We start from the raw sequence: 72,089 nt of genomic DNA, 5'->3' as shown, positions 1-72,089 counted from the left end.
ATATATATATATATATATATATATATATATATTGTTGAGTTGATATTGCGTTTAACCTCCCTTTTAGCAGCGAGGCGTGGACCTACTGACTAACGTGGTATCCAAACTAAATGTGGACGTCTTTTAGGCCGCGCCTCTATTACTTCCTAATGCGATTACGAATGCGTATTTCCCAGCACGTGTAAATAAATTGGAGAGGCCTCGACTAGTTCCGACCAGCGAAAACCGACGAAAAGATGCGAATGATTCCAACCTGTTGGGATTGTTCGTCCGAATACGTGCGAAGGAGACTTGTATGCAGAGGAATTGAGCGATACGAGAGAAATAAAGTTTGTTTTGCGTGAAAGCAGACGACGTTGCAAGCTGCGGAGATAAAATAAAAAATAAAGATGGAAGTAGATGTTCATGGTTTAATAAATTGTGCTTTAGATAAAGTTGCATTGTGGAACCAAGCTTACCCAGATATTCACAAACGACAAGTCGTGAACAAATTATGGGCTGATGTAAGCAAGGAACTTGGCGTGGAAGGTATGTATATTTTCCTTTGTTTTGTCTTTAAAATATGAATATTTAATTAATACATGAACCCCAACTTTTTATTAAATTTATATTTCCTTTTTGTTCCTCAAATAATGATTTTAGGAATATACGTAAATATTGACAAATATGTTTGAAATAGCAAAAACGGGTTTCTTTTACTCATTGAGAAGTTTCTTAGAAAGTAGATTGATTCTGTAATCTCTAATTTTATTTAGTTAATTTATTTTAAAGTGAAAATAGTAGCGGTTACCACGAAAGCATAATAATAAAGGGAGCGACATTCAGTCTATTTTGCACACAAAGGAAATGCCATTTATCCTTTGAATGCACAAAACATGTCATTTATCCGCATTCGTCTTCTTCGTGCTCTCAAGACTTTAAGACACGAATTTTGAAGCAAAACTATTTCACATTGAAGCGTTGAAAGAGACATTGCAACTTGATTCGCATTCGCAATCGCATTCGGAAGCAATGAAGGCGCAGCATTACACGTCATGATACTAGATAATGATGCTAGATCTAGCATAATTTGCATTTTTTAGGATCAAGCATCCTGCCCAAATCTAGCATAATTTCAGCAAGTTTATCAAAAAGCCGTAAAACCTGAAGACGAGAAAGAAGTTGGTCGTGGGAAGAAAAAGAACGGCAGAAATGTATCCTCTTCCATCGATTCATATAGTCGGTAAACCATACACAGTCTTATTTTCCGAAATAATTTAAAAACGGCTTTGGACTTTTTTTTTTGTGGCTCCCCCAGGGTTTTCTAATCCTTTAACTGCGAGGCATGGTCGGAGCTATGGGGGCCATTCCCGCCCCAACTTTTTGACAACTTCACCATCTTTATTTCTGACTTAATTACCATCTTTATTCCTGAAATTAAAGGTCGGAATTTTCCCCCGACCCCCAGCAGACAATTCCCAACTACGCTTATGCTGCTAGGTAATTTTCTCTCAAAATATGTATTAAACACTTTGCATTCATTTATACGATATATACGCCATTGAGTCTGGCAATGACTGCACTAGTTTAGTTAAGTTAAATCTTTGGTGCGTGAAGTATTGAGTTCTATCAACGCATTCTTGCGGTCAGCGTATTTTAAGTTACGTTATCATATCTCAACTTAGTTTTTTTTTTCCTTTTAAAACCCCTGAATTAGTAATTATGAGGAACTAGCATAATTTGACTGATTCTAGCATAATTTCGATCTGGTTTTGGAATAATTCCGAGCTGTCAGTTTGGCAACGCTGATTTGAACTAGCATTGGATTGGTGGACCATTCGTTTGTGAAGCGGATGTGAAGTACTAATAAAGAAGATTTCAAAGCTAACATTTCAAAAAGTAAGTATATATATATATATATATATATATATATATATATATATATATATATATATATATATATATATATATATAACATTTGACAAATTTCTTTCATTTTCAGGTTAGGGTGGAGCTTTGTATTTCTGTTAACGGAGCATGCAATAATTAAGGAGATCCATTACTACTTGCAGATTGACATAAGGAGAGGTCAGTATAAGGACGGTGTGGACGTACAGCATAAAAACTACAGTGCATAAGGGTAAACTTTACTACAAGACACGCTCCAGCTGCGCATCGATAAGTAGGGCCCTTTGAAAAAATATAGTAGTAGTGTAAAGTAAAGTAGAGTAAGATTTAAATAAGTAGGGTAGGGGTTAGCTTGAGGTTAAGTAAGTTTTGATCCACTTTCATAAAATTATTAATGTGTAATTTCTCCTTTCGCCTTGTATATAGCCCGCTCCCCCCAGTTCTTTGTCACGGGAATTGGAAGATTCACTAACACTACTACTACTACTTATATCGAGAACAGAACCCAACCAACCCCTACGGGGCTTCTAACCCGTTCCTACTGCCACAACAACTACTATTATTGTTACTAACTACCACTGCCACTACTACTATTGCTATTAACTATTACTACTACTACTACAACACTACTACTACTTCTACTAAAACTTCCTTACCACAAGATTTACATCTTAAATCTTTATAACATGCGATTCCGATTCATTATGAACTAGTGTGAATCGTTAGAATCACTATGATTCGTTAAAAATCACTGGGGGGAGCGGGCTATACTCAATCCCTCCTTTCTGAGTGAGTATACCTGCTGGAGCGGGCGTTGTAAATTAACCCGTGCATAAGACACAAACCAGTTTATGCTAGGTGGCCACTGAACAGCGTGAGTGCTATCTAACTGAGTCAGGGCAGGAGTGTAGCACAGAAGCCTGAGTGATAAGGGTGCGCCCGTAGAGAGCGGGCGCGTCAGCGACGGGGGCCATGCTTATAAACAATGATAGTGGAATAGCACACTAAAAGGGAATTATTCCGAAGTTGGTCGTCGCCTATTTTTTGGCTAAAAGCGTAATAATTGGTTCCTTTCTTTACCAAAGTTTTACATTTAATTCACATAATAATGCCAAGTGAGCTTTAGCGAGTGGAGACGGGTTAGTGCCCCGCAGGGCACGTTGTTTGCATTACAGCTAAATGGGAAGACGTTCCTGTGTTCTACAAGATTGCTGCCTTGTTGGTTATGTCACTTACCGTTACAGCAAACAATATAACTTTCTCCACGTTTTTTTTATAGTTATTTGCTTACCGCATCGTCTACAATTTATTTTTAGGTTTATTAAGCCATGACTTTTACTTACTTTTAATAGCTTTTCCTGATTATCACCATCAATGTTTTCAATCAGAAATGCTTATTACATTCCCATAATCCTACCATGAAGTAACCTTGCGCCAAGTAGTTCCTTCCGCTTGCCAAATAGTTCCATGTTTAGAACCGTTTATATAAGAAAATAAACACAACTTTCACTTTCCTTAGACATTATGAAGCACACGAACAAGCAAATTTATTTCTTGCCGGTAAATTTTCAAAATTTTACTACATACGGACGACGAACTTTGGAGCTTAACCCCACTAACACACACAATGCTTTCACTGTTACTCAAGATTCATTTCAATATGCTGTGCTGTGTGCACTGACAGTGATTATTACTTATATTCACATTGTCATTCCTTCACAAAAAAAAAAAAAAAAAAAAATCACATCGTATATTATCTGTAAACTTTCTATTTGTACAAATTTAATTACTTCGAAGTAGCAAAGTAGACCTGGCTTAAACAGTAGTGGAACTCTGGACTTCTAAATTTCCTTTTCCCACGTTTTCGGCAGCCTGTAACTCTAGACGTTTGACCACGGGTCCATATGAACTTTTCTTTTCTCGTATGGAGAGTAAGAATTAAATGATAACTTTGTTGCTGGTAGTCGAATTTCGGTTAAAACCATGCTAAAAGTCATGTAGCCGAATAGTAACCGAGCAGTACTCAGTGAAACTACACTTTGCCTTTTCGTGGAGTACTATAGTACGGAAGGTATAACGTCGTTGCTTTCCCGCGAAAAGTTGTTGTGACGTTTATGGGGAGTTGCCAGCTTGGTTACTCGTTGCTCGCTGAGCGCAGTGAATGGTGGCTGGTGATTTAATATCCTCTTGCCACATCCCCAGTGACGAGCAGGTCCAAGTGCGGGAAGCCAACGACGCTATACCTTCTAACCTTTAGTTTCCAAGAAAATTGTCAAAAGGTGTTAACCAACTTACTTGGTTACATTAAGCAAAAGGAATAACAACTGTATAGTTTTGCGGTAAAAATAGCCGTCCCGTCTTTGTAATTGCTCATTGCACTTAATTATTGCCTGTACTTGGGTTGTTATAGACAATTAGTTATTTTAACCCTTCTTCCTTGGTTGCAGGACTCAGTTGTTCAGGATAAATTAGCACGTCTCAATTGATCTTTCTTTTCGAGTGTCGAAATTCTTATATAATATTAAATTAGCTGCAGTATGGGATATTTCGAAGTAAAGTTTTCTGGTCACAGTATGAAACATCCTCAGATATGTAAGTTGCCATTGTCGTGTATGCGATGCACTATCCAATTAAAGTAGTGTCTACTAATTACGGCTCTCGATTAATTTAGTCGTTTTGGTTGGCGTAATCATAAATATATTCATCTTTATTAAAAATTAGTTGCTATATAGATATGTATGTAGTATATAGGCGAATTTTAAAGGGAAATGTAGACATAGTAACTCCCACAGGATTTTTTTACAGCGGGGGGTGGGCAAAAGGACAGACATACAAGCAAAGTCGTGGATACAAATACCTAGAATCACATAATATTTAATGTAAAAAACAATTATTACAACTCACTGCTAACTTCACTAACTGTTGTGTGTGAATAAGAAAATTTAGCATATTTTAATACTAATTAGGAAAATCCATTGTTAAAGCAAGTGCTCCCTGCAGTGGGCGGCTATGGTTACAGAATACAGTTTTAGTGTTATTGATACTTCGTAAGTTGAAATCCTCATTCAGTTAGGCGAGGAATCTTGAATAAGATAGTGCTATGATAAAGAAAAGAGTAACTTTTTATATTTTAGGTATGTTTTTTATTTGTAATCTGTTCTTCTTTCCGAAAGTATATTCTCCTTTAGAACAACTTAACTCTGTGCTTCAGAAGTGCAGAAGTACAACTCTTATGTAAATCAAGCGCAAATATATATGTATTGAAAATTGAAAGTAAAGATTACCATGAAAAAAGCAATGATAGAACGACAGTACGAAAAATACGAAACAACCAGTGCTAGATAGCCACTGAAAAGCACGAATATTATTAACAGAGTGAGCACGAGGGCGTAGCAGGATGAGCTTGATGTGCTTCCATATGGAGCGGGCATGTCAGCGACGGTGGATATGCACGTAACCGAGGGTAGTGCAAAAATTTTATATCCCATACAACTATGTCTTACATCTAATATAGCTTTACTTCACTCCTGTGGTTCTGCATCATCACTTTGCATAATGCCTTGAGTTCATAATAGCTTCCTTACGGAATACTATGCATTACGTATTACGTATTTCTACCTATGTTAAATATTATAATAGATGTAAGGTTCCGATAGATAGTTACATGTAGATTGTTATTGCAAAATGAATCAACATATGAATATCATAAGTGTTTAATGCCTTCCATTTCAACTCAGCCCAAAAAAAGTACCATCACCATCTCAGATATTGTTGAAACTTTTTTATAGCAACTAGACCTGTTTTATAAATGACCCGTAGTTTTTGTTGTCGGAAAAGATTTTCCCGCCAAGTAATGGGCCATCAAAACGGGAAGTACAATTTATGAATTTTAGAGGACGTGGAAAATGGTAAACTTCGTAGCCTTACCATTCAGCTATGGAGACATAGTTATAATTCTTGTTGTGGTATGTACACTCATGACCTAGATTATTGTCGCATGTCTATAAATATGTTGTTGTAGGAATATAATGTGATAACGAATTCGTCCGGTATTTCTTATAATGTTAGTATGTCTATAATCGGGAAAGACGATGTATGTGGCTAATTTCATAACAAAAGTGCAGTAAATAACAACAATAAAACGAAAATGAAACTTTCTTGTCCATTTAGCAACATTTTGTTTTACTCATTCTAATTTTCGTGTTTGTAATTCCTTTCCTCTGAAATTTACTACGAATATACATTTCCCGATTGTATATGTAGTATCAGTGTCAATAATATCCTGCAAAATCTTTATCAAATTATATTCTTAGAAGAAGACAGTTATAGATATGCGACAATCATTTTGGACATGAGTGTACATAGGGATATAAATAAAATATATTTTATTATAGTTTGGTTTGCGCATGCGTATCTTTTGGTACATAAATTAACAAATGAACGTCAGTTTATCTGAAAAGTCAGTTTGCGATTTTTTTCGAGCACTTGCGGTTCGAATTTTAAAATTCTATTTTACAGTTAATAAGACCTAGTTACCCGCTTCTCGAAAAAAAAAATTGTATTGCTTCTGTGTGCAACCGTTTTGTCGCGAAACATTTGAGAAACTGTCAAATTTTCTAAAATCACCTTTCTCGAAATCACTAGAATTTAAAATCCTGAAATGTCAAATTGTTCAACTTTACATGAATAATAAACACACCAAATAGCATTGTCGACCAATGCTTCATGAATTAACTACACCCTCTTGAAGTTTGCGAAGTTTCATTAACTTCAAGATCGCCGTCGGCAACACTGAAAACAATGAAAGTGCAACAATTTGATGATGTTTGTGGTTCACATTCATTAAATAAAGAACAAAAGTTTTTCCTGGCTCCTTTTTATTATTTTGATCAAAAAGGCTTTCTGAAATATTAAGATGAGCCTCCCCCTACTCCTCCGTTTTCTTAAACCGATGTAACCTGAGGTGAAAATTACGATTACGAAACAAATTTTAAACTTACTTAAAATGGTTTTCGGAAACAAAGTTTCACTGATTTTTTCCACTCTGATGTAATTATTTGCTTGCTTAGTGTCTTCGCTAATAGCATGTAACCATGGCAGATGCTCCAATAGGTGTTGGTGCACCCACAACTCGCAGCACGTTGTCGATAGTCACAAAATATTTATATTCTCTTCTGGAAACCTGTACCCTGTTGAAGGTCCATGTCGAAACAAAGAAAAAAGGAGATTTGCTCACTCCCGTAAAGGAGATTTGCTCGTTTCTCCAGTGATCACTCTGAACTTCCCTTTGAAGAATAACAGTCCAATTTAAGCGAAGTCCACATGCAGTAAAATAGAATTTGTATCTTGAAATTTCACACGATGATTTGCGGTAGCTTTTTTTATACTTTTATTGTTTTCATTGTTGCCAACTGTGACTTCAAAGTTAACGAAAGTTCGCTAATTTAAAAAGGCTGTAGTTCATTCATGAAGCATTGGTCGAGAATGCTATTTGGTGTGTGTATTATTCACGTACAGTTGAACCATTTGTCAAAATGTAAGGATTTTAAATTATGATGTTTTCGAGAAAATGGCGATTTTTGAAAATTTGACGATTTCTCGAATTTTTTGCGATAAAACGGTTGCACACAGAAGCGATACATTTTTTTGGGGGGGGGGAAGCGGGTAACTAGGTCTTACGAACCGTGAAAACGGAATTTAAAATTCGAACCGGAAGTGCTCGAAAAAAAAGCATAAACTTCGACTTTTCACATAAACACGTTCATTTGCTAATTTATGTAGAAAAAGATACGCATACGCAAACCAAACTATAATAAAATATAGTTTATTCATATCCCTATGTAGATACCACAACAAGAATGTAACTCTACATGTCTCCATTGCTGAATTGTGAGACTCCGAATTTGACCATTTTCCATGTTTTCTACAATTCATGAATTGTACTCCCCATCCTTGATGGCCCATTACTTCGCGGGAATTTTTTTTCCGGCAAAAAAAATACGGGTCCCTTAAAAACATGTCTAATTCCTATTAAAAAAAGTTTGAAGAATATCTGAGATGGTGATGGTACAATTTTATTTTTTATTTATTTTTTTATTTTGCCTGAATCGAAATGGAAGGCACCAGATATCTAATTTAAGTTAAAAACAATGTACGTTTCTCATTAATTTTTAGTTACTATAAAGATGTGACTTAAAATTTGTAAAATACTGTACATATTTTAATTTTTTGCATTTTCTTTTTCTATAATAGATTATTAAAACACATGGTAAAAACATCAGAAATGTTTATTAAGTACTGACCTGTTGCGAGAAAACAGAAAAAATGAATACGAGCTGGTTTTGGAATGAAAATGGTGTTCTTTATGCTATGTATTGGGTAGTTCAGGAAGTGAGTATTTATTGAATGTTTTATTATTATTATTCGATATGCTCATTAAACCATATAGTTCAGACTCTATTGTATTGATAGGAAGTTGAGATACTATAATATTAATAAATTTTCATAGAAATAGGCACTAACTATACATTTAAATAAGAAGAATGGGTCAAATAAAATTTACTGTAGGCAGCCAATGACTCCCCAAAATAAACAAAACTCTGTTCTTTATAATATATCGAACGTAAAGTAATGACATTAGTTGATTAGGCGCTTTATTGATGCATTTCGAAGGAAAAAAGAGAAGCACGACACGAGACAATGCTTCAAGAAGACGATCCGCCCAAGAAAAGAAGAAAATTCCCGACGAGAGTTCACGTCGGGGTTCGGATTCCACGTTAATCAGTAGGTTCACGTTTTGTATAGCCTCGCTGTTCACGGGACGTTCAACTCAAAATCAACTGAACTGAAAGAAGAAAATATATTCAAGCTGATGAAAGAATTCGCCGTACTGAATTTTGAAACTGTTGACATTGCAGAATAATGCTGGATTTGGCCGATAATTCCGTCATGGATTGTTAATATTATGGTAATTGTAACATAAGAGAAAGTAAATTATTCAATAGGTATATTAGATTTCACTGTTGTTTCCTTTCCAATCATCTGTGTTGGAAATACGTAGTAATAAGCAGTAATGCAGTGTTACGAATTGCTATGAAGTTGTGAATATCCTTTACGTTAGAGATCTTGTAAAGAAAACTTCACAGAAGTTTACTTTGGGGTGTTGTAGGATGCCTACAGCAAATTTTATTTTAGCCCAATATAGATTCATGCTGAAAAAAAATTTCTGCAGGTCATTCTCTCCGATTTTCCTGAAATTAGGATATACCATTCTAAAAACAAAATAATTAGACCCATTTTTTCTGCATTATACAAAAATATATTAGAACTAAATTAAGCATTTGTTGCAACTCAGACATTCAGTGACTGTTTGCCATAGGACTATAACGTAACGAAAATTTAGTTTTGAAGATGGCATTTTAAAGACAATTCGCATCAAATTTAACCTTTCCGAACTTCTTAATTTTAGGTTGTGCAATTATTTTTTGAGTTTAAGTGATATTAGTGGCTATTTTTAAGGCTTTTAGTACGTAATGATCCGGTCTCTATTTTTGAAGTACATTATAACCCATTTAAGTAGATTAACCTATTTAGATATACGACTTTGCGTCCAAACTTCCTGCTCCGGTATCACAGGGTGGTATAGGGGCAGAGGGCTGGTGTTATTTATCACTAGCCTTTAAGATATATATAATGAGCATAGTGAGAAGGACCACATATACTTCTACCTTATTAATTTATACAGTATGACGATAAATTTGGTGTACAAAAGCAGAGGGGTGATTCCTGAGAGTTAAAAAAAAGTTCCAAAAAACAAAGGGCGAAAACCCCATCGTTTACGTGTTATAGGCTGCTGAAATCATGAAAAAATGAACTTGAAAGGTTCATAGCTCCAAAACTATGGGACCTACCTTGGGCCGGTCAAGACTTCAGTTAGAAACTAGTATGTTCCCCATCCAAAAATGCGTGTTTAAGAATCCTGAGGTGCTTCCACAACAATGTTTATATAGGGAGTTTGACTACGGGCCTATGATATAAAGTACTCTCCAACTACCTCCATAAAAATTATTGCGTGAGTACTTTAGGATTCTATGTATTTTTGGATAGAGCACATATTAGTTCCTAAGTGAAGTCTTGACCCGACTTTGGTAGGTCCCATAGTTTTGGAGCTATGGACCTTGAGAATTGATTTTTTCATGTTTTCGACAGCCTATAACACATGAACGATGGGCTTTTCACCCTAAGTTTATTGGAATTTTTTTGTTTGTTTTACTCTCAGGAAACACTCCTCTGCTTTTGTACGACGAATTTAGCGCCATACTGTAGGTATCGTTAAAAAAATGTAAATATTAAGCTAGCCTTAATCTGCATTTTTTTTAAAAAGTTTATATCTCTATTATTTTATGGCAGGCATGCATATAGCGGAGTTGGGATTAGGGCGCTAGAGTCCAACGGGCAAGCTCTGTGTCGGTTTTCTACATTATTTATTTACAAACACTGAAAAAAATTCAAAATAAATTAAATCTTTTAAGTTTTTTTCTTAACTCTTTTTTAAGCGAGCTTCTTTATCTTTTAAGTCGAAGCAGGAAATATAAACCACCGAACGATTTCTGTGTATGAACTCTGTCAAACTCGTAACCCAGCTGAGTTACTTTCCTTTCTTCGCTCAGTAATACTCATGCATCTACGGTATCGATTTTCATCCTAAGTTAAGTTTATTGTGTTCTGTAATATCACTATTTTAAGTTTGGATCATAGTTTCAATTCTATATCTACACTATTACTTTATTCAGCGTACCAAATTTGAGTGATACTTATTAAGATATTTAGTATATAATACCAAAAGTATAGGAAACAATGTTTTAGTATTTTGGATAGCCTGAGGTAAGATAAAAAAAAACCTCACAAAACGCTTCGTTTAACTTAACCTTGATTCTGAGATATCTTTCGTTTTTAAATTTTGCCACATATGCTACAAATAGTAATTTTACAACAATTGCTTTATTTTAGGAGTCCACTCTGTTTGGAGGCTATCAACCGAGTTGATTTCGAGGTACGCCGCACACAGGTACTACATAGACGGTACCAAATTTGACCGTAAGCAAGGATGAATCCCAGAAAAAGGAAGAGTGTTGTGACTCACCTAGCATTTCAAAGTGCCTTCCTATTTGATGAACTATCATCAGCCTCATTTGCAGATTGCTCAATTTGCAGATTGGACGAAAAACGTTTTATGTATAGAGATACATTTAGCATGGAGACATTTAGTATAGGAAGCCCAAAATTCATAGCGTCAACATAACACCAATTTAAAAATACAGACTGAAGATCTAGATAATTCTTATTGACTGTGATTTTTTTTTGTAGCTCGCTTCGTGTGATGTGTATGGAACTCATTTAAGCTAATTTGCGTGCATATTATGCTCAGTTTTAATTTATGCCAGTTAAATCACACTTCAGATTCTAAAGTAATGTATAATATACCTACTTCGTATCGTTAAATATATTCTTAGATGAAGGTGACAGAACTTTTCAAGAAATAGTTTAACTTATTTTGTGTGTGTTGAGGGGAGGGGGGACGTAAATAAACGCATGATTCTGTTGCTTGGTTTTCGGTGATTGGTATAGTCATCTTCTGAACTACAATACTAGGGTGTGGGGAAGAGTTTGTAAGGTGCAGCTCTGTTCGAACTTTTCTTACAAAGTGTTTTTTTAATGTTATATAAAACTTGTTGAAATTGATACACTGATGAGGTGTATATACATTTCAAACTATTATAATGTACGGTATGCAATTAGTAGACTTAAATTAATATAGACTTTTTGTTTACTACAAATGTATACTTAATGTAAAATTAAGTAATTATTCTCAATAAATGTACAGGATTTTATTTTATGTATTGTCTTTTAAAGTTTCATTCCTTTATTTGGGTTTCGGTTTGTTATGTAATCATAAGTAATGTAGGATAGTGGAATTTATATCATTTTAAGGATAATATCTCTATTATATACGATAACTCAAAGAAATAATCGATTGTATATCGCATTAAATATTTACATGATATACAATAAGTTATTTTCCCCATTTATCATGTATAAATCTTACCACGAGTGGGGTTCTGTAGTATAGACACTGGTTGCCCAACAAGTACTTCACAAGTTGCGGTATAGTCAATGCGGTCTGGTTGCTTGAGCACTGACTTCACGAGTGGTAGAATGAATGACTATTCGGAAAGTGAGTAGCCTAGTGACTAATGCATCGTCAAGGTAAGTTGAAGTTACAGGTTCAAATCTTAGTCCAGTCTCGCACTTTCTTTCCTTTTGTAATTATGTACTTTAGCTTATTAGAGCTGATTTCTTTATACTCGAGTTATTTCATCATGACTTTCAACACAAGGACAACATGTACCACTCACATGTTGATAACTGGGATGTCTTTCTTGTGCTCTGTCATTTATTCTACGCACTACAATAGCTGTTTTAGTGTTGTGTAAAACATACAACGAAGAGCACAATTAAGACTCCTCGACTGTGGACATCTGAGGGGTCCACGTCGTCCTTGTGTTAAGTCATGGTGCAATAAAATGGTTTCATGGTGATATGATCACGTTTTATAGTGATTCTTTATAAGAAAAACTCATTATATACACGTTTTTGTAAGTTTCGTATATTTTTAATACTTTTGTAAGAAACTGTACTATAGCAATTTATTTTAGGAGTTCCATTAAGAATACTTTTCACAAAATGCGTGTGATTTGTTGCGATTGTTGTTGTTCCTCCGTATTATTTTTCAATGAATATTAGCATAGATATAGAATGTAGTGTGTCCGAGATAATTTAGTTTTCTCCACTTGTACTGCACAGTGCCCCCTGTGGTGTCGCCTTCTGATATTAAGGGATCCCGGATGCATGTCAAAATATTTAGAAAATATTTTCTGTATATGATAGAAAATATTCAGAGAATATAAAGTAGACAAACCAAAAACATTTTCAAATTACTTTTCTTGGTGTTTTGTAGCAGTAGCAATTGTTAAGAAAATATTAAACTAGTTTCAGACGAATTTGTGCTAACAAAGAAAATATTTACAATTTATTTTTCAAATAGCATATTTTTTGATGTTTTTGATTTGTTGTTGTATGTAGTTTCAGAACGTACTTAAAGTATTTTCTAACATTTTCTGTTTTTCGCAGAGAAATATTTTAAATTCTTTCAGAATATTTTTCCGTCATTACCGCCATAACACCTACAGTTTGAAATACATTTCTTTCTTCAACCTACAAGTTAGAATACTAGAATTTATTTCCACAAATTTATGTGATAATAGAAGTTTCTGTGTGTTCTAAACCGGTTCCAACATACACAGACTTCTACCATCCCATCAATTTGTAAAAATAAAATCCAGATATTTTAACTTACAAGAGTTGGAAAACTGTTCAGTACGCATTTCCTTCAGTATTGAAGAAAGAAATGTATTTCAAATTGTTGGTATTATCGTGGTAATGAAAAAATATTCAGAAGGAATTAAAAATATTCTATGTGAAAACCAGAATTCGTTAGAAAGTATTTTAAGTACGTTCTGAAACTACAGACAATAACAAATCAAAAACATATCAATTGCTATTTGAAAAATGAATCGTAAATATTTTCTTTCTTAGCACAAATTCATATCTGAAACTAGTTAAATATTTTCTAGACATTTTCTACTGTTACAAAACACCAAGGAAAATAATTTGAAAATGTTTTTGATATGTCTACCTTATATTCTCTGAATATTTTCTGTCTTGTACAGAAAATATTCTCTAAATATTTTGTCACGTACAGAAAATGTTCTCTAAATATTGTCATGTACAGAAAATATTCTCTTAATATTTTGTCATGCACAGAAAATGTTCAGTAAATATTTTCTGTGATGTACGGAAAACATTCACTAAATATTTTTTGTCATGTATAGAAAATATTTTTTGGTATGAGTGGAAAATATTTTAAAATTATTATTTTACAGAACATTAATTTTTGTTAAAAATGGATTAGAAATCTTCAGAAAACATTTCAACTAAGTAACCAATACATTGTAAAAATATTTACAAAAAAAAATCTTTATTTTAGACAAATGATTTTCAGTGTTATTGGCAAATGACTTTAAAATATTCCATGCGAAACATTTTAAAAACCATTCCGTTAACATTGTATAAAAGGTTTCAAATACATTTTTAGTAATGTGTGGAAATGGTACAGAAAACATTGTTTGGAAAACTTTTCTAACGGCGTATAAAATGTTTCTACAACGTTTTTGAGTATATTGCGAAAATATTTTCAGTATTATTTGGAAATTTTTTTTAACAACATATGGAATATATTTCCTTAAGGGAAATAGGATACATTTTCTGAAGGAAAATGATCCTACGTTTTAGAAACGTTTTGAAAATATTTCATTCCTGTGTGGGAACTGTATTCAGATGTCTCTTCATATGTGTTACAAGGTAGGCTTTCTTCGCGATACGTGCGCCACAAATATCACACCAACAGTTATATGAAGAATAATGACTTTTTAAATGAATTGACAAATATGATTTCTTTGCAAATGCTTTGTTGCAAACTTCACATTCGTAACACTTCTGTGCTTTATGTGTACTCAAATGAAATAAAAAGCCCGACCTTACAGTGAAGCATTTGCCACATTCATTACAGACATATTTCTGTTTCTCATGGCTTTGTTTATGCCTGACTAAAGCGGCATAATCCGCAAATGCCTGTGAGCAATCGGAACATTTATATGGTTTCATTTTACTATGAATAATTTTATGCCTTCTAAATGCACTACTATCTGAAAATGATTTGTCACATTCACTACAAATAAAGGGCTTCACTCCAGAGTGAGTACGAAGATGAACTTTGAAATTTGCTTTCACTGCAAAACATTTTCCACATTCGTTACAAACGAAGTCTTTTCTACCGGTGTGAACACTCAAATGATTTCTAAGGGCACTTTCCTGTGTAAAACTTCGTCCACAAGCTTCACAAGAAAATGGCCTATAACCAGTATGCACTCTAGAATGAATGTTTAAACTGCCCCTATCTTGAAATCCTTTACCACACGTCGAACACGTGAAGGAGTTATATTTGCAATGAAATGAAATATGATTTTTTAGGTTTTCTTCATCAACATACACGTTACCACACTCAGCACACAAACGAATGTTGTGCAATTTCATATGTTTATGAATTATAGTCATGTTTCTGAAACTTTTTCCACATAAAATACATCTAATAACATCACCTAGAATGTCCAACACAGCTTTAGTATGAATCATTTTCTGACTATCTTTCCGATAAGCAATCTTGGTACTATTTCTTCGCTGTTTGAGTTTACGGACTGACGATAGTCCTAAGTAGTTTCCCATAAGTGAAGTTTGATCCATATCTAGCTCTTTATTATTGTTCTTATTGCCTGACTGCGTCTGCTTACAAATCCTGTGAAAAACGTGACAAAAATATTATTATTATAGTAAACAATAGTTCGAGTGACCATTATTAAAAATAAAGTAGGAGACCTTTAAATTTGTAACTATGAATAACTGTACAAACATATAAGAAATTTCATAATTTCTCTTTGGTGTTACCCTTAATAGGTTTATATTGAAATTCTCACGTAATATGTACCTCTTTGTGATTTTAGGATACAGATATAGAAGGTCGGATGTTAATACTAATAACATTACATGATCTCTAGACCGACGCAGGACCCTCTTGGCGAGAAGATACCTTTAGCAACAACCTGCGATATTTTTTCCTTATGCTTCAGTCCTGAAATATTAAATAACCAAAATATGTCTGAGTAATGAACTAGAAGCGATCGGGTGATATTCTGGAGGCACATCTCTGGTTTCCATAACGACAACACTGTTCGCAAATAAGTATTTCATAAGATTACTGCTACCATGTTTTATTAGCATATAGCACATTGGTATTGCGGGAGAGGGAAATCTAGCATTTCCTATACGTCATACGTTAATTGTTTTAAGGGAATAAATAAATCATATTTATAGTTCCCTTGAAATTCGGAGGCAAAATATTAGTTAATATTTTAATCAAAAACTATGATTTGTTATCCATGTATTACAAACCAACATTTTTAGTACAACATGTATGAAATTAAGTAACGTTAAAAATTAATTCTGCGATTAAGGATTTCACTGATAAAACAGCTTGTAGTTTAAAAAAAACTCAACTGGGGGAAAAGTTTTGAATTAGAAAACATAATTTAGTAACCTAAATTACGTTACCAAATTAAGCAGATTGTCGAATGACCAGAAATATTTTTGAGTATGGTTCATTTTAATTAGGACGCTAACAACAAAATCCTATTTGAAACATAACCCAAATCTTTTGATGGATAAAATATTCCCAACAGATAAAATATATATATCAATGAGAAAGCATCGATTTAAAAAAAGGGAATTTTAAGCCAAAGCCTATCCAGCTTCCACATGTATTTATAAAATCCAATCTAATATGTCGTAACTAAAATTGGCGAATAAACAGTACTAAAAGTAGGTGCAGGATCCTGACTGCCACTCTTCTAAAAACTTTGAAATCAAGTAGTAATATCTGTGAATTGCCTATCGAAGGGATTCAATTAATTTTCGTAAACTGCACAACAGTTTTAATGGAACTTTATTAACTTCGCTTTCAAAATTATATACTACATAATTCAAACACGTATTATTTTCCATAACCAAAAACACAGATGAACAACTTAAATTGCTTTTCGATTTTAGATTGCGTTAATGTGGAATGTACTTTGCTTTTCGATTTTAGATACTGTTTGTGTGGATTTTACGAACACTTCCAGTTCTAATACTACAGCAGTCTCTCTTTTCAATTTAGTTCTAATACATTTTCTCTTTCCAATCTGGATTATATTTGTTTGGACATTTGAGGATAAAAGTGGAACGTTTGTCCAACACTCCCAATGCCTTCACTTGTAAAGACCAATTCCGTTGTTTCTCGTCTTCTTAACAAGATTCCGTTTTCTTATCTTTGCTTGATTATCTGCCAGCAATAATTTTAGAATCATTGACATAGACAGGGATGAGCTTTTCTCTGTTTAAATCACCCTTTCGGTTTCTTTGCAATTAGTGTTCCTTCTTAGATAGGACAACTCCAGTGCGATCATTCTCATTATTTGGTCGCAGCTTTGAGATGGTATGGTTCATACATTTGAAGACGCAAATTTTGAATGCACTCTGCAATGTCTGTTCTGCGCGCACATCATACAAAAATTTCCTCGGTACCGTATTATTGTACCAGGTAATAACTTGAAACAATTCAATTTCTAAATACATTATACCTTTACTATTAGCCGTATCAGGCTGCAATGTACACTGGTTATTCGTCGTTCCCGTAGTTGACTAAGCTACTTTACTTGTATTGCGAAGGTATTAATGATCTAATAAATCTCCACTTAAGTTTTCAAAAATTGTTAACTCTGAGAACATCAGACTCTATATATTCTCCTGAGTGATTGGGTTTTCATACAGGTCATGGACCATAATTCTCATAGTTTGCGCTCTACCAAAAAATTGACCGTTCGCACTATCCCTTCTGCTAAGCGAAGGAAATATTGCGAACCATTTTATCCTTTTATTGTTTTAACTGCCGTGAAGTACTTACAACAAAAGAGGTGACCTGCTACATATCTCTACCACTTTATATTATTCCAAGCTGCTCAAACATGCCTTCGGAAAGAATTGTGCGTTTGTTTCCATAGTCATCGTATCATTCGTTTATCATATTTTTTTTTTTGTACATCACATCCACCAGCAAAGGAAATTTTCTTTTGCCAATGCCAAACACTTCGAAGTTTACTCGTCGCTAAAGTTTGTGTCTTTTAATTTTTTTTATGGTTTATAATTTTTTACATAGAGCTTTATTTGAACGGCTTAACATGAATTATGAAATTTGGATTTAGGGATCCTAGTCAAATTCCACTTTAAACCATCAGTAATGTGCTCGGTAACTTATTTTTTGTGTTCTCGAAGAGTATTTGAGAAAGATGTTTTAAGATTTCTTCTATTGAAGTAGACATGGCTGATTGCTGGGGTTCCCAAAAGATGAACTCATCTCACATGTTATGCATTTATCAGCTAGAAGGTTGTGATGTTAAGGACTGACTTTGCAAAACTTCTAAGGTGCAGTACATAACCTGCATCACTAAATTACTTTTGTTTCCGGACTTAATATATAGATGTGGCTCAACTTCGCAACTTTCGCATGTTTGAAATTTGTTTTAGTACAAAGTAATCATAATTAAGCAATGAAATTAAAATGCAAATGTTGCTATTTTCTTTTAGGACATACTTCTGGGCATGACCGACACCTATGCTTTCAAGCTGTCACATATGAAGCATCACGTTGGTAGGAGTGCATACTACCCTGGGAAGCAAGAAGACAGAGATCTGCATCATGTTATGTAACACCCTAGCATTTTCTGGTGTGAAAAGGAAACCCAGGAAATGACTAAGGATAAACGAATGTCCTGTGTTTAACGAGAATAGAACCCGGAACTGTTCGCACTGAAGAAGACTGACTACGCTAAGGGTACAGTAGCCTATTGTGCAAATAATATTAATAGTAAATAAAAACCCGGTGCTTGCCACACGTAGTCTACAGAATAAATATTTGTGGATTTTTTTTTCAATGTGAATGTTAGTCAGGTTTTATTTTGAAATTCTTTGTAATTTTTATCTGCATCTATTAGCTGTGGTAGAAAATGCTACAGTAGACAATTAAGCTTAGCTTTCCTGTGGAATAATTGCTCACCAACACCATACGTACTATTACCAATAATTGGTACTATCAGCTCTGGCATTAAACGGATCGTTCAATTGTACTTTATGTAATAGGTTCCTGAATTGTTGAAATTCGTTACTGTGAACTTGTACATCCAATTCAGTTTTCCAACTAACACAAATGAAGTAACTTTAGCAATAAAAATTAATTTGTTGTGAAAAATAAGTGTTTTCAATCCGGGAACATTTTGGGGTATGAGACTAAAATAGACTCCTGATGACTTCTTAAAGGAAATTTCGGATTTCTGAATACGTTGTGATCTACATATTTGATTTTGATTTGAAGAAACTGATACTTATCCCAACAGCCCTTTACATAGTAGGATTACAACCGTTGTAGACGCTGTATTCTTTAAATTATTCGTTTCATTCCCTCTTGGCCAAAACATAGTTTAAAAATGAAAAGACTTTTGTTAAACCAATTAACATTTTCTTTATTGCATTCCCCGATATAAAAGGAATGAAGATTAAACAAAGAAAAGGCCTCTGTGTTCAGAGTAAGCCCCGAGAGCAGTCCACAATTGATATCGGTATGGAGCTACCTAAAAGATTATTTATAAGTAAGCCATTCATTTACTTGTATCGTGTACGTAGCAGCTGCCGTTAAATTAATATTATTAAAGTGCACGACAGGTAAAATACACTTTCTACTCAATTTTCTGAATCAAAGTACAGAATTCATTCGAAAGATATTACAAACAGGGATTAATATACATGGTGGATCATTTATTTTGATACGCTGTTGTAAATTTTGGATTACTAGGTAAAACATGTTGAAATTTCATATCACCGATCTGAGGGTGATTTTATGCTCACTGTTCAAAGCAGCTAATTAACAGTGCTGCCAACCCAACAAGAAGTTATATTATTTCAAATTATACTACATTAAGCGATAACATACAATACTACACTTATTATTTATTGTCACAAGCTAAAGACACTACTGTATTATAAACATCGACAAGGAACCAAACTACACTAGTAAGACAAGTGAGACAAACAGAATAATTCACATCTAAGTAGATTGGTATCAAATAATACGCTCATCATTGATGTATTTCGAAAAGTAGAAACTACGTTACGAATAAATGAAAAGTTGATTTTTAAAAGAGATTAATTTCGGAAAAGTTTCCAGATAACTATCACAAAAAATTAAATGGATGATTTTCAATAAATACAAAGGTCATAACGTAGTTTACAGCAAATTTATACAGCAACCTTACAGCAATTTTATCTAAACACTATTCCGGAGAAATCGAAAAATATGCGAAAGATTATTATACAGATTACAATGGTGTGATTGCAGAAGTTTTTGAACCAACTCTTATTTACCTTCACTTATAATTACAACAAGATGGTAAGTATGAAAACTTCTAGAAATTGCGTAACTTCAAACACGGTTGCACATGGTTAAAAATATTTACTACATTTTTGGAACGGGTTGAGATATCAAATTGCTGTAAACACCATTATGATCTTCGGATCTGTTAAAAATAACGTATAACATTGAATGAGGTACATATGCAACCTTTGTTTTAAATAAAGCATTTTGAAAGAAGTAAAATTTTCAACTTTCTATTTGTTCAAAATATATTATCAAATTTGCTAGTAATGTGCTTCGTAGTATTATGTGCTTTGCTCCGTCTGCATTACCTGTAACACATTTCAATTTGATGTGTTATAAAATAGCCATAGTTTAATAGAGCTAACTTTAAACATTTATCAATTCTCATGTTTCATTCTTGCTTTACAGTAAAATAATGAAATCACAAACACGATATGGATTTTACGTGTATGACAGTTCTTACGCTAGACACTACAATACCTTTAACATTATCCAGTGGAACCAGAGAACTTTCGTCATATAATGCTAGAAAACCTAATTTTTTATGTTGGGACACTTTCGTAATTTGAAGAATTTTTGAAGGGAGTATCGGTGACCAATTATATGTAAATAGGAAACAGATCTTATAATTACTGTTAATGTATACAGAACACATGGACTGTTCTCATTGCAACATAAAATAGACGGAATATTTTCAATGTACTCTTCACCAATACATTTGTATGATGTATGCACATTTTCTACGTGGTTGTAATCTTTGATTTAGCAGAATGCACAAGAAGAAGTCAAAAAAGTGAAGGCACTTGAGAAAAGATACATTTATCCTAATGATAGAAAACTGAAACATACATTACTCTCCCATATACTCTCCCTACACTTCCACCCATTTTTCCCAATGTTCACAAGTTTTTTTTTTTTTTTTTTGATTCTGTCAAAAAGAAAGATCTTCGGTTGCACCTGTAACCTATTTTGCATCGAATTAATAATTTTTGCATCAGTTCCATATCATCTTTCCCTGAGAGCTTTCTTCGGTAGTCGAAACATACCAAAATCGCTTGGGAACAGGTCTGGACTGTATGGCACGTGTTCCAGCAATTCTGGTTCAAACTCTGTTGTTTCGCTCGTCCGTTTGGCAGAATGAAACCGATTGTTATTTTGCTGCAGAGAAGACTTTTCCGCAGCTTTCCACGACGTTTGGATCTGGCTGCAGGTGTCAGCTCAGTTCGCAACATATCACAATAGTTCTCACTGTTAACAGTTTCGCCTCTTGGGGTGAAATGACCGGCAACCACACTTTCCATGCCCCAGGAAAATGTTAGCATAATCTTGCCAGCTGATTGTTGTACAAATTTCTTAACCTCTGGCGAAGATGGGTGTTTTTGCAAACACTTGCAGCCTTACTTAGCGATTCGTGAAGAAGTACCTAAGTTTAATCTAGAGTACCGTTTTGCTGCAAAGATCTATCTCTCTCTCGACGATAATAGGCAAAATGTTTACGAGAGATATCACACCTTTGTGCCTTACGCTGTGCTGACATTTTTTGGGTACCCACCTTGCACCTTGTTCCAAAATTTACTGTCGTGTAAGATGGAATACGCTGAACTATGATATGTAAAGTATTAGCGATTTCGTCTATTGTGATTCGTCTGTTTTCCAACACCATACCCTCAGCGACTTTCAAATTGTCCTCAATCGTTGACGTCAATGGTTTGCCCGATAATTCCTCGTCAGATAAAGAATTCTTTCCTGTCTGAAACGCTCTATCCACTCGTAGATCTTGCTTCCTGATTACAAGCTGTCACCATACTGAGCTTGCAATCGACGAATAACTTCCGCAGATCTAACACCTTCCGCAAACAAAAAGCTAATCACTGCCCTCATTTCCTACTTGGTGCAGATCAACAATGGAGCTGCCATGTTTAAGTCTGCTACACTCCAACGACTAACGCAGAAATAAGAGTGACATGTCGCATAGAACTGCTGCAGACGACACTAATTCAGCGCTGGATACTAGCAGCGTTACCAAACCCTAGTGCGAGAAATTGCAAGTCCCTTTACTTTTTGACTTCTCCTCGTATTATCTTACCTCTGTTTAAACCACTAGTCGTTCGGGACTACACACACAAAAAAAATAGAAGTCACACAAAATGTTTACTTACCTGCTGTCCAGCAAATTGTTAGAAGATTCAATATTAATGTTAGTGCTTTTAATATTACATTCTAGTTTCTCAACAAGTTTCGATTTAAGAGGTACATGCGATTTTGAAGCAGTGTTGTAATTTGGTTCATCTCCGCTCCCAGCAATGTGATATTTTATTTCAACTGAAGCTTTTTTCAATTTAGAATGCACATTTTTCAAGTTCTCACTTCTATAGTCAACAGATGTAACTTTAGCTGGATTTGTATAAGTTTCTGACTTTCTAAACCATTCTTTGCAATCAGCCTCCAATTCTAGGAACTGTTCGTACTCATTGCTTATAAATTTTGGTTTTATATGTTTAGTTACATCTGGCATACGAATATTTTCACTAACATTATTTTCGGCGCAAAACAATGATTTCGGCGTGATATTCGTATGTCCATTGTAAAATGGTGAAACATATCCTTTAACATCAAACATATATTTATCATGTGTATCAACCAATGGTAACTTTTCGCATAACACAATTGCTTTTTTAATTTTCATGTCGAAGCACAATTCTGAGATATGATCTTGAATCTTGAAATCATTAGGCATAGTTCCTTTTTTATTCAGGGCAGTATTTTCCTTTGATGAAGAAATATTCGTTAGCCTATCTAAAACAACAACTGCATCGGACTGAAATTTTTCGTTACGTACATTTACACTCATCTCCACTCTGGCACCAAGAGCAGTGACCTGAAACAAAACATACTTGTAATAAGAATTAATCTTAAAATGGAGCCCTTCTTTTATACACAAAATGTTGCACGGAGGAATAACTTCTTAACTTTTTGCTTGTTAGTGGTTGGACGATACTTCCGGAATCTTCACTCATACTTCAGGAGGTTTATAGTTTAATTTTTAAATGAATCTACTTAACATTACAAACCGAACAAAAAACTAAAAATTACCATTTCATTACACATAAGTACATTTTAGCAATGCTTTCCAAACCTAAAACTCACACTTATGGACTGTCCTCGTAAATTTAATCTTTTCGCAGCATTTACAGAATTACACGTCATTATATATTGTTAATATTTCTAAAGTTTGCCGCTTTGTTTCTCATTCATGATACTTATTACAAAATGAAACATGACAAATGAATAACTACATATATGTTGTATACAAACTATCATTCATGTAGTAAATACTAAGTACTCAAAGTAATAACTTTGGATAATTACGTAATTACAAGACAATTTATTAGAAAACTATTATTTTGTAAATTCTCTCGAGATGTAAGGAATACGCTCACACTAGAAATAGCAAACAAATGTTTCATGATTTTTCTTTTGCTTTTTCTAAAAGTTAGTACAGCTATGTTTTAAAACAGCTTTCCGTTTTTGACGGATCAGAGGACTTGAAGTCTGCATTGAATAGGTGGAGCGTTAAGACAAAGATCCAGTATATTTTGCAGCATTATTAGATGCGATGGAACATTAACTGTGATGACGATGTGACGCAGGTTGTCCTAAAATGATACAGATACACTGATAAAACTTCCTAAACTATACTTTTGTAAATTAGTTGATAAATCTGCAACTATAAAAGTGGATTATCGGGATAAATAAGCAATTTCTACTTGCTGAAGCTTGTTCCCCACCTTTTACAAAAAGTCTCGAATTGACTTAAAATGCTTACCTTATACAAAGATAATTAGTAGTGAACAGTAGTTTAATAATCAGATCAGAATGGAATAAAAATCAGAAAATTTGCATGTTTCAGCGGTAATATTTTCTATGTATAGTCGATTAAAAATTCTCATACTGCGGCGAATCTATGTGAAACGCTATTTAAGCAGTAGCCAATAATACGTGAATTTCAGTGCAAATTTCCCCGCATGCAATTCCCTTTTACGTTGCGATTTGAATTCCAGGACTATGAAAAAGCATTAATTATAAGACAAGAAATGTTCTGATAATCTGTGACCTCTTTGCGTACTTGAAATATAAAAAATATGGAATAAAACAAAACATGATTATAATTTGGTTTACCGCTAGTAGCACAACTGATTATGTTGATTTGTAAAAACAAAATTGAGTGTGTTAACGTCACGATTGTGCTCTCTAGGTTAAGACAAATTACTAAAGTAAATGAATGATGGCGGATCAACCGGTGAAACTAGAATAAGGGAGGAAATGGAAGTACCTCAAGGAAACACACGATGGTGACCGCCACAGAGACTTGACTGGGGAACGAATCAGAACCCAGATGTAGGGGCTTCACCACTGAGAGGCCATGACCCAATACATTGTTTAATACTTTGCTGTAGAAACTTAATAATGTAAATTTCTTATAATGTTACAAAATCTGAATAGATGCTGACTCTTTCAAAGTAATTTATCTGTATACTATACACAGGGAATTAATATTTTCTGTTGCGAATTCCATTTCCCAATTAGTTATCTTATGTCTTCCAGTTTAAATGCCTTATACCTGTTCGAAATTTCTCCTTTTATTTAAATGTATATACACTTAATAGTATTACTGACTAATAAGGGTAAAAATATTATTACGTGTCTCCTTTCGTAATAGCGTCATTTTAAATGGCTTTTGAGCAATGAGTTACAAGAAATCAACCTTTTTTTCGTTACTGAAAATTCAATTTCTCTCTCGTCAATATATACAATATCAGATTTTTTTCCTTTCTCCAAGGTCCCCGGAAAATGATATCTCCCAACATGGAGTTATCATGTTAGGGAATTTTCGCACACCCTGTATAATATCGTATAACAATGTCAGATAAGATGTAGAAGTTGTAGCGGTGCAATATTGAGATTTATTTGTTTTTGGTAATATTAGAGGTAGGATTAGGTTAGGAAGTGTTTAGAATAAGTTAGGATTTATTTTGCATTTATTCTATATATTTTGTTCATTTCTGCCTTGATTTCTTATATTTTCTTTAAGATTTTAACATATTTCTCTTCACTTTTATCAGTAGAACGCTTTTCCTACGTCAAATCATCCTGAAAGCTCTCCCAGAAATTTCTTTAAAATTTTTAATTTAAAATATCATTCATAAAAACTCTTCAATTATCAGCCATCTTGATAGAAATTCGTCAAAATTTACTCAATTTTACGTTCATCTTCAATCTTGTCTCGAATGACGTTAGTAGAACAGATTTACGAAATTATCTATAATTGGTCACTTTCCTTTAAAGTATCTCGTATTTTGTTCTTTAGCCGATCTTTGTATTATTACGCCATATTGTTGTGGTCTTGAGTGGCGTCAGTTTCAGAAGAGCAGTAGCTATATACTGCCAGTCGATTCTTTAGAGAAAATCAAGTGGTTAAAAACATTGCTGCAGAACAGTTATGCGAAATTAGTTTTTAAAATTTATTCAGCCAAAAATTTTACGATTTAGAAGTTAGCAGCTGAACGGAACGAAACAAACAGTGTAAAAATTTGGTGAGGCAGCTTTTTGTTGATTTCGCCAGCATGGCGAATGCTGATATGATTTAAGTGTTGAAGTTAAGAAATTTTTAATTTTTTGAAGGAACGAGGAATGCTTATCTTTAGATAAACCGTTCAATATCAAAATACACTTTATTCTGCCTCATGTGAAACTTTTTTTTTGGATGACTGAAAAGTTAAATCTGGGAGAAATGAAGATGAAAATTCCGGTTTGTGAGTAGAATGTCTTGTGCTGATTCATAAAGGGACAGTACTTCAGATTTCAAAGGGTGTGATTATACTTCCATCTGGATAACTGTAAGTGATGTTTTGGTTTTAATCTTGAGTGAAACAGAGTGTCAAAACTCAAAACCTGCATTGGAAATATATATTTTTAACCTTCAAAATTAATCGAGTTAGACACAGTGTCACAATAGTGTTTCGTAAAATATAGCAGTATAAGCATGCATTCGTAATCCCTTCTGTTCCGAAAGGATCTAACTAATTACTCAGAGAATAAGTGACGGCTTGAGTTCAATTAGAAAAGGGGGAAATAGAATATATTATTGATATAACGTAAGGTTAGATTCCTTTGACGTAATTTCGTTTAAAAACGAACATCCTAAGACAACAACGTTTAAAGTCAGCCTAATCTCAGATATGCAGTCGTATTCGTTTTCTTATTTTATGATTTTACTTGTTTGGCCATGTATTGTTTCGACCCTTATATAAACAAATGGGATAGTAGATAGGAGTGACGTTCTCTGGTATCGAATCTATATTATATACATAGATTTTATCTAAAGTATTCTTTTGAAAGTTTATTCCAAAGCTGTATTTTGGCTTAAAGCTGATATATATATATGTGTGTTTTTTTTATTAAAATTTCCATAGAGGCAACTGGTTTTGCATATCGTGCTTTTATTCATATAGAAGCAGACAAGCAGTAAGTGGCAAAATCGCTTCACGATATTAACACTGGCCTTGAATGCTAACTGAAACGTTTTTAAGAAGGAAATAATAACGTTTCTTTTGGTGTGAGTGTGTGAATGCGTTGTAAGTTAGATTAGATAAAGATTTCATAACTTTGTGTATATATTATTCCTTTATTGTGCATGTTAGGTTAAGGTTTTCCTGAGATGTATGTAGCAAAGCTGTGATGCCTATAATACAAAACGAAAGAAGGCACATACATATAAAAAAAAATGAAATGAAATCTTTAAGTTTTACGTCCCACGGTTATGTCGGTTAGGCTAAAGGAGACGGTGATGATGAGTAATGAATGAAATGGTGGAATGAAGAAAGTGGGAGGAAACGGGAGAACCCCGAGAAAACCCACGCACACGGGCACATACATATAAACCAAGCAAATGATTTAAGTGTGGTGGAAAGTGAAAAGAATTTAAGTATGTGGAAGTTGATGCGATGCGTGTGATAAATTAAGAATGGCATGTGTGTATGTGAAATTTAAAGAAAAATACTTGTTCACGAGTAGTGACATGTACTTAAGTAGAGATTAGCCATAGGAGCGTAAAAAGAACGTATCATTGCTCCCTATCATATGTAAACAATCTTGTAAGAATATTATGCAGCTTTCTTGAAACAAGTAAAGGTTTAGATAGAATAAAACCTGTTTTATTTCGTACTTGAAAGAAATAGTACAGCAGAACATGAAATTTTATTTGGCTGGTATAGTACAGCTTGATCAGTAAGTGCATAATAGTTCGTCTTCCTATCAGTCGTGCTAACAAATCTGAAGGGAAATGACAAAGGAAATTTTTACGGGGAACCCATCGTTGAATGTCACGAATCCCGAATTTTTTTATTTTTCCAAAATTTCGAGTTTCTTTTATTTTTTCCGTTGCGCAAACTTTATTCAGATAGTACACTTGTAGGGCAGGTCCTCTGAGTTCCGATTCTTTCTCCCATGACTATGAAGTGAATGAGTACATCTCTGGTTGCTAGGTATTCCTCTGTGCTGGCCACACAGACTTGTAGCTGGTTAAACTGATGATATACTCAAACGCACCTTGGTCCCGAAGAAGCGAACATCTCAGAATTACAGTAGACACAATCACATTCAATACAACACATATTTAACTAATACAATTGTTATATATGTTAGTTACACGTTAGTAAATCCTGCTGTCATTTCCTGTATTCTGAACCATCCTATAGATTACTCTTCTTTACAGCACGGTCTATTTCGAAAAAAAAAATTCGCAATTTCCATTGAAGCGACATCAGGTGAGAGAAGCTGGACACAAAACAAGTGAAAAAAACAACTGATATAAGCCTAAGTTATCTTCTGACCATCCAGGTTTACTTTTAGCGCACCGCTCGAAATAATTGTTGAAAAATTATAATTTCTCACTAATTTCCTTCTTATTCTTTCCTAAATGATTTGCGCTGAGCCATATGAAAATATCTCACATGGCATGGATAAAATTCAAGGGGATCATCAAAAGAAATTTTTGAAAATCTACCTCTCTTTCACGATTTGCATATAAATATGACGTCCGAATGTATGGCATAAGATCTATAGTGTAAAACACAAACCAACCTGTGCTAGGTGATCACTAAAAGCACGAATGCTACCTAACCAGGTGTGGGAATGGCGAAGAGGGGTCCGATCGTCAGCACGGGTGCATCGGACAGAAGCAGGTGCGATAGCGAAGGTCGTGAAACGAGAGGGTTTTGACAATGGTGGGAGTTTGAATACCACTGGTAATTTTACCATGGTACTAGCGTTCCACGTGTAAACATAAATTACAGCTTCCATAAACTATGCAGAAATACACCGATTGTGAAAAATAGATGACAGGTCATCCTGTGGTAAATTTTATAAGAATTATAAATACGAAAGAAAATGTCGCTAAATGGATAAGAAAGTTTTATTTTCGTTTCATTTTTCTTATTTATTGCTCTTTTGACATGAAATTTGCCACATTGATGTCTTTGCCAATTATACACATACTAACATTATAAGAAATACCGGACGAATTCGTTATTAAATTATATTCCTACGGCAACATATTTAAAGATATGCGACAATAATTTTGGACATGAGAGTACGTGAAAATACACTAACGCAGGGATGCAAATAAGGAACAAGATATTACTAGCCCAAGAAGTAAGCTACTAGCCCACATCCCAATCATGATTTTTGTATAGCCTTTACTGTTTATAAACTCGCCCGTACCGACCAGTTATTTGCATCTCTGCATTAGCGAAAGCCTAAGTAAGGTAGTAAATAAGTACATACATATCGGCCAATCCAGGAGTTCCGGGTATGACAGTTTGATACTACAAAGCGTGCCGTGTTTTAAACATCAAAGACTCTTAAGCTAGTTTTTGTTATTATTAAAATGCCAAAATATTTGTGTTTTACTATCGTCAAAATATCGGTTTTCAACTCAAATTTAATTTCGTATAAGTGAAAAAAATCTGCGATATGGGTGTGACACATACGGGCTGTCAAACCACGGATACCATTCCTCAATCGCAAACAACTGACATTGACACTTATAAATCAATAAAACACTCTAGAGCTATTAAGACATTTCAAGCTTTAGCATGCTTATCTTTTCCTCTTAAAAAATTAGGAAAAGGTTCCGGGTGTGACCTCAGAGATAAACCCTACAAGGTAACTCTGTTTAATACAAACATGTAAATTGACCAAGGAAATTGTCGCCTTTTTTGGACGTCTGTGTTCAATTGGTCCTCACACCATGAGTTGAATGACTCTGGACCAGAAGACAATGCGAACGAACTCCTGTGTTTCTTTGCTGTATCGTGTGAGCAGGGAGCCATTTCTAGACAGGGTGTTGACATGTGATGAGAAGTGGGACCTTACAAAGTTCCAAGGCGCCGTAATCATTGGTTAAGATGCCATGGACCGGTGCCAAAAAAGCCGAAGCGAGCATTGCACCAGAAGAGAGAACTCCTGTGAGCAAATGGTTTAAAAGGAGGTTTTAACCAGTCTCCTTTTAACACCGAATTTGAAATACAAATACACATAGGTTTGTTAACAATTTTCTGGTACAGAAAACAACTCTTTAATAAACTGAAGCAAATTATATACTATTAAAAAAAATACATTTTAAATGGTAATTAATTAAGCATCTTATATTTAACTAATTTATCAATTTATTTTCAGAAAATTGACCAAATGTTAAATTTGTACACTTTATTTCGAATGCAGCCCTCCAAAAGTTTCAAGAAATATCACTTTCATCATTTTCGTTTCAGACACGTCCGTCTGGCAAGTGCAAACATTTCGAGCAAACAAAACTTTTAGCAAAATTTAGTTCCGGGTGCGATATGAACAGACCAATCACTTTAAAGGGCGTAAATTTTACAATAACTCACGTCAATTTTCTAAAACTTCAAGGTGAAGCAACTATTAAACAAACATGCTTGCCACCATACTCTTTTGAAGGGAAACAGATCAATATCGATTCCACCCAGCGTTCATGAATCAACCTTATATTTCTTTCGTAACGCTGGTTTTCTACTGTTGTCATAAAAGCATGATTAAATCTTGGGAAAATCATTAAAAGTTTTAAATTTTTAGGTTGGTTCGTCAAACTAGAGACATAAGCTTTCTGTATTTTGCTGCTTAAATATTATTTCGACTAACTTGAATTTCTAGTGCAACAAGATTACATTATTCTGAATTGGCCGATATATTTTTGTTATATAGATTCTAGAATCTGTTTAGTTAACAACTATTATTGAAAGTTCTTACGGAAGAGCATTGTATTTATTCTCAGTATTGGTTTTAATTTATATAAAATGGAACAAAAAAGTAATAAAAAGTGCTTAAAATCAACGAAAAGCAGAAATTATTTTTGAAAATTTTATTACGCCTCCCACCCTCCATGGGCACTTCGTCGCTTGTCTGTCGATCACATATGTTCGGGGGCGCCGACGTAATCTGTCGCCCCGGGCCCTGAATTTCAACACCATGATACTGCGTACGAAGGGTGCCTTCCATCTCAATTCAGGCAGATCATGTACCATCACCATCTCAGATATTGTTGAAACTTTTTATAGCAACTAGACATGTTTTTAAGTGGCCCATATTTTTTTGTTTTATCGAAAAAGTTTCCCCGCCAAGTAATGAGCTATCAAAGACGGGGAGTACAATTTATAAATTATAAAAGACATGGAAAATGGCCAACTTCGGAGTCCCACCATTCAGCTATGGAGACAGGTAGAGTTTTAATTCTTGTTGTGGTATGTAGATAGGGATATAAATAAACTATATCTTATTATAGTTTGGTTTGCGTATGCGTATCTTTTTGTACATAAATTAACAAATGAACGTCAATTTATCTGAAAAGTCGAAGTTTGCGAATTTTTTTCGAGCACTTCCGGTTCGAATTTTAAAATTCTGTTTTCACGGATGGTAAGACCTAGTTACCTGCTTTCCGAACAAAAATTGTATCGCTTCTGTGTACAACCATTTTGTCGCAAAAAATTCGAGAAATTGTAAAATTCTCAAAAATCGCCATTTTCTCGAAAACACAATCTTTTAAAATTCTGAAACTTTGTCAGATGGTTTAACTTTACATGAATAATACACACACCAAATACCATTCTCGACCAATGCTTCATGAATTAACTACAACCTTTTGAAGTTAGCAAAGTTTCGTTAACTTTGATGTCACAGTTAGCAACACTGGAAACAAAAAAGTGCAATGATTTCATGATCTTTGTGGTTCACATTAAATAAATGAAGAACAAAAGGTTTTACTGGTTGTTTTCTTATAATTTTGATCCAAAAAGCTCTCTGGAATACTAAAATGAGCCTCCCCCTTACTTGTCCGTTTTCTTAAACCGAAGTAATCTGAAATGGAAATTACGATTACGAAACACACAAATTTTAAGTTTACTTAAAATGTCCATCCAATAAATTCTGATGATTTATACAGGGGTGCCCACAAGAGGGGGGCTATGACGCAAACTGCGTCATTGAAATATTTGGGGGGGGTAAAATCTATATAAATGTTTGATGAGGGGGGGGTAAAATTAATCGAAAAGATTTTTTCATGGAAGAACACTTACGGATAGACAATTGGGGGGAGTGCGTCATAGACATAAGGGGGGGGGTGGGCACCACTGATTTATAAAAGCCTGAACTATTACCTCAGTAATGACTTGGAATGATCCAGACAAAGTCTCAATTAAGTGCGATGTCATTACAGTAATCGAAAAACAACAAAAAGTTTTAAAAAATTCGAAACATTTTCTTACGCGTTCCATCAAAGAAATTTACGGACTGTCTTTTAATCAGTACAATCTCAGCATAAGAATGGGTCACTCGGAATTTTATAGCATTCGACTAAACTGGGTCAGTCCGCAACCTGCGAGGGAAGTGTGTGTGTGTGTGTATTGTGCAAATTTTAAGTTATCTGCTACTGCGTTGCAACTAATCAAAGGTGCAGCTTGTATTGAAGCTGTCATGAGTGACCTATTCCCTTTAGTAGCATCATCCGCTGAAAATGACAACTGTCTCCTTCAAGAATGTGGTGAATGTCCTGGAATGAAAGGAACAAGTGTGGAGTCTTTGATCTTGCTGAAAATGAAAGTGTTACCTACGCCATATGAAAAAACAATGATCTCGTTAAAAAAAAAACTGTGCCACTTTCCGTTTTCGTATCGTACATTGCTGGTTTAACTGTAAGAATTGTAATTCATGACTACATTAAGAAAATCCAAAGAGAATTAATTGCTACAGAAAAGCATCGTAAACAAGTTTCAAGATACAAATTCTATTTTACTTCATGTGGACTTCGTTGAAAACTGGACTGTTATTCTGCACAGTGAAATTCACAGTTATCAACGGAATATGGAACAACTCACAGTTTTGTTGTAATAAGCGACGACAAAACACACGATTCGGCTCTGTACTCATAGCCATAGACAAGATTCTAAAAATACTCAAAGAAAAGCGAAAATATAGGTTATAGAAAAAGTTTCGAATACGTGGAAATAAGTGTCTACAATTTCCCAAACCGTGTCAGTGATTTATGATGGTGCTGCATCCCACCTTAAAAATCGCTTTCAGATTTTCGAGATGCAGACAGGTCCGATAAAGCAGTGGCTTTGCAGTGAAACCGGCCATGCTAGGTTCTCTGCTACAGTAAGGGGGGGGGTTGTACAGAATGTGGCAACGCGGCATAACCTTAGGCAAAAACAGACACACTATCAAAACCGCAGAAGAATTCGTGCGTATAGTGCAAGTACAGACTCCCGGTATTACTCTCGTTTTGTTGCCTGCAACTGAATTCGACAACTTCCGTAAGAAAAAAAAAAGCAAGAATGGGAAAGTAGCGACCGGTAACTGGTAATCAACGAAGTCACCTTTGGCTTTCGGAAAATGGCGAAGATTTTATGGCAGTAACGGGTCGCCATAAACTAACTTCATGCTTCCCCCAAATTCGAGCTTCTGCAATTCAAAGTGTAGATTTAAGAAATCTGCAAAAAGGAACTTTTGTTACATACATATGCGCAAAGGCGCCGATTTCTCCGTAAATTGGAGGGGGGGATTCAGATGCAGAAGATATATGTATGGAGATTTTAAGACAAATTGCATTCAAATCATGTTAAATATTGTATAAACACAATAAAGGGCCCACAACAGCTTTTGGGGTTCCGGGCCTCCAGGACCGGCGCCCTCTCATATACTTATGATCACCAGTGGTACCTAGCAGAATTATGAATAAATCATGAATTACGTACAGTTGAAGTGCTGTTTACGCTTCCACATGGACTTTCAGCAGGGTACAGGTTTCCAGAAGAGCATAAGAGAAGTGAAAATAAGTGTTTTGTGATTATCGACAATGTGCTACGCAGAGGCGGATCCAGGACGGACTTCTAGGGGGAAGGGGTAATACTGCTACATAGAGCTACTTTTAAGAGCTTAAAACTCTGGAATGGGTTTTATTTGTATATAAAATAAGAAGGTTCCTTCTGCGAGGACGATCGACACCTTGGATCCATCTCTGGACGAGTTGTGAGTGCACTACTGCTATTAGCGAAGACGACACCAAGCAAGCAAATGATTGGTCAATGTGAAAAAAAATAATCAGCGAAATTTTGCTTCCGAAGACCATTTTAAGTGAACTTAAAATTTTGTGTTCCGTAATCGTAATTTCCATCTCAGATTACTTCGTTTTTTAAAAAAACGGAGAAGGGGGAAGGCTCATTTTACTATTTCAGAACACTTTTTTGATCAAAATAATAAAAAACCAGTTAGAAAAACCTTTTATTCTTCATTTAATTAATGTGAACCACAAACTTCATCAAATCATTGCATTTTTATTGTTTCCAGCGTTGCTAACTGTGACATCAAAGTTAACGAAACTTCGCTAAATTCAAAAGGCTGTAGTTAATTCATGAAGCATTGGTCGAGAACGGTATTTGGTCTGTTTATTATTCATGTCAAGCTAAACCATCTGACAAAATTTCAGAATTTTAGAAGATGGTATTTTCGAGAAAATGGCGCCCAAAAATGGCGATTTTTGAGAATTTTACAATTTCTCGAATTTTTTGTGACAGAACAGTTGCACACAAAAGCGATACAAATGTATTTTCGGAAAGCGGGTAACTGGGTCTTAACAACCATGAAAACAGAATTTTAAAATTCGAACCGGAAGTGCTCGAAAAAAATTCGCAAACTTCGACTTTTCAGAGAAATTGACGTTCATTTGCTAATTTATGTACAAAAAGATACGCATGCGCAAACCGAACTACAATAAAATATAGTTTATTTATATCCCTATGTACACTCATGTCCAAAATAATTGTCGCATGTCTATAAATATGCTGTTGTAGGAATATGATTTGATAAAGAATTCGCCCGGTATTTCTTATAACGTTAGTATGTGTATAATCGAAAAATACATGTATGTGACAAATGTCATGTCAAAAGAGCAGTAAACGAGAACAATAAAACGAAAGTAAAATTTTCTTCTCCATTTAGCAACATTTTAATTTACTCATTCTAATTTTCGTATTTATAATTCTTCTCCTATGAATTCTACAACAAATAGACATTTTCTGATTATATACATAGTATCAGTATTAAAAGTACCCAGGAAAATCGTTATCAAATTATATTCTTACAAGACAGTTATAGATATGCGACAATAATTTTGGACATGAGTGTACATACCACAACAATTATAACTCTACCTGTTTCCATAGCTGAATGGTGGGGCTCCGAAGTTGACCATTTTCCATGTCTTTTACAATACATAAATTGTACTCCCAGTCTTTGATGACCCATTACTTGGCGGGAAATTTTTTTCGACAAAACAAAAAAATATGGGTATCTTAGAAACATGTTTAGTTGCTATAAAAAAAAGCTTCAACAATATCTGAGATGGTGATAGTACTTTTTTTTTCCTGAGTTGAAATAGAAGGCACCGAAGGTCAAATTTAAGCAGTACAATTGAAGAAGGCGAATCAAGATACACGAAAGGAAGTGTGAAGAAGCGGAAACATTAAAGTTTTGGTGAAATTCTTATAAATATCTGAAGCTGCTATAAATCGACAGCACAATAGTGTTAACATGTACAGTATAGTAAAAGGTAAGGCTTTTTTTCTAAGATTTGTACGTCAAAGTGTAAATAAAAGGACTACTCATATATCAGTATCATGAAAGCAGTGGTTTCCCTCAATTCTCGCTTACGCGTACACTCAATATCGCAGACGCACCTGCTCCCTACGAACGAAGCCCTTCGCTAACGCTCGAGACCCCAAGTGCGCTCCTACTGGTTAGATAGCATTAGTGCTTTTAGTGGTTACTTATCACAGGTTGGTTGGTTGGTTTGCACAAGCTCTCTTAAATTAAATCTGCAACGGGCAATGAAAGCGCACACCTCAAAAATCATTGCTGAAGGTAAAAAAGTGAATGTAGGTAGAACGAAGCACCTGTAAGAAACACCCTTCGTACTGTAAGAAATACCTTCGCACCAGATTCGAGGAATTTGAAAGATAATTGCATGTAACTTACAAACATAATGATCTAGAAAACCGTATTTTAAGCATATAACACGGTAGTTAGATATACAAGGAAAACATTCGTGCAGGTGCATTGGGAAAGATTCAGTATGACAGTAGTTATTGAAATATAAACTTTGCTGCAAAGTTACCTCATAGGTGGGAGACATTGCACAACATACAAAAAAATATCTTCAACATATGAACATAATGTTTCTGAGTAACGTTTTCCCTTCAGTATTTACACAATTCAATTATTACACAAAAGTGCGTGCAGTCTACAAATACTGCTATTAGAACGATGGTGCCTCTATTAATACTTACGTTAGTATTATCGATATTTGTAAAGCGACTTATGTACTTTCCGGTACCGGCTCAGGAACCATATTCTAATATTTTTGTAGCGTTCTGAGAAGAACGCATGTAGAACAGTAAAAAAGAAGAAGAAGAAAGTTAATACAATATAGTGGAAGTGGGACATTTTTGTTTCATGGATCTTCTGTTTTCTAGGAAAATAATGTTTGTCTTGCCTAGAGATTACTGGAATGAGTTTGGCTATATTAAGAAGATGTATAATAGATATTGTACCAAGTAGTTGAATGTTGAGAATAAATGCATGATTTATTCAACGTGGGAACTATGTTTTTTTGTTATGAATGTTCGAGACCAAACACAATTATTGTCTGCACGTGGATTGGAATCTGGTGGAAAATATAGTTAGGTTGTTGGTAGCAACTATTAGAGTGTAATTGGTGAAATTACAGTAAAGTACTTACGCTTCGCAATAATTAGATTTAACATTTTTTGGCGCATCAGCGTGGGGCATAGAGTTTCGCATTTTATATATTGCGAAGTGATAGTGTAACCAGTGAAACCACGATGGATAAGTTAATCGCATTACGGAAACCCATTCGTACATTGTATACAAGGACTATCATTAGTGCAAAAGAAGAATTGAAGCAGAGTGATCCGAATGAAGAAAAAGTAAGAGTGTATATTACGAAGTTAAATAGGCTGAATACAGAACTTGCTGATTACGATACAAAGATTCTAGAGCAGTTGGCAGAAGAAGTAGAAGCAATTGACGTAAGTGTATATGAAAGTGAATATAACAGCATAGAAGAATATAAGTCAATGTGGGACGAAGTGCAAGTGTTATATGAGCAGCTCATTAAGTCACAGTACGAGAAAAAAAGTGAACAAGGCAGCAGTAATAGTTCAACTGGTTGTGTTAATTCATGCAAAAAACTGAAACTACCCAAATTAGAGCTTAAGAAATTTGGAGGACAGATTAGCGAATGGCTAGGTTTCTGGGGACAGTTTAAGAGAATACACGAAGACAAGGACATAGACAAAGAGGACAAATTTCAATACCTACTGCAATCCGTTGTACAAGGTACCAGAGTCTGGGAAGTAGTAAACAGTTATCCTCCTACAGCACAAAATTACGACAAGGTCATTCAGAGTTTGCAAAACAGGTTCGGTCGTGAGGAATTGTTAATTGAATACTATGTCAGAGAATTGTTAGGGATTTTGATACAGAATGTGTCAAACCAATCCAACAAGCTATCGCTTCCTCGTTTGTACGATAAATTAGAATCACAGTTGAGAGCATTAGAATCGATTGGTATGGATAGTGATAAGTTCGCAGCAGTACTGTTTCCCTTAGTTGAATCATGTCTTCCCGAAGAATTCTTACGAGTATGGTTAAGGTACTCAGGAACTGATACAAGGAGCACTGAAAATGAATCAGTTGTAACGTACAGTGATAAAATGAATCAGTTGTTGAAGTTTTTGAAAAATGAAGTGGAAGGAGAGGAAAGAATCGTTCTAGCACAAACAGGCTTCAAGGTATCAAGTAGTAAAACAAGTTACGCAAAGAAGGAAATGAGAATTGAAAACAAAATCCCCACAGCTAGTAATTTGTTGTCAAGTCATAAATTGGATACAGAAGCAGGTAAGAAGTGCTTATTTTGTGAAGAATCACATCGTGAACAGAACTGTTCCAAGGCCCGTGACATGTCACTGGACGAGAAAAAGAAAGTTCTTTTGCACAATAGATGTTGTTTTTTGTGTTTTCAGCCGTATCATCAAACAAAGTCTTGTAAAGTGAAGGTCAACTGTTTTAAGTGTAAACGAAATCATTTTTCTGTGATGTGTCCAGTGAGTGAGGGAAGAAAAGGTAAAAGTACCGGTGATTGTAAAGAATCGAAAACGTGTACGCTTACAAACCAAAATCACTGTGATCAATATTTGTTACAAACTGTGAAATTAAAACTGAATGTGAACGGACAAATGCGTGAAGTAAGAGCTTTAATAGATAATGGCTCTCAGCGCTCTTACATTCTGAAACGGGTCGCAAGAGAATTGAATCTTAAAACCCAAAGAAAAGAAACCGTGAAACATATGTTGTTTGGCGGAGTTGAAACAAATAAGGAACAGCACAATTGTTATACGATCACTGTCTGCGACATGCAAGAAAAGTTTTCAGGTGAGTTAGAAGTGTTGGAAAGATCTGTTATTTGTGTTCAAATACCAAGTTTGAAGCCAGGACCATGGGTTGCAGAAATGAAAAGAAACCAAATTTGGCTGTCAGATTTCGGAGGTCATGACACAGAAATAGAATTATTGATCGGTGCAGATGTGGCTGGTCAACTTATGACAAATAAAGTGCATAAGTTAAAATGTGGATTAGTTGCTGTTCGAACGTTGTTAGGCTGGGTTATGATGGGAAAGGTCCCGATAAACAAACAAGATAGCTGTCATGAAGTTTCAACATTAAATGTTATTTCACTATTGACACAGAATGCAAAGATATCAGATTTGTGGAAGTTAGACACATTAGGAATTTTGGACCCAACAGAAACAAAATCCAGAAAAGAGTCGGATGAAGCGGCTTTGAATCATTTTAAAGAAACTGTACGAGTTAATGAGGAGGGACGGTACGAAGTCAGTCTTCCATGGAAAGTTTGTCACCCAGAACTACCTGACAACCGAATACAAGCAGAAAAAAGATGTGTTTTGGTTACAGAAAAATTAATTGTAAATGGAAAGTATGAAGAATATGAGTCCGTGTTCAATGAATGGTTGCGAGATGGAATAATCGAAGAAGTGCCACCAGATGAGGTTACAGATTCAGGATATTATCTCCCGCATAGAGCTGTTTTCAAAGAAAGGTCAACGACTAAAATTAGACCAGTTTTCGACGCTTCGTGTAAAGTACGAAATTCACCTTCGTTGAATGATTGTTTAGAGAAAGGTCCCAACCTTGTGGAGTTGATTACTGACATTTTATTGAGATTTCGAGAGCATAAAATAGGGGTAATATCTGATATTAAAAAAGCATTTCTACAGATAGCTGTTAAAAAAGGGGATTGTGATTTTTTGAGATTTTTATGGTGGAGAAATTTTGCTGAAAGAAACTTAAAAGTGTACCGGCATCGTAGAGTAGTTTTTGGTGTCAATTGTAGTCCATTTATGTTAAGTGCTGTTATACAGTTTCACTTAGAACATGTTTCTTCAGAGTACAAGGGTACAGCTAAAAAGTTGAAAGAATCATTTTATGTTGACAATTGTGTAACATCAGTGCGTAATGAAGAAGAACTCACCTCATTTATTGAACAAGCTAAGAAGTTATTAGCTGAAGCACAATTTGATTTACGTGGATGGGAATATAATAGTGTAGATGATAACAGTGAAAATCATGACAGTACCAATGTTCTAGGCATGTATTGGAACAAACAAAAGGATGTTATTATGTGTGATCTGAATAGTTTAAAAGGTGTTGAAGAACCTGTGACCAGAAGGAAAATGTTGGCGGTAGCTCATAGCATATTTGATCCATTAGGATTCCTGTCACCTGTGACTTTAGTACCTAAACTTTTGTTACAAGACAGTTTCCGTAAGAAAGCAGGATGGGACGAGGAAGTATCTCCTGAAGTAAAACGAAAGTTTGATCGTTGGGTAAAAGATTTATATCAGTTAAAACAAATAGCAATACCGAGATGTTTGTCGGTAGATGAATCAAGGAAGTCATGGTCTCTGCATATATTTTGTGATGCTTGTCAGTATGCATATGCTTGTGTTGTATACTTGAAAAGTGAACATAATGGTAAAGTCGTAGTCCAGTTGGTAGCCAGTAAGGCACGTGTTGCTCCTATGAAGGAAATAAGTATCCCTCGTCTTGAGTTGTTAGCATGTTGCATTGGTGCACGTCTTGCGAATAATATTATTAGTAGTTTGAAATTAAATATTCCCGTAAATTATTGGACTGATTCTACAACTGCGTTATATTGGATTCAAAAGAACGAACCATGGAGTGTGTTCGTGTTCAATAGAGTCAAGGAAATTCGTTCGTTGAGTGACATAGCGTGTTGGAGACACGTACCTGGTAATTCTAATCCTGCGGACCTTCCCAGCAGAGGTTGTAATGCCGCAACTTTTGTGAAATCCCGTTGGTGGGAGGGACCGGATTGGTTGAAGTTAAGAAAACCTGATTGGCCCACAGAAGAAAGCGCTTGCGACAAAGTTGAAATAAATAAGGAAAGAAAGAAGACAGTAGTTGCGATGACTGTACAGTGCGAAGATGTGTGGTATCTGAGACGTTTCTCCAAGTATCAAAAGGTGTTGCGTATGATAGCGTGGATGCGCAGATTTATTATAAATTGTCGAACTGTACCAGTTAACAGAAATGTCGGAGAGTTGACTGTACAGGAGCTCAACGCTGCAGAAAGGCGGTTAATATATCTCATGCAAAAAGAGAGTTTTAATGACGACAGTGAGAAATTGAAGACGTTGATGACTTTCAAGGACGAAGAAAACTTGATCCGAGTCAAAACGAAGATTGTTAGAAGAGATGATAAAGAGAACTTCAGGAGTCCATTTGTACTTCCGTCAGATCATGAGTTAGTTCACAGAATGGTTATGGAGGAACATGTTAGGATGAACCATGCAGGAACCCAAATTTTATTATGTAAGCTAAGAGAAAATTACTGGATATTGCGCGGAAGAAAAACTGTACGGAATGTAATTCGAAAATGTGTCACATGTAGGAAACAAGACGCTGCAAGAATGACTACAGTTACAAGTCCCTTGCCTGATGATAGAGTGCGTGATGCCTTAGCATTTGAGATAACAGGAATTGATTTGACAGGACCGCTTATATTGAATGATGGAAATAAGGTTTGGATAGTGATATTTACTTGTGCGGTGTATAGAGCTGTGCATTTAGAATTAGTGTCTTCCTTGTCTTCCTGTGAATTCATGTTGGCAATGAGAAGATTTATTGCACGACGAGGTAGACCAAAGGTAGTGTACAGTGACAATGGAACGAATTTTGTGGGCACTGTTAATTTGTTTAAGTCTATTGATTGGAAAGAAATAGAACTGAGTTGCTCTGTATATAAAATTCAATGGAAATTTATTCCCCCAGGAGCTCCATGGTGGGGTGGATGGTGGGAGAGAATTATACGTACCTTGAAAAATCTGTTGCGAAGAACACTAGGAAAAGCTTCCTTGAATTTTGAGGAGTTGTCTACTGTTTTATGTGACTGTGAATCCGTAATTAACTGTCGTCCTTTGACGTATATATCTGAGGACACTGAGGATTTTGTTGCTTTAACACCCGCTATGTTCATACAGGATGTTCAAGAAGTTGGAGTGCCTGACTTGGACCGAGTGGAAGACACATTATTGATCAAGAGATACAAGAGGTTGAGTGCTATTAGACAACAATTGCGAGACCGGTTCAGAAATGAGTACTTAAGTCTGTTGGTGCAAAAGCAATGGGATAAAGGACATGGTAGAGAAGTACATTTGGGAGATGTTGTTTTGGTAGCAACGGAAGATAAGAAAAGAATTAACTGGCCACTAGGGAGAGTAATAGAGTTGTGTCCTGGTGTAGATAGTCATGTTCGAGTGGTAAAGGTGAAAACATCAAGTGGAGTTTTAACTCGACCTATACAGAAATTATATCCTTTAGAGATAGTGTTTCCGACCGATCAAAGTAAACAGGTTTCGTCTAAGACTGTTGAGAAGATCGAAAAATCTGAAACAGGTGAAGAATCGATGGCAGAACCAAGTGGTGATGAACGAAAAGTAGTCACTAGAAGTGGACGTGTTGTAAATGTTCCATTACGGTATTTGTTTTGATTGCTATTCGCAATCAAAAGGTGGGAGGATGTAGCGTTCTGAGAAGAACGCATGTAGAACAGTAAAAAAGAAGAAGAAGAAAGTTAATACAATATAGTGGAAGTGGGACATTTTTGTTTCATGGATCTTCTGTTTTCTAGGAAAATAATGTTTGTCTTGCCTAGAGATTACTGGAATGAGTTTGGCTATATTAAGAAGATGTATAATAGATATTGTACCAAGTAGTTGAATGTTGAGAATAAATGCATGATTTATTCAACGTGGGAACTATGTTTTTTTGTTATGAATGTTCGAGACCAAACACAATTATTGTCTGCACGTGGATTGGAATCTGGTGGAAAATATAGTTAGGTTGTTGGTAGCAACTATTAGAGTGTAATTGGTGAAATTACAGTAAAGTACTTACGCTTCGCAATAATTAGATTTAACAATTTTAGCATATGTCACACAAAATGCAACTCAGGAACAGAAAACAAGGTGTTGGTTACTCTTTATATAAAAGAATATAATCCCAAACGTAATAAGTGGAATATTTACGGGATTTAGGGCTTTCAGGGTGAAGACCACCAAAACTGTAGATTTTTATTTTTTAATCTAATGTTAAGTCATTCCTATACATATAAGCTTCAAGTCCCCACTACCCCTCAAAAAAAAATACCGTAAGTATACTGAATTCCTTTTTTTTAAAGAAAAAAAAACAGCTTTTCTCAGTGAAGCTCGTCTCAAATTACTTTTCTGGATCCCACGCTGTTTGAAATTTACTTTCCAACAAGAAATCCATTTAGGCATCTACCTACATAGAAACTTTACCTGAAATTAATAGGCAGGAGGTACCGTCAATAGTTATTTCCTTTCTAAGTGGTTAGTTTGGACCCAAGCAAAGTAATCGAGGTTAGGGCTAAAACAGTCTTCTCCCAATTTAAATTTATATGACTACATAAGTTTCACACGTCAATTCCAATTATCACTTAGTCAATCCCATTATAGATAGTAGTATTCTAAAAACTGTCAACTTTGACGGAAATTATATTAGGTGATATCTTTGAAATTATGTCGGCCTTCACAGTGACTGCTTTCCATGCCTCTACAACTAATTCTCAGGAAAACAACAACTTATGTTACCCGCCAACACTATAAGCAGAGCAGTCAGATGTTCTATCTTATGGTGGCAGTTGAAATTTTCTTTTTACAGTTCATTATTATACTGACAGAGCACTGTGCAATTCGCTTCATATTTTGTGCAAAATTACCCCTGAAGAGGTATGGTTGCGAACAATAAATCTGCACGCTGCTGTCGATATTTAATACTGATACATATGTTTTTAAAATATATACAACTTTCCAAGGATATAGTATACGTAAAGCCGCGTCAGTTCCCGAAGGAGCTGGACGCTCTTACTTTCAGGGATTATTCATTGGGTATCTACGAACTTACCAAGGGGATAACAAAGCGAGTTTGATTTACTTATCGACTGATACGAAAATAAAACAGAACGTACCTGTACTTCATATCTGCATGTGTAGTGCCCTTGTACTTTATGACTGTGTATGTGTAAGGGGGGGGAGGAATTAAACGCATATTGCATGTCTTTTGCACATGGATACTTCTTACTATTGTACTACGTAGAAAATTTATGGTATTTCATGTAGAAGTGGTAATAGAACACAGAAGAAACGCAGATCACGACGTTCTCATGTATACTATTACCCTTTCCAATAGTATTTTAATAGAACAACATATAAATGATCGAAATATTGTGTTCTTACCTGTCAGATTCCTATTTATATAGACACGCATTAAAATGAAAGCTTTCTTATCTTGTCGTAGACCATTACCGGTCAAATAGGTAGGTGCACCAGCTCGCTAAACGTGTGTACTAGTTTTTATATATTGTCAAATGTGTACCTCACACGGAGAATGATTCAGGAACAAAATTGAATAAAATACAGGACACAATCGGGAAAGAAGATCAGACAGTGAAAGAGGGCTGAAAGCCAAGTTCAACAAGGCAAAAAGTTAAAGGAAATTGGGAGGTGTAAAATGAAAAAAGAACAAAGAATAGAAGAAAGAAGGGGATGTATGTACGTGTAAATGTAAAAGAAAGTGTACGTGTAGGTGGGTGTATAGGATATCCAACTCCTAATGAAAGTTTAATCTGTATTCCACCATTAGTTGTTCCCAGTGGCGTATTTACGATTTTCTTTCGGGGGGGCCTTGCTAACTTTCGAGGAGGGCTTTGCCTGAAAATGTGAAAATTCTGCAATATATTTCATATACTTTACTATAGTAAGTAAGATTTCGGGGGGGGCTTAAGCCCGGAAGCCCCTTCCTAAATACGCCACTGGTTGTTCCCCTACGAAACCACTAACGGTTCAAAATAATGGAGTCCTCGAACACACATTTCTATAAGCTACAATATAAAAATATATGTAAACCTCACACGGAGGACATTTAACATTAATTAGATCCCGGATGTTAGTGTAAACTAGTCAAGTCGTGCGATTTTCATTCCGTTAAAATCGTGTTTTCGGAAGGAAAAATAAACTTTTCCCTACCAACATAAACATTACGCGAAACATTTGATACTCTCGTTCATACACAGTGCTATGATAGTATAGTGGAGTGCTTAGTTAGTATTCAGTAGGTAGCGTGTGCATGTCGCATGCTCCATATAACAAAGAACAAAGCACTCCCCGCACCCACGGCAAGCACTGACGCTCAACGTAGTGATCAAATATCATGGATGAAAACAAAATCGCCTTCACTTACCTGCTCTAGTCCTCTCGTTTACAAGAAGATTCCACTGTATATCTGTGTATAGTGCTCTACAAGCACCCGGCAGTGTGCGTTACAACAAAATGGATGTTTGAACATTAAAAGATAGTGATCCCCATATCAATAAAAACTGAATACTACTCATTCTAGCTTTGGAACTTCTTGTATAAATTAAAAGGCAAATTCTGACGAAAGCATATATTAGCTAATAAATAATAGCGTTACAGTTTCGGCAAATTAACTTTGCCTACATCAGACACATTATGAAATACAATTTCTAAGATTACAGCTTATATACTTCTTAAAATGAGAAGAGGTCATTCCATGAACCAATCATATTCGTCCTTTCGTTTTTAACAATTTTTAATTAATACATATGCAACTGTTACAGTCTATAAAAGCAATTCGTGTTTAAGAATGAAAACACAACTTTCTATCTTTTGTCTATTTTCCATTAAACATCACACATTACTATCATTCTACAAACAAGACCATACAAATTGACTGAATGTCCTCAAAAATTACAAATGTTACCGGTGCACATTACTTCAACCTTTTCTATAGCTTCTGCCGCAACTACTACGTTCCATTACAGTCAAATGTTTTTAAACTTTTCACAATGTTGCCAGATACAAATTCCACATCCTCCCACCTTTTGATTTATGACAAATAAATCAAAACAAAATCACACTAAGTATCGTACAGGTATCTTCACCTTTCGACCTTTTCTTGTTGTGACAATACGTTCACCCTTTTCTTCAAGTTTACCTAAAGTCAAGTTTTTAGACGGACATTCCTCTTCGTCTTTCGCTTGCACAACACTTTCTTCGGTTTGAACAAAACTCACTTCCAAGGGGTACAACCGCTGAACAGGTCTTATAATTTCTCCACTCTCAGTCTTAATCCTAGCCACTCTTACAATATCATCCTTCCCAGGGAACACCTTTGTAATTTTTCCTAAAGGCTAGTCTAGTCTTCTCTTATTGTCACTTCCAACAAGTACAACGTCTCCTCCTTTTATTTCTCGACAAGTTTTCTTTCCGGTTTGCTTCAGTACTAACTGACTTAAATACTCACTACGAAATGTATCTCTCAATTGTGTTCTTATGTGCTGCAATCTTCTAAATCTTTTTGACTTGTCAACTGTCTCTATATGATCCAGATCAGGTACTCCTATCTCCAAATTATCTTGTAAAAACATAGCTGGAGTAATGGGTGTGAGATCGTTTGAATCTTCTGACAAATAAGTCAACGGACGCGCATTGATAACTGCTTCTATGTCACACAACACTGTACTCAATTCTTCATAACTTAGAGACGCTCTACCCAACGTTCTACGAAGAAGTTTCTTGATCATTTGTATAATTCGCTCCCACCATCCACCCCACCAGGCAGCGGTAGGTGGAATGAACTTCCACTGAATTCTTTCTACTGATGAGTACAAAGAAATTTGTTCCCAGTCGATTAACTTAAAAAGATTATCTGCACCGACAAAATTCGTTCCATTATCAGAATAAATGACCTTCGGCCTTCCGCGCCTGTCAATAAATCTCCTTAATGCTGACAAAAAAACTAGAGGTCGATAAAGACAGTACAAGTTCTAAATGCACTGCACGATAAACGGCACAAGTAAACAAGACAATTCAACATCTTTTCCCATCTTGAAGGAAGAGAGGCCCAGCTAAATCTACTCCGGTTATTTCAAAAACTAATGCATCTTTAACTCTGTCTTCTGGCAAGGAAGCTGGTGTAACATTAATATTTTTTGCATCGTACCGTTTACAATCAACACATCTTCGAACAACAGAACTTATAGTTTTCTCCCACGAAGAATTCAAAACCTTTCACGCAACTTTGTCAATAATACTTGAACTCCAGCATGAGATGATTTCAAATGTTCCTTCAATATTAACATCTTCACAACTTTATGCTCAGGTGGTAATACAATAGGACTCCGAAAATCATCTTCATCGAGTCTACGTGCAATTTTAGTCTTTAACCTAATCAAACCTTCACCATCAACAAAAGTACACAATTGTTTCAAACGATCTGGTTCACTAACAAAACATTCTTTCTGGATACTTCTCATTATAACCTTCTCAGCTGATTCTATTTCAAATACCAATAGTTCACCTGTTAACCTTTCATTTTCCTTTGAACAACAATTATGGATAAAACGCAAGATCCATGCAACCATACGTATTAATTTCTCATAATTTGAAAAATATTGCATATACCACTTTGGCTCATTTGCAACGCTTAATGAAACAACCGTTTTCAGTTTTTCATTATTTACTTCAAGCGCATTTGGTTTCATATCAGTTTTCGGCCAGAATTCTTCCGTCTGCCGTAACCAGTCAGGTCCTTCCCACCATTTACTCTTCAGTAACGCTGCAGCATTGCAGCCTCTCGAGGGTAGGTCAGCTGCGTTCAAATTTCCCGGTACATGTCTCCAACACTTTACATCGGAGAGAGCTCGAATTTCCTTCACTCTATTCATTACAAACACTCCCCAAGGTTCATCATTTTTTATCCAGTAAAGCGCCACCAAAGAATCAGTCCAATAGAACACAGGAATGTCTAAATTTAAACTCTCAATCACAGACACAGCAAGTCTAACTCCGATACAACAGGCCATTAATTCTAAACGTGGAATAGTTGACTTTTTCAATGGCGCAACACGTGCTTTGCTGAATAACAACTGGACATTAACTTCTCCATTGCATTCACTTCTCAAAAACACGACAGATGCATATGCATTTTTACTAGAATCACAGAAAACATGTAACGTCCAAGAGTTCCTTGTACCATCTTGTGCAAACTGTCTAGGAATCTTTATTTCGTCCAACATCGCCAGTTCTTTATACCACTTGTCGAATTTCCTGGAAATTTCTGAAGAAACTGGTGTGTCCCAAGAGTTGTTATTTTCCCAGCTTTCTTGAAGTAACAATTTTGGAATCAACGTCACAGGTGACAGAAATCCTAGAGGGTCAAATAACTTATGAGCAGTAGATAAAATAACTCGTTTGGACACTGGTCCTTCTACTCTGCCTAAATTCTTTGTATCACACAATAAAGTGTCTGTACATGTGTCCCATAACATACCTAGAACTGGAGTGTAAACATCATTACTACCTATAGAAGAACCACTGTATACCCATCCTCGTAAATCGAATTTACCTTCACTGAGCAGCGTCTTTGATTTTTCGATTAAAGCAAACATTTCGTCTTCATTGTCAACAGACGTGACACAATTATCGACATAAAGGGATTGTTTCAATTTACTAGCTATTTCTTCATATTCACGGGGAGCATTTTCTAAATGGTAAATAAGCACGGCCCCCAACAGAAAGGGACTGCAATTCACGCCAAAAACAACTCGCATATGTCTAAAAGTTTTAAACTTCCTTTCGTCAAAATTCTCCCACCAAAGAAATCTTAAATAATCACGATCGTTTTTATTTACCGAAATTTGCAGGAAAGCTTTTCTAATGTCCGATATAATCCCTATCTTTTTCTCTCTAAACCTATGCATAAGTGACGGAATTTCTTCAATTAAGTTAGGACCCTTCTCCAAACAGTCATTCAATGAATATGATCCCTTTGTTTTCGAAGACGCATCAAAAACTGGCCTGATTGGGGTAGTGGAATTCTGTTTTATCACTGCCCTATGTGGTAAATAGTAACTTCGATTGTCCAGCTCCTCCTCTGGTACTCCTATGAATCCTTCTTCCAACCAGTTTCGAAAAACGTTATCATAGTCTTCGTATCTTCCTTCTTGCCACAGCTTCTCGGTCATCTTCACACATCTCTTTTCAGCTATTTCCTTGTTGTCATGTAGTTCCATAGATTTTTCCTTCCACGGCAATTTAACTTCGTAACGACCATCTGAATTCACGCACAAAGTTTCTTTAAAATGTCTTAAAATTACTGCATGGTTTTCGTTCTTAGTCTTAACTTCTATTGGGTCAGTGATGCCTAACGTATCTAATTTCCACAAATCCGTAATACGGTCACTGATTGACAATAAAGTGATCACAACATTGGCAGACATACCATAACATCTTTTGGACGGTAACTTACCCATTACCGTCCATCCAAACATTGTTCTAACAGCAAATAGTCCTGACTCTAACTTTAACATATCTACTGTTAAAAATTCACTAGCCATATCCGCACCGATTAACAGTTCTATTTCTCCCGTACTATCTAAATCGGACAGCCAAATTTTTCTCTTCTTCATTTCTTTTAACCACGGTCCACGTTTAAGAGAAGGTATCTCACCGCAAATCACTGGTTTCTCTAAAACTTCCATCCTACACGAATGATTGTCATTAACATCAGCTACAAGTATACTATATTTGTTAAGGGACTCCTTTTGTGTTTTGACACCACCAAACAAACTATGTTCTAAAGTTTCAGTACATATTGGTTGACAACCCAGTACTTCCACTACTCGCTTAGAGACATATGATCTCTGTGAACCACTGTCATAAAGTGCACGCACTACACATTCTTTCCCGTTTGTTTTCAATTTTAACTTGAGTGTTTGTAGGAGAAACTCATCCCTACCATTTTGATTCGTTAGCGTTACGTTATGCTGTTCTGAATTTTGTTTTGTTTTGTTGTCTAATTTTTCCGAGCACAAAACCGAAAAATGTTTTCCCTTGCACAAAAAACAAACAACATTAAACGTACAGTTCTTGGCAGTGTGTTTTTGAGGTTTCAAACACCGAAAACAACATTTTTGCTGTATTAAAAGTTTCTTTTTCTCTTCTAGGTTCATACATTTGGCCTTTTCACACTTTTGTGGTAAATGATACGCTTCACAAAAAACACACTGTTTGTCCTCTTTTACCTGATTTTGTCCAGAAAACAGATTATTAACAGTAGGCACCCTTTTTTCTTCTTTATTCTTTTTAAAATTCACCATGCAAGTTTGTTTCACTTTAAACCCTGCTTGAGCTAACGCAATGCGTTCTTCTCCCTCCACTTCATTTCTCAGAAACTGTAACAACTGTTTTAGTTTCTCACTATACGTATTTGCATTACTATCACTTACACTGGCAGTCGCTGTATGCCTTAACCAAACCCTCAAAATTTCATCAGGCAAACAAGATTCTACCAAGGGGAATAACATAGCTGCATATTTTTCACTAGTCATACCTATTGATTCTAGCGCACGTAAATATGACTCAAGTTTATCGTATAAGGAATACAATTTTAACTTATTTTTGTCATTCGAAACATTCTGTATAACAAGTCCTAACAGTTCATGTATGTAGTACTCTATCAACAATTCTTCTCGACCAAAACGATTGCATAAACTTTCTATAGCTTTATCGTAATTATCGGCAGTGGGTGGATAACTGTTCACTACGTCCCATGCTCTGTTACCGGTACTAATTGCTTGTAGCAGGTATTGGAACTTGTCCTCTTTCTCGATTTCATCATCGTTATGAATTCGCTTGAACTGGCTCCAGAAACTTATCCACTCACTTATTTCCCCACTGAAAGTTTTCGACTCAATTTTCGGTAATTTAAGTTTCTTTTTACCTGTATGACCACCTGAACTGCTAGAAGGAGTTACTTTTTTCAAAATGTTCTCATGTTTTACACGCGCTTCGTCGAACATTTCCCGGTAACTTTCCACGTTGTTGTACTCTTCCATGTAACGTGCTTCACTTTTTTTGCTTGTATCACTAAGCAACAGTTCAAGGATATTTTCATCATAAGTTGACAATTCGGTTATAAGTCTCTCCAACTTCGTAAAATATAACTTGACACTTTCCACATTTACATTATCCTTTTCACATTCAGCCACTAAGCTATTATAAGCCTTTGAAAACGATATCTGCACCGGTTTCCTGGCCTTTACTAATTTATCCATGATTCGACCTTTTTTCCCGCCTCACGCTGGTGTGCCAAAATGTTACAGTCTATAAAAGCAATTCGTGTTTAAGAATGAAAACACAACTTTCTATCTTTTGTCTATTTTCCATTAAACATCACACATTACTATCATTCGACAAACAAGACCATACAAATTGACTGAATGTCCTCAAAAATTACAAATGTTACCGGTGCACATTACTTCAACCTTTTCTATAGCTTCTGCCGCAACTACTACGTTCCATTACAGTCAAATGTTTTTAAACTTTTCACAATGTTGCCAGATACAAACTCCACAGCAACTTTTAATGATCAACTTTCACCTAAGAGCTAAACTTTTAATTGGCACACCTTTGTATTCTTAATGAATAACTTTCACTTTTTAAAAAGCATAAACTTTTAATTGTCTATCCGGTGTTCAATACACTTGCTTTCACTTCTTCTTTCTTCTCTGTTTTATCTAATATCTTCCTCCATACATCAAATATATTTAGTCCGCTATTCCAATTCATAAATTTCTCGCTTCCTTCCTTTCGTATCCATTCTGCCTGTTTCCATTTTCTTATAATGCTCGCTTTTCTCGTTTTCCAGCCCCGCAACGCCTTCCCCGTCTATTTCAAGTCCTATCTCCTTCGCATTTATATATAGCGTTACTATCTCTTTTCAGTCTGACGTCGTCCCTGTGCTGTTTAATCCTCTCTTATAACCTCTTTCCTGTTTCTGCTATATAACTCATGTCACATTCTTTGCATTTAATTCTATATGCAACCCCTTCATCACTTCTTTGAATCTCTGTTACCTTCCTTTTCCTTGTTCTCAACCCATCTAACATTCTTCTACTTCCTCTTCTGTACGTTCTTACTCCTTCTTTTCTCAATAAGTTTTTTAAGACTTCCGTTTTTTCTCCTATGCTCTCTATCCGGAAACATCTTTTCTTTTTTTCTTCTGTATCTTCTCTCACTTCCTTCAGCCTTGTGCCCTCTTCTTTCTTGCTATTCTTCTTCAATCTATCGTCACTATATCCATTCCGCATTAATACACTATGAAACTGCTCTATGTCTTCTTTTCTCTTCTCGTCATCACTGTCTATCATTTTTATCCTTCTCTCCATTTTTCTAATAAAGTTCCCTTTAGTTCCTTCGTCTACATCACTTCTTCTATGGCAATAAACACCTGCTGAACACTGTTTCATATACCATGTTCTTTCAAATCTTCCTCCTACTTTTCTTCTTGCCATATCTAAAAAGTTTATTTTCCCCTCTACCTCTAGGCTTATTCCTTTTTCTTTATCTTCTATTCTTCCCACAAATTGCTCGAACTGTCTCTTCGTTTCTTTCCAAATACCTAAGCAATCATCCACATACCTGCAAAACATAATTAGTCTTTCGCCTCCTTCCTCTTTAACTTTCTGTTCTCATTTATTCATCGCAATTTCTGAACGCCGCAAGAAACATGGAAGGCAAGGGCTCAAGCTCGTCACTTCGCCACTCAACAACAGCCAGGACAATGACTGACTAATACTAATTCTCTTGATTTTATTCATTTATTGTAGTCTATTATATCATAAGACTTGTAGAGATGTGGCAGCCTTAATAGCTATGTCCGCTATGGCCTGGAAATTAATAACAGCTAAGGTTAAGCTCTGGTTAAGCTCTGCTAAGGTATAGCATAAGTTGCATTTGAATCAGTCATTGCGAAAGCCTTATGTTCATCCCCACCACATTTTCATTTTAGTGCAAATTTGAAACGTACGCGAAGAAACGTGCATCACCTGTGAAGAGACCAATTGTATGGTGACATTTTGTTTCACACTCTACACTATTGCCTTAATATCGTCGATGTCATTGTGCACGTTGAGCTTGCAATCCAAAGATTTTTCTTTCTTCTCAACAACTTACTTTGATGGATATATGACCTTTTCGAAACGACTAATTCATTTGTAATCTCTTGCCTCCAGTAATAATCCCTGAGGAAGATATATATTGTGTACGCTGAATATGATGCCTTTAAAGACTAGTCGAAAAATTTAAAGCTGAAAAAGTTTAAAATACGAATGTTAAAACAATTATGACATATTTGGATCATAGCTTTGACGACCATAATAACGTCAAATATATAATTCAACATAAGGTGTGTTATTTTATGCCTTAAATAGGAGCTACGTGTTTTCCGCTTTCTCTTTTGTATTTTATCCACCGTCTCTGAAGCGCCTTCTCCCTATGTGCAGGGGTAGAAATGGAACTGAAAAGGTAAGGGTACCAATGATGTCAGGCCGCCCCCTTCCTGTATTTGCCAATGGTAATTTTTAGGAAGTGGAGGTACGGCATAGATAATTTTGGAAGTGGGGAATGGATCTCCCATTCACTTTTACCCCTGCCAATGCGACATTCGCGTAGAACACACTCCTGAACTCCTACCCTCTCATAGTTACTTAGCATTATTGCTTTTTAGTGGAAACTTGGCACAAGTTGGTTAGTTTTTGTTTAATATATTTAAAATTGCGCTGAAAATGTTGGAAACATGTGTTTTCATCAGAAAATATGCACATAATATTGCTAAATTGGTTATTTCCTTCCAAAATGAAAGCTAAATTTATAGCTAATATTACACTTAAGTAAGAGAAATGTTTCGTAGTTTTACTGCAGTTTTCATCATGGTATCCAAACAAGATAATTTCACGATGAAGTGACACTTTAGCTAATAAAAATGTAACAATATTTCAAATAATATCAGTTTGTATCATGGACGCCTACAGATTTGGGCAAGAGGGGGCAATTGCCCCCTTTGATTTTCGAAAAAGGTTAAATTTTATAGGCTCTTCTGATGACAAAAGTTTGAGTTAATTGCTTTCGGAAGCCGAAGGTGTTTGTTTGTTTGTTTTAAATAAATCTTTGTAAATGGTGTAGAGTTCAGAATGGATATAAGACTCTTTTCTAAGAGGAAAAAGATGGGAATAGCTTTGTCCGAATTCCGGAATCAAGCAAGTTAAAAGTAGTTCCTGTATTATCTTCTAACTTTTTCTGCACAACGCATGATATATTTGTTCGAGGTGATAAATCAAACTCGGGCGTGTTCCTTGATCTGTTAGACTTTCGTGTCGAGGCTGGAGACACTCCACCTTTTGCAGAGTTGTTTTAAGGTATGATTAGCGTCACACTAAAGGCCTGACTATTGCAGAAAACAAATGTTAGTGGAACTCTTTTGTATGGTACTAATCACTTGTCAGAACGACTCTACATAACGCCCACTGTGTTCAAACAACACATTGAAGGACGATCGGCAATGCGAAATATATTTCAAAATGAATTCAAAATGAATTGATTTCAGTTTGTGAAAAGGAATTTTAAAATGTTTTACGAAATGAAATGAAATCTTTGAGTTTTACGTCCCACGGTATGCCGGTTAGGGTAAAGGAGACGGTGATGATGAGTAATGAATGAAATGGTGGAATGAAGAAAGTGGGAGGAAACGGGAGAACCCCGAGGAAACCCACGCACACGGTGTTTGTCCACCACAAAGTTCACTTGGCGGGGGCTGGGATCGAAAAAATGTTTCAGTTAAGGAAGCAAATAAACAAAACCATTCTGTGTAATTGCTGATGCAAGTTTGGATATTTCTCGTGTAAAGCAGTTGTCAGTAGGAATTAGGCATTTAGACCAGAGTCATATTAAACGATTTTAGCGGGTACCACCCGATTTTCAGGTCCTATGTTAGTCCCTCGTTAATCCCTTAATCCCTCGTTAATAATCCCTTAACTACGAAAAACTACTCGCTCTTGGGATTGGAGAAAAATCTAAGACTACTTTGTTGATAAAGTCTTGTTATATTCAATGTACACTGTTACATATCTGTCAATCTCAATCGCGATTGAGTTAAATTTGGACTCGCGCTCAGGCTCAGGTTGTGAGCTATTTGCCCAGTGCTCGTGCGCAGAGCCGTTTGCTAATAAGAGATTCGCCTAATGCACAGTGGATTTCTTTCTGTAGTTCAGGTGTTTGGATGGTGTGACAAACATGCTTGAATTATGACTTCACATAAATTATTTGGTGTTTCTCATATCGGCCAATTATCTTTTTTTTTTTTTTTGGAAGGTGCTGGTGCAGTGGCCAGGTATTACAGAAGAGCAGAGTGCTCATGCTTTATGAATCTAAGAATGATGACTGATATAAAAAGAGGTGGTTTGTCACATGCTGACCTCAAACCTCCTAGGGCACAGAAGGATGAAAAGAATGTACAGTCACTTCTATACACAATGAAGAACAATTGCGGAAATCCTTTTCTCGGTCCAGAAGACTTGTTGTCATTATCGACTGGCATACTTGCTAGTACCCAAATTGGAAAATATATCCTAAATGCCAAATAGGAGGGGACTAATGCTTTCATCAATTTTAAACATGACAGAATGAAACTCAATGAGGCATCCTCGAAATTCCATAACCACCTCAGCAATTAAGGCTTAAGACTTTCAGTTATATGCAAACGTCCAACAAATTGAGAATTACGAATAAGGATGTTGTTTTGGAGCTGATAAGCTACTTGAAAATATGAGCTTAGTAAGTGGAAACAAAAAACGACATGAAATTAGTTCTACAACATGCATTAGGATCACTACCATGGGCTTTGACTAATTGTGACGGAACTATGAAGAAAACAAACAAGGCTACTCTTCAGAGAAACCTTGAGAAAAAAGTATCTGCTGCAGAAAACATACCGAAACCATCAGCTTGTATAATTGATGGGATGTTTTTTTTTTTTCACAAGATTAACGGAGAGCAAAAGACTTTTGACGAGATGTCAAAGAGCGTATTTGCAGCAGCCTTGCTAGCTGGATCAGACAGCAACAGAATTGACGTATTCGATGTGTACGATGATAAAACCATAAAGAATACAGAGAGGATTAATCGAGAGTCCACCTCTAGTTTGCGTACAAAAATATAATGTCCATTAAAAAAAATCAAACAGTAGAAAAGGTTACTGGCTTATTCTGCAAGTTAAACAGCACTCATCGAGTTTCTTGTTAAAAACTGGAAATCTCCCACATATCTCCAGAAACTTCATCATAAACAGTTTTATGTCACATTGAAATACGAATGCATAAGACTAACTTGTAAAGAAAGTATTACTTGTGATGATCTCAGAAAGAAGCTGATACTCGAATTCTTCTGTATGCAAAACATCCAAATGTTGATCATCCACCTGTGAACATTGAGTCTTTTGACACCGATGTTCTTGTTCTCAGCCTTTTCTTCAGTGGACATATTGGTAATTTATTCATAAAGTGTGGCACTGAAAACAGAGAAAAGTACATTGATGTGAAACGGGTTGCCTCCTCTCTGGGAAAAGATGCATGCAGAAGTCTTGTTGGTTTCCATTCATTCACTCGTTCTAATTCAGTCAGTGTATGGAATTTACATGTAGGATTATGCACCGAAGTCACATATCATCAACGTTAATGAGCTGCGGTACCAATTGTTTAGGCTGGAGAAAGGTGAAATTGAATCTAGCCAGTTGTCAGCACGTGCGATTACAATATATCTTCACGCTAAAGAACAAATTATCAGTCAGCTATCTAGAAGAGAAGCCTCGAAAAGTGTCACAACATTCTCAGTCCAGATGGCCATGAATGGTTATTCGAAGATGGCCAGCTACAAGTTGAGTAAATGAAAGGTCCTCCAACTCCTGATGCAATGGGGTTCCTGGCATGCAAATGTACCAAAGAGTGTAGGTCTTCTAGTTGTCAGTTTATTAGCAATAACATGAAATGCACACCTGCCTGTAAAGTTGAGACATGTAGTAACATCACCTGTAAATTTCAGACATGTATAAGAGCATAATTTTAACATTCAGGAGAACATAGATGAGGACGGTGATGAAAATATGTAACACGATAAAGTAGTGCATCAAGGTGTATACATGGTTCACTTAGAAGCAATACCATTTTTTTTAAAAAAAATGGTAGATAAACTTGCAAATAGTAGCATATGCATCATATAGTAGCATATGCATATGTATTCTATTTTACAGATAGAGTAACCCGTAAAATAGAGTGTGAAACCGGGTATAGTACCGTTCATTTAATACTTAGGATGCATAGTAAATTAGATACAGAAAGTCTTCCCGTATGCTTTAAAGATGATTTCAATACCTTTATTCTTTTTACACTATACAAATATTTTGGATTGTGTCAGTATATCATCATATAAAAGTATTGTGTGTGTAAGAGTAATAAATAAACAATCTTATGACAAAATATAGAAAAATAGTATATATACACTATACAATATAACATATTACTTAAAATCGAATATTTATGTACTTCGTCAGTATAGATAGGCCTATATACTGTATGTATGAGTGTGTGTGTGTGTGTGTGTGTGTGTGTGTGTGTGTGTGTGTGCGTCAGAGTGTAGAGTTTATGATTATTCTTCTACCTTCAGTATATAAGTAATAACGTCACTTACAATTACATAATCTATTCATACTAGCTGAGAAAATTTTACTTTGTATGCATGTTTGCTTCATTTTCTGTAATGTTTTACGGTATATTGCAATTGTAAACCTAGAAATACAACAAACGATAACTACATATTGAACACTACATGTTTCTGCCGAAATCAGTATCACAAGGCTTTATTTATATCTTGTAATAAAAGTCAGAGCCATATGTTGACAGCGTAATATTTCTAATATTTGAATTCTTAAAACCCTTTATCTAGCAGTGCATAAAATGAATTATTTCCGTTATTCGTAAAGATAAGTTATGATTTAGGTGTCGTTTGAAAGCTCTTGAAATGCACAACTTTATTCCATCGTGTTTTTGTGAAAATATATACTAGCTGTTTCATAGTTATTCGCCATTAAAGGTTGCGATTGAATGTGTAACAATGACATTTCTCCATCTTCAGGCACTATATTAGAAAATGGTGGCAACGATTAGAAACGTTTTGATATTAAAATGTAGACCTGGAATATATTCTCGACAATAAAGCAAGAATTAAGTTTCTATCTTGAACAATAGTGCAATTACAATCGTTTAAAATTACTACGGTGAAATCAGTAGGCGGCCATATTGGTGATGTCATATTTAAAGAAAGCTGTGCCGGACAAAAGTCCACCGAGCGGTTTTGACATGCTGGACGATGTATCTGTTCAAAAAGTATTGGTGGATTTTGCCCCCCTGAGTGGTACCATTTGCCAAACTTTAGGGGTCTGGCTCATGGACTGAACTATACACAGCTACAGAAGCCTCGGCTGTCGCTGTTGGGAGTGTAATTCAAAATTCCAGCGACTGCTTGCACAGCAGAACGTTCATTTAGTACTTCAATGAGAGTAAAACCTTGGTTACGCTCAAGAATGGAGGAGGAAAGACTCAGTGCATTGTGTACATTGTGTCCACCAAAAACATATACTTGTAAACAAGAATGTGTTCATAGAGCAAGCAATTACAAGATTCGCTAAGGAGGGTCCTCGTCGGCTAGAATTTCTGTTTAACGAACACCAGTGAATGAAATGTAGGCTAAGTAGATTATTTGTGATGCGTCGTTTTCCTGTCAATGCTATCCTAATGTCTAATCTGTTGATTGTTTTTATATGTGTTTACTATATAGTTAATGAAGATATACTGTGCTAAAATAATTGATCAGGTCAACATGAAGGATTTCGTGCATACGTCTTTTGATGCGATTGTGTGAGAGTGGGGTATATATGTATGTATGTGCGTATGTCTTGCCCCTCCTTGGAAGCAATCCTGAGGGCGCGCATGGTTTGTATCCTTATTCGTTTATATTGGACACGTGAGGTGAAATTTATGAGCTAAAATTTCGTGAGTAATGTGTTTGAGAAAATAGGCAATACAAAAAAAATATAGTTTAAAATTCCATTTTCAATAAAAAAATTATCAAAACAAATAAGAAATAAATAAAATGAATAATATATGAATTCTTAAAAGAAAACAAATATAAATTAATTAAATTAGAAAGCTTTACTCTACTAGGGTGAATTAATCCAATTACAAACAACACATGAATGGTTAAACGAAATAAAATTATAATAGTAGTAAGATTCTTCAGTCCACTGGCGGATCCAAGGGGGGGGCGGAGGGGGCGACCGCCCCCCCCCCAAAAGGTCTGGTTTTTACTTCTTGTATTTATCGTTGGAAAATAAAAATATGGTCTTTTCCCGACCGATTCAATCTGTGTGACAAGCCTAGGAGAGTCTAATCAAAATGTGTGGTACTTAATGCAGACATATTTGAAGTGTTAATACTTCTGTCCCTAGTTCCTTGAGGCGGTCACATAAGCCCCACAGGAGCAAGAATGTGATTCATTCGTTGGGTGAACAGTTGTAGGAAGGAGGGTGAGACGGTTCACTCTTTAAACTAAAAAGGTATATTTTAAAATTGTATTCTAGAAAAAGGAATTGGAAATGGAAATCGGGTCCCGAAACTTCAAGTACTTTTACCTTGAATAAAGAGAAATATAGAATCTTCAGCACTCCTTACCGAAAAACTCTCTGAATCTGAGACTTTTCGGTTGGTTACGTCGATTGTCAAATGCGATGCTTTACAGAACGAGAACTAGAGTTTAAAGTTAGATCTGAACTACTGTAGTGCGTTCGATGCTCACTCACCGGGAATCAAACTATATAACCTCATGTATCAAAGATACGTTCGCTAGCTACTACATCAACAGAGAGAGCCGTGACATTTGGGGTTCAACACGGAAACATTCGGAAGGAACCAGGGATTCATTGTGACTTTTAATGGCACTTATTCTTTTCTTGGGAAATAACACAAGCTACAAGCTGTTATATAAAAGACGAAGTCCTGAGTGAATAACTGATCGCACAGGCCAAACCGCTGAAGCTAAAAACTTGGAATTCGGGCAACAGATAAGAGTTTTTGACGTAATGTGTCACTAGGGAAGGATTTCTTGGAATTCGAAGAAAGAAAGGGGTGGTCTTCTCTCCGAATCCCTTAAGGATGCCCATATGTCGGGATCCCTTAAGGTTAGAGACATGAATGTTGATAGTTTATTTTTTCAGTTAAAATAAGCATGTATTTGAGCGTTTTTGTTACTTAACATAGAAGGGAAGGAAAAGATTTGGGGTGGTTCACTAAAATGCCTTTCGAGGTGTTTAATTTCATGACAGAGTTTTAGCTCAATCCAGTTCTATATGAAAGACAGAAGGAAGAACGCGAAATATTCTGCCACAGTAGCACGTAGGAGCATTTGCTATTTCGTGCGAGGCCGTATGTAGAGCAAATTGTGGGTTTGGGGGCGAAGCCCTACCTAGGCGAAGGCTAGTAAAACACAATTACTTGTTGTAAGCATAGCTATAATTATATTATGTTTGTAAAAACTGCATTTAAGAAATTACCTAATAGAGCTAATTTCCAACTCAGTGTTCCTAGTCTGGTCTAATGCTTTTTCTCTTTACATATTGAATTATACCACTGCAAAAGCGGTGTAGTCGCACAAAATACCCTATACAGAGCATCAGCCGAAAGGACATTTTCAACACTAAAAGTTGAAGGCATAGCTACGATCTCGGATGAGTGCAGATTGACTTAGCGGCCTGGCCCTACTGTATACGCACCGAGACAAACGTAGACTACGATTGTGTCATCGACAGATTTGCCAGTAACAAGAAAGGACGTAGATTTGAGTTTGTGCTGTAACTTTCACAGAGATGGACTGCAAAGTGACTAAGGCCGTTGTGTGGTTTCCGCCCGTCGTGGTTTTTGCCGTAATTATTTTCAACTCGTGGGTATTCCCCAAAAGTCATCAGTCTGAGTATAAAGTTGAACTGCTTGGACTTATCTGAATCGCAAACAAAATCAAGAAAGATGAACGAACTCGAAAGTTTTTGAAATTGCTTTTTTCAAAAATCTTTAACTAACAAAAGGGCACAACTACGATCGTAAAAAAAATGTGTACCGGTATATAGGCTATATTATATTTTTAATGAACAGTTATATATTATACATGTGACATTTGTTTGTTTAACGTTCCACGGTTGTGCCAGGACGGCTAAATAAGGCGTGGGCCTACTGATTATAGTGGAATCCGAACCACTACTTTCGTTCAACTGCACCCTCATCGGGAATCAAACCCGGGGTCACGCGCACCAAAGGCAAGCGTATTAGCCATTAGACCAAACGGGGTCCATATTATATCAGAGATGAAAGGAAACCAACAAGTTTTATGCACTTTATTCTGTCTTGGTAATTTCGTTTAAAGGTGAGAATTTTTCAATATTAAATTTTCATTTTTTTTTCAAATATCTGATATTGTCAAATAATATCGCCAGTCGGTATGTTTTAGGAAATATAGTTTGTGTGCTGTGATGAACGGAAACACCACTTTGGTTTTACATTTGTGATCTTTCGTTCATTTTGTTGTAGGCTTTGTTAATCTTTCAGTTTTTTCTATTTATACATTATAATGGCTTATATTGTGATTCTACATAATTTTAATTCAAATTTTAATTCATGTAAAATTTATAAACATTTCGTGCTAGATCTGACAAAATTTCTGTTGAGTTTCGGGTAAGAGAAAGTTTATTATCGATATTTTTGTTATTACATTATTTACAGTACTTTATTGAATAAATTGTGCATTTACCTTCGTAGTGATTTATATGGTTAAGGAGTATTGCAATATATTATATTTATATAGGATTTATATTCATAAATCATTTCCTTACATGTTACTGATGTAGTTCAACTTCAAACCGTCGCTCTGGGTTACTCTTAGTAGTACAGTACAAGGTTTAAATACAGTGAGGATTAGTATTATGTATTAGGAAGTGTATCTATTTCATTCTCCTGTACTTGATCTGTGCCCTTGAGTGCGCAGGTCGTATTTTTAAGGCAAAAACCATAACATTCTTTTTTGGGGGGAAAGCCACGAAATTCATGTTCGGGCAATCACTATCACTGGGAATAATCACAGAGCCACTAAACATCCTTGGAGTTCAGTTTGAATATTATACTTTTTTATTTTCAATTTTCAATTTTTGAAATCTGATACAAGCAGAAATGAAAGCAATCTGTAAAGATTGCTCTCCCATATTCTGGACAATTTGGAACTGTATGCCATATACTATTGAACATTACTTTATAATTAATTATTGTATTATTTTTACTACCAAGAAATGTACAATCATGTTCAAAATTATTGTCTCATATCTATAAATATGTTGTTGTAGGAATATAATTTCATAACGAATTCATCCGGTATTTCTTATAATGTTAGTATGTGTATAATCGGCAAATACATGTAGGTGGCAAATTTCATGTCAAACGAACAGTAAATAAGAACAATAAAACGAAAATAAAACTTCCTTGTCCATTTAGCAACATTTTGTTTTACTCATTCTAATAATACGTATTTATAATTCTTTTCCTGTAAAATTTACCACAAATATACATTTCCCGATTATATACATAGTAGACCTATCAGTATCAAAAGTACCCTGCAAAATCATTATCAAATTATATTCGTACAAGAAGACAGTTATAGATATGCGACAATCATTGTGAACATGAGTGTACATAGAAATATCATAATGTATTTTGTTATTTGTTGACACTTTGTATTATTCTTTATGCATGTATACTTTTGTTATCTAGTTTTGCGAAGACCGAATGTGTCATTTTTTTTCAATTGATGTCCCTCAATTGTTATTCAAAATATAAATGATTATTGCAAATTGTACACTCTTTCGTTAAAATGAATGCCATCGTCAATACAGTATTTTCTTTTGTGCAAGTACTGTGCAAGACAGTGCATCTGATACATTGCAGTGACTAGTGAATCATGACACCGCCATGTCTCTGAAACGAAAATGCGCATTTAATTTAAATCTACAGAAGGAATATACTTTCATTAAAAAATATACAAATTCGAGTCCCAAAATGGAATCTGTTAATCAGGTTTACCCCCCCCCCCTCCAGTTCCGCATTCATATGCGTCAGATTCTTGCAAAGTAAAATTATTTTCACCTTGAGGCTATGCTCATCTTCCAAGAAGCGGACCGCCCCCCCCAAACGAACCTTCTGGATCCGCTAGTGCTTCAGTCACAGAAAACACAAGCAATGTGGAAAATAATTAAAGAGCTCATAATGCAAACGCATATTACTCTTATAAGTAGCGTAATCTATGAGGATGTCAATATGACAAATCCAAAGAGCATTGCAACATCATTTCATGAATATTTCACAAATGTTAGACAAACTCTTATTAAAAAAAAAGATAAACTGGTAAAACTAGGTTAACGGACTTAAAACTTTAAAAACGTGAAAAATCGACATTCCTACAACCAATAACAAGGAATGAAATAGACATCTTAATAAAACAAATGAAAAAAATCAAATTCGGCTGAGACTGTTAAGTATCATGACCCGCTCAGGAGAGTAATGGTCCCGGAAGTACGATTTTTGCGCACCACCCTAGCCAGCTGTTTTAAGTTGATCACAAAATCTATATCATGGGGGTCCAGGTAAAACAAAACATGCCCTGCGGACTTCTAACCCGTTCTTACTACTACTATTATTCCTCCTCGTACTAATATTATTATTATGGGAAAGTGGAGGAATACCACGCACTTAAGATACATTTTCCAATATCTCACTACAAATCAAACAAATTAACACGAAGAAAATGTATGATGTAACTTAATCATTCTACTTTCATATTCGGTCGTTGATAGTGCTCCTTGATTTTCATAGGTTTTGTAAAAATAAATTTTGTGGAAAACGGGAAACGCGTGGTATTCCATACCACATTGGGTAATCTCACGCATTTCATCGGGTATTGGCACGCATTAGTTACTAGAGCATATTCCTTAACGTAAAGCACCAGAATCACTTTCCAAAAACTTCAGTTTTTTGCTGACGTACAGACCTGTACGATTCATTTACATATTAGTAACAGGTTTATACGATTCAGACCTATACATTTAGGCCTACTTCTAATTTTTTTTCAAGTTGTGTTCACGTTTTCCAACAACATTGAATTTCGAGTTTTCTTCTCAACTTTCCTGTCTTGGTGCTTTCTTCGCTTAGTGCACTTTCTGAATTCAGGGTTTTTCAATATTCGTTTGGTTGAAGTAGAAGTTTGTTTGTTTATTTCTGAATGTTTTTTTTTTTTTTTGGTTATTTCGAGGAGTTGCCTTGCCAGGCCAAGGGATAGGAGAAATCTGTGAGACTTTCAAAGCCTCAGTTTGTAAAGAAGGCGGTTGGACAAGCAATGGTAACTGTTGTGATGATGTTCCGAATAGTTGGTGTTCTCGATTTAGCCCTACAGAATATTTTCGTCGATAATGATTGTTCATTTTGGCGTAGGCCTATAATAGTTTGAGCATCGGAAAATAATTACTATTTACTTCTTCAGAAGTCTCTTTCATCTTCAAGTTCTACTGCTTGGAATTGCTGAGCAGCTTCAAAATCTTTTCTAAAAGTGTCCGGGTCCAAAGGACAAATACCCGCTTTAAGAAAAATCATTAACAGCTTTCTGCTTTCAGATAAGCTCTATTAAAGATCTCGGCTACGTCATATGGAGAAAGTTTTCATGAATGTAGCGTCTCAAAAACAGTGTGCATTTTTGGTTAAAATATGTTTAAAGGGAGCAAAAATGGTGAGGTCTAGCGGCTGAAGTTTGTGTGAGGTATGCGGTGGTATTGTGACCATAACAATTCCTTTCTCCTTACAAAAACTGTAAATTTCTAATGAAATATGGCTCGTGTGATCGTTCAAAATAAGTAGGACTGGATCATCTGTTGTTGGTTTCACGATAAGAGCAAAATGTTGCAGCCACTGGAAGAAACATTTTTCATTGGTCCACCCACGAATATATAGATCCAGTAGGTCCTCCTTTCTGCAGCTGACGTGACATGCTTTTTATTGGGTAGATAAACATAGGGGGTATGTAAGAATTGGCAGCTTTGTAACGGTTTTATCCTTTTCCAATGGTATTATGCTCCGAGCTGTTTTACTCCCTTTGGATCCAAAAACGCCCTGGTAATATTTTTCGATTACTTCTGTCAGGTTCTTAAAATACCTTTTCACCTCTTTTTCATTGAATGCATCGACCTTCTTAATACAAATTGTTTCAGGTTTCCGTAACTTAGCGTGGAAATTTTCTTTGAAAACAATTTCAACCAATCCTTCCCAGCAAGTCGATTTTCTTTATTTAAATTATGCTTGATATTATTAGCTTCTGCGTATTTATAAGCTACTCTGCGTAGTTCAATTGGAGACATTCCGTAAAACAACTTGGCTAAAGCCAGCAAGTTCCGCTTTTTGTGTAGAGCTGAATACAGCTAGAAGAGACAGTCCTAGCTTACAGTTTTGTTCTTAATGTAGCCTCATGTATCCCAAAATCTTTAACTCTTCTTCCGCCATTTATTGTTCCTATAGCGTTTTGCAGCTGTTCCAATGTCGATTTGCACTTCTCTGTTTGCCTAATATAGTGTAATGGCATTTGCAATAAACATAAAAAAGGAAAAGAAACGCAGCACAAGCTTTCTTGATAACTGCTTAGTGAAGGGGCAATAACACACACAATTATTTTTTTGTGTAATTATGCTTTATTTTTTTCGAATTATGCTTTATTATGCTTTATTGTTAATTCCAGTCATTGTTTTATATTAATCATGTATAATGTAAAATATTTACTATAACTTACATTAAATGTTCTAAATATCTTGTTCTATTTATTAATATTGTATATTAATATTTAATGAAATTTCTACTTAATGCGTTGTAAAGTTATATGCTTTACTCTAATCAGTTTTCGTTTCACTTGTGTGCGTCTTAGAGGTGCATATATACAGAAAGGGAAAGTACAAGATATCACCAAAAAATACAGCAAGTGCTCAAGTTCAAGAGGTACACATAACAATACAGTGTTGAGTTCTTGTGTACTATTAGTTGTTGGCGGAAAGTTTTCATTTCCTTGTTTTTCTCCACACCAACGGACTACACCGAAAAGTTTGCAGAAATAAAAATTAGCTTTTCAATGTTGCATTATGTTCTCAATTATTTTGCTTTGTAAATAATGTTTTTTTAAAAAAAAAATATTAATAAAGTATGTTAAACTTGCAGTTAAATAAAATTTTCCAAGAATTGTGTTATATATTTAAATTATGCCTTATGCTTTATTTTCTAAAATCATGCTTTATTATGCTTTTAAAATTAGTTTCTTCTGGACTCTTAAATAACCATAACCATGTTCAAGATACCAACCATATGTCTGTATTGATATTATGCTTTTTATGCTTTTGGATTGATCTAATGATTAGTTATATAAAGTACAGTCAAAGAATTTTATTTTTTTAACCTCCAAATTATTTAAAGCATAGAAGTAAATCAGTAATGAAAATAAAGTGATTAGTCATACGGTTATTATAATTTGGAAGATAAAATAAAGAAATGGAAGTAAATTCCTCCCCGGGAATTTATATTCCAGGGAAAAACCTGGGAATATTCTCTTTTTTACTTTTGTTCCCACCGGGAATATTCCCACTGCCCATCACTATATCCAGCTCGCCCAACACGTGACGAACGCACTACGCTTGCGCGAGCGCACAGGTACTCTTTTTTCAGCAGTAGTGCTAGCTCAGGGATTATAACACCACGTTCCTTTGGGGAGGAATCCAAATAGTACTGACAAAATACAAATACCAGTGGCTAAACACGGTCGGAGATATTCACCGAGGGAAATTTCGTAGCTTCGTAAGAGATAGTAATCTCCTCGGATCTTGAAATCATCACTAGTTCAATCAACTCCGTAAATATAAAGTAGAGAATCTGATATCACAATTGTACCTGAACCATTGCTCACTTCTTTCCAGAGCTGTATGTTCCATATTGGATTGAACCTGATATCAAGTGTACTGGAACTATGTTCAGCATTCTGCTAAAAAATGAGAGCTTGATTGTTTAAATAAAGCTGTAGCAGATTTTAAATTGTGTTAGCTGTGCATAACAAAAAAAAATATATTGCATATTTCAACATCGATTTTTTAAATGTGTGTGCGTGAGTCTTTATGATACACCCTTTTTTGAAAAGCGCGTAATCATAGTCCATTTTTGTTATCAATAGGTTATTCTCGTTTTTATATAATACGGCGCTCAGTTGCTGCGGATATCTTACTCTTCGAAAAATGAAGAGTGTGTTCGCTTGTATTTTTATATGCAAAACGAGACATAACTGAACGCACAAACCAATGTGACATGAATAGCATACCCAAGTAGCGTTCACTAATGTTTCTCACTAGACGAGAAAAAAGGTTGTCTCGTTTCGATTTTCGGAAAGCTTTTCTCGTCTCGCTTCGGAATTTTGCTAGTCTCGTCTCGTAAATTTATGTATAAAATCTATACCTTCATTTTTTCTTAATTTTATATAGAAGCTATAAGAAGCCTTCTGCGTCCACAAAGAGTGTATTATATTACATTTAAACCACGAAGAGTGTGTTACAATAAATTTATAACACATTTAATGCACTAGATTTTTTCACAAGTCTCGAGAAGCTTTTTGTCTCCTCTTAAAAACGAGACGAGAATTATCTCACGTTTCTCATCGTCTCGAATTTTAAAATGTACTTCTCATCTCAAAGAAAAGAAAATACGAGAAAGTTCTCGTCTAATGAACAACACTACTTGAAACTAACCTTATTATTGTCATCATCCTGTTTCAGAACTAAAGAAAGCCTAAACAACGATTCAAAAAGTCTTTTTTCTCTTTAAAAAAGACACCTTCAACGTCGTCAAAACAATTATAAGGTACAAAAAAAGCAGTTTCAAAATTTAGAAAAAGAAGTCCTGCTGTTCTATGAAAACTTAGACTGTTTCTGAAAGAATGTCCTGCATTCGATAGTGTTTATTTGGTAATTCTAGGCTAACGGGAACTCATGTTTGCTGATTACTATTCAATGTACACTTTGTAGTGAAAAGCATTTCGTTTGGAATAATGTTCTGAAATTGTACTTCGAATTGCAGTCTTTTGTGTGACCGTTGTCATTGGTAAGGAACAAACTGATTCTGCAATTTTTTTGTTAATTGTTCGTCGAATGCTGAAACTGAAGCACAAAGAGAGGAAAAACAAATAGGGTTAGTTGAATTTACCTAAAAGTTACTTCCTTTCCACAGCTGAGAAGCATATGTGAGATGTAGTGACTCCTTCAGGAAAAGGCATCTGGGAACCAAGAAGCCTATCTTTATACAAAATACTTATTTTGTAATAGTAACAAAAACAAAATGTGAACAATCCTGTAAAGTTGATGTAATTGTGGCACTAAATGTAGATGTTTTAGATGGAATAGTCCTATCACGCAACTACAGATGTAACTTTCTTAACGTATGAGTTGGCAACATTACTAGCACTCGGGAAGGGAATGGAAGCTGTCTAATCGGGCGGTTCTTAAAAATTCTTCTCCATAACAGATAGATATAAAGAATATACATTTCATAGACAAATATTTCCACTTTAACTAACCAGAAAAATAATTCCTTAACAATTATTAACAAACGAGTAAATACTGTGAGGTTAACGAAGTGAGAGGTAAAACAATAATTACTGTTGTACTCTGTACAAGTAACTATTATATAATGAAATATTCAGTCTTGCAGATGGTCTTAGGAGAAAGAAAATCTTGCAAGAATAGTATCATGTATCCAGAGGATTTAAACCTGAATAAATTTAAGAAGTTAATTTTAGTTATTAAATTTTCAACTTAATACTTCGATACATTTTCAAAACATACTAATAGCGGTTATTTAAAACGTTTATTGCTTCAATTTCCATAAAAGAATCTCAGCAACCTATTAAATTCTCCTGGATTGCCGATTTGACGGTCAAATATTTACAGTGCAAACTTCTACATTTACTATCTTTCCATTCCAATGTTTCCGCGTATGTTATATAATATCCCATTTTAACTTTCAACACATACTACCCAGTAGAATGTCGAATAAGCAACGCATTATAATTACATTCATATTCTGAGTTACAAGGTGATTAGTGTCCCTATGGGGAATTGCCGCCGGTGTGTTGGCAACTATAGTGAAGGACCTACGACTACGTCACCGAGGAAAGGTGCCTCCCTAAGTTCTTGTGTGGCCAGACGGAAAAACCAAAAAATTGAAGTGTTTACGAAAGGAAAACTACTGGAAGTAGGATGAAGATACTTGATTTAAAATCCGAATTGTAGCCTGTACACTATACCATCCGAAACATTCGACAAAGGGTCGGGACGCTGACGGTGACGATTCTTACGAGAGGATTCGCCGCGGGAACAACGCTATGGGAAAAACATGAAGTTGTGTGTCATCCTTGAAAATGCTTTTAAATTGCACAGTGTCTTGTAAAAATATACTATAATGAAAGCCAATTGCTTACATTATTACTAATATTGGCCGTCGGGTAAAAGGAAGATTGTCATTACCGGACCAACGGTGATTTTATGTTTCTTGTAACTACCAACTGTCAATATGGAAATAATTTTCTATATCTCCGTTAAGGAAGCTGGTACATTGGAAATAATTGTACTCAAATACATAGTGTTTGAACTGGAATGTGTACATTGGAAGTTAGTTATTACAGGCGGGGAAGGGTAATCTCCGTTGTCGGCAGACACGCTTATTACCTACGAAGGCAATACCGCAAACTGTAGTTCATTTCCCGATTTATTTACAAGAATGTATGAACGATCATATATCCGTCGGTCCAACCGCTTCTTCCCGACACGTCATTTGAAAGAAGATTGCTATATCTTCCTGAAGAAATGGAGCTGAAGGGAAAAAAATGCAGTAAAATTTGATGCTTTGCACAAGAAATGGTTAAAAGACAAACAAGATAACACTGTTGTATTAGGGTTATATTCATGACTATTTACTGCAGCGAAACGAAAGCGACTTTTTATCATCGGGACGACGATGAGAATTCGTATTATTATGATCCGCGGGACTGATGTTCTCAACCGCCTTTTTTTTTTTTTTTTTTTTTTTTGGCACGTATGATGTGTGTGGATACGTGCGGAAATATAGAACGTGAAATCGGCACTCCAGAAGAGACATTAATATAACATATATTTTCTACAAATTTTAATTCATGTACGTTATCCTCAATTTAAGTGTGCCTTAATATAGTTTTACCTCAATCATTCGCGTGGCAGTTTTTTGAATGCAAACATTTGTTCTCAGCGGAAGGGTATGTCAAAAGCGCCTTTGTTCTTACTGACCTGAATGTGAAGATTAGTGTCAGTGCTGCAAGACAAGAAGTGGTAATAAAGCAGCGTTTGTGAAGTATTTATTGAAAAGAATATGAAGACTTTCTGCAAGTATACTTTATAAAGCGTTTTACTTTAATAATTTGTATAGTCATGGAATAATGTTTATATTATACATACAAGAAATTACAAGTTATAAAATTTACTTTATAAACGCATGTTGTGAAAGCTTTGAGCATCCTGCATGTGAAGAGGAGTTTTCTCCGTTATATTTGAAAAGCGTAATTTTTTACAAAATAAGTTTAAAAGTGTAAGGCATTTTCATTGAAAACCCTGAGAGGCAAGTTTTTCCTTTGGTCGTTTAACTCATTTTTTTTTCGATTCTACGATTCAGTGATTTTGATCTTTTGGTTCCGGGGTAAGGGTTCGGCTCTGAGGTATAGCCCAGAAGGAGTTGAGCGATTGGAACCAAACTTGCAGAATTCATCATTCCGTCTACAATAAAAACGCGGAAAATAGTTTACAACAGCTACTTCTCATCTCCTACAGAAATGATTTTATATCATGTATAAATGGTAACACAACACACAACAAACTCACATCATGTTGTGTTCACACTCCAACATAGAGTATGAATACATCGTGATCTGCGTTTGTTATGTGCTGTATTACCACTTGTACATCAAATACAGTCATTTCTCTAGGTAGTGCAACAGTAAGAAGTATCCACGTACGCGGGACATGCGATAGCCCTATGTGATTTTCAAATCCCCCCACACATACTCATACACTAAGTACAAGGACACATTATGTTCTTCCCATAGATATAAAAACAGGTATTCCAAGGAAAACTCCATAAGTACAAGGGCAAATTTCAAGAATGCAAAAGAAGAGAGAGAGAGGAAGTACCAGGCGGAAACCCTAACGCATTAAGTACAAGGGCAACATTATTTTAACCAATATAAACCACTTCAGAAGTTAATACTTAGAATGACCTACTCAGGAGTATACAAGTGCTTATTGTTACGAGCTTTTACAATTCAGAAGGTGATATATGCTGTTTGAATTACATTGACATAAAATAATAATTCGCAACATGTGAAGAATAATTTAATTTTTCCTTTATAAAAAATATCACCAAGAAACCAATTTGAGAATCCCACCTTACAACTGTCTGCACTGACGGCCATGGGCACGAAGCAAGTGATGATTTCTAATATAATATTCAACACTCTATGTATTAATACATCTACCTTTTTATGTCACGGGTAATTTGCTGATATACTGATTTTGACTACTTATGATGGTGCAGTTTGATTATACTGATCCACAGATTAATAAAATTTACAGAAGAAATGTGTGATAATATCTTACTAGAGTAGTGTTTAAATCATAAAAGATATGGTTTATTTTTACCTGTATGTGAAAATACATTAACGGAAGTCGAACCTGCTATGAACGTATTCGTCCGTAATACACAATTTCAAAAATTTACAGAATAAATTAATATTAATATTTTAATAGACGAGTAAGTGAATAATTGAAGTACGTTGTATGTTTACGTCCGACACGGATTTGTACGTAGAAATAAAGAAATCGAAATGTAACATCCTGCACACATTGTAATTTATTTACCAAATGAACACAGTGTATAAAAAAAAGAAAAGTGATTGAGAGTATACAAAGGTAAGAGTGACGAAGCGAAACCACTGACATGCTGGTGAAGTTTTTACAAATTTCTAAAGTTGTTACAAATCGTCAGCCCAGAAGAGTTTTAAGGTATGCAGAATTATTGTTGTGCAGAATAGTAAAAGGTTCTTTAATTTGTCCATTTTATGCCGAGAACAGAAACCCAATAAACCCCTGCGGGGCATCTAACCCGTTCCTACTCCTAGTGCTACCCCTACCCCTATTTCCATTACTACTTATAGTATAGATCGGTATAGGAAAACTGCGTGAATATTTTACTATAACAACATGTGAATAATCGAAATATTATATTCTTTCTTGTCAAATGCGTATGCATATAGAAACGCATTAATGAAAGTTAAATCTATTAAACACATAATCCTCTAATATTTCTTCTTCTCTTCTCCAAAACCACTAACGTTTAAAAATGTATGAATCAAACATTCAAGAAAATAAGCTTAATATTATATATATATATATACCGGGTGCACCATTTATAATGTCCCACCTTTATAACAGAGGAACTAAGAGAGTGAGAGAAGCGAAACTTTGCACAAAGCAACTACAGGAAGGGGGACATCTATCCATGTATTGGGTAACATCACTAGGTGAACAGTGTTGCCAACCCAATATAAAGTTATGATTTTTTAAATGGAATGACCTAAATTTAATA

At 35.3% G+C, this 72,089-nt stretch overlaps 1 protein-coding gene and 1 long non-coding RNA gene across 4 annotated transcripts; one reads left to right on the top strand and one right to left on the bottom strand.

The window, feature by feature from the left end:
• Positions 1-1,791: 1,791 nt before the first annotated feature.
• On the top strand, positions 1,792-11,784 carry LOC145669700 (uncharacterized). Of its 2 annotated transcripts, XR_014128226.1 has the most exons (4): positions 1,803-1,878; positions 1,982-2,067; positions 8,140-8,277; positions 10,897-11,784. It is a non-coding gene; the product is annotated as an uncharacterized LOC145669700 (long non-coding RNA). The 2 variants fall into 2 exon arrangements; XR_014128227.1 differs by lacking the exon at positions 1,982-2,067 and having other exon boundaries at positions 1,792-1,878; positions 10,897-11,775.
• A 1,064-nt stretch (positions 11,785-12,848) lies between these two features.
• On the bottom strand, positions 12,849-71,334 carry LOC145669699 (uncharacterized). Of its 2 annotated transcripts, none has more exons than XM_081737992.1 (3): positions 71,144-71,334; positions 22,243-22,961; positions 12,849-15,358 (listed from the first exon to the last, which is right to left on the bottom strand). In XM_081737992.1, exons 1-3 carry the CDS (start codon positions 71,159-71,161, stop codon positions 14,317-14,319), a joined length of 1,779 nt encoding a protein of 592 aa, XP_081594118.1. In that variant the 5' UTR covers positions 71,162-71,334; the 3' UTR covers positions 12,849-14,316. The 2 variants fall into 2 exon arrangements, with proteins under 2 accessions (XP_081594118.1, XP_081594119.1); XM_081737993.1 differs by lacking the exon at positions 71,144-71,334 and adding an exon at positions 43,594-43,675.
• Positions 71,335-72,089: the final 755 nt, after the last annotated feature.

This window comes from Thermobia domestica, chromosome 14, assembly GCF_964235325.1.
Source record: "Thermobia domestica chromosome 14, izTheDome1.hap1.1, whole genome shotgun sequence".
Classification (NCBI taxonomy): Eukaryota; Metazoa; Arthropoda; class Insecta; order Zygentoma; family Lepismatidae; genus Thermobia; species Thermobia domestica.
The sequence above is the reverse complement of the archived record's forward strand: the minus strand, read 5'-3'. Positions and strand labels throughout refer to the sequence as shown.

Coding starts and splice junctions, on each gene's coding strand:
- LOC145669699 (XM_081737992.1), bottom strand. Junction 15,359..22,242: donor AACAATTTGCTGGACAGCAG/GTAAGTAAACAT, acceptor CGTTTTTCACAG/GATTTGTAAGCAGACGCAGT.